Source organism: Tachysurus vachellii, chromosome 14 (genome assembly GCF_030014155.1).
Source record: "Tachysurus vachellii isolate PV-2020 chromosome 14, HZAU_Pvac_v1, whole genome shotgun sequence".
NCBI lineage: Eukaryota > Metazoa > Chordata > Actinopteri > Siluriformes > Bagridae > Tachysurus > Tachysurus vachellii.
The window spans coordinates 21,977,561-22,049,649 of NC_083473.1; the positions used below are offsets into that span (position 1 = coordinate 21,977,561).

Consider the following 72,089-nt stretch of genomic DNA (forward strand, 5'->3'; position numbering starts at 1 on the left):
AACCTGCCCATTGGATCCATTTCCTTCCACTATACTTCAAACCATCTTACAAGACCTTCTGCCCTTCATCACCACGATCATCAATGGATCCCTAACATCTTGTCATGTACCAACTACCTTCAAGAGAACAAGGGTTATTCCCAGCATAAAGAAACCTGCTCTGTATCCATCAGACATCAGTACCTACAGACCAGTATCACTTCTCTCTTATCTTTCAAAAATTCTTGAATGCCAACCAGTCTGGCTTTAAAGCAGCACATTCGACAGAGACAGCCCTTTTAGATGTCTCTGAGAAAGTACATGCTGCTAGATCATCCAAGCTGCCATCCTCATCCTCCTCAACATTTCAGCAGCTTTCAATGCGGTCAACCACAAAACTTTCTTTTCCACACTTAGGAGTCTTGGAATTTAGGGATCAGCATGGGAATGGTTTGCTTCCTACCTGGAAGGACTCTCATATCAGGTAACATGGAGGGGAGTGACATCTGCTCCAATGCAGACTCTCCATTGGTGTCCCACAGGACTCAGTACTCAGTACTCTCCGTTTCTCCCTGTATACTCACCCTCTTGGTGAAGTTATTTCCTCACACGGGTTCTCTTACACTGCTATGCCGATGATACTCAAATTATCTTCTCCTTCCCGCCCTCAGATATCATAGCTTCTGTTCGGATCTCAGCATGTCTGGCAGACATATCATTGTGAATAACGGCTCATAAGTTAATGCTAAATCCCAGCAAAACTGAACTGCTGACCATCCAAGGTGATTCATCCCCAGGTCATGATCTTGCACTGTCTCTGCACAACGATCCGATCTCCCCTTCAGTCACAGTTCGCAACCTTGGGGCAACCATGGACAATCAACTGTCCTTTTCCTCTCATGTTGCTAATGTATCATGCTTATGTTGGTTTCTTCTCTACAACATTAGAAGGATTGTGCTATTTTTGTTCACACAGTCTGCTCAGGTACTTCGGGAACGGATGAAGGATAGGGCGGGGCTAACACACGTGAACACTCACTCACTCACACTCATTTTCTACCACTTATCTGAACTACCTCGGGTAACGGGGAACCTGTGCCTAACTCAGGCGTCATCAGGCATCAAGGCAGGATACACCCTGGACGTAGTGCCAACCCATCACAGGGCACACACACACACTCTCATTCACTCACGCAATCACACAACAGACAATTTTCCAGAAATGCCAATCAACCTACCATGCATGTCTTTGGACCGGAGGAGGAAACCGGAGTACCCGGAGGAAACCCCAGAGGCACGGGGAGAACATGCAAACTCCACACACACAAGGTGGAGGCGGGAATCGAACCCCCAACCCTGGAGGTGTGAGGCGAACGTGCTAACCACTAAGCCACCGTGCCCCCCACACGTGAACAGAAAACAAAAAAAAAATCACATGGTACAAGAAAAAGCCTGCAAGAAAGTCCCCCTAGTGTCCATGCAGTGAATAGTCCCAGCCATTCCTGACAACACAAATGAGTTATTACATTTGCATCTGGCAAAAATTAAAACCCTTTGTCTTTCATGTTTTCTTAAGTTATTCATAGAGACCTTCATTCACAGTAGGTTTAGCATTTACCTAAACGTGAGAATATAGAGAATATGAAGGCCTAAATAAGAGCTTTTTGTAATCTGAATTCTTCTCAGAAGCTTCCTTATCACTTTTTGCTACTTGTCATACAGAGTCTCACAATGCAGGGTTCATTGCTAGGAAAACCAAGCAAACACGAACACTTTGGCACATAAACAACTGTTCTGTCTATGGTCTGACCTAATCTTTGTTACGTTGTTTAGCAACCAAAAAGCTTCCTGTTAATCGACTACATTATGTGGCAGACGAGCTGTTTATTGTAAATATTATTAATTATAATGTTTATTATATAATAATAATCATACTATTAAAAAAAATGTATTTTTTCATATTGGTCTTATTGCCATTAAAAGCAGTAAGCCGCGAGAGGGTGTGTGCTACAGTGATTTAAGATTCCTGCATTTAGGTGCTTACACACAACGCAGTTCGAACCAGAACATTCCAAAGGCCACTACTGCTCCAATGTCCCATGGATCAGCTTATAAATTATGGTATTGTGTGTCTTGGTTGCTACAGAAAACCCTTAAGTATGTAAACTTTCTGTATGTCTACAGAATTAATTCATGTGGAAAATTTATCTGGATTTGTACTAAAGGTGAAAGAGGAAACAGCATTTGACTTGTAGGGAATATTGAAAATAAAGTACCATATAGGTTGTAAGTAGCAGATGCCCTCACCAAGCTAAGGAGATTGGGGACATTGGGGAGGGACCCATCAGTGGCAGCATGAAAATGCTTCGGGGTCGGACCCTGACCTTCCGAAAAGCAACACAGTGCCTTAACCTCTTTTGCCACCAGAGAAAAAACAAACAAAAAAATTGTTTAAATGATATCGTCTCCCACTGAAACGTTTCCCTTATTAGGTGTTCTTGAGCTGATGCACTTACAGTACGACCCTGCTTACTTTTGATGTGCATAACTGGACCAACTTTGCTTGGTGTCTCCTAATAAAAAACAGAAACGTGAAAATGTAGACACAAAATGGTGGAAAAAGTGGTGGGCTAGATGGCCAAACAGACCAGAGCAGGATTGTCATGGGTTTTGGCTCTTATGTTACAATACTAATTTGTTTTGTCTGTAGTAGTGCCTGGTTGTTTGTACGAGGTAAATGCTCCAACCCATGAGGTTTTCAAATTCCTGAAAACCAAAAGTATGCTTTCATGGTGTACCTCAAGATGAAGTATTCCTTGACTTTATTTCTAAAGGTCATCACATTTAAAAAAAAAATCTTTCAGGTCTTGTTATCATCTTGACAACAAACATAGGGAGACCTCACGAACTATACTCCAACGAGTTCCATTGTTAACCTAAGTTCATTTGGACGGGTTCTACTGTATATGGTTAATGTATAAACATTAATTTATACTGTAGGATGTGTTCAAGCCAGAAAAAGTAAACCGCCTGTATTATGTTCAAATGACCTGTTTAGATTTGACCATAAGCTGATTTTAGTGTTCCAAAAAAAGGTTATTATTTAGGATGTGAAATATAATAATTTCAGTTTTAATGGATGATTACCACATTCCCAAATAAATGAATAGCAGTTTGTCTGTCAGTATAGATGTCATTAGAGCGTATTAAGGGAAACCATCCATTCTTGTCAACTGTCAGAATGTATGATTAATGCTTCAACAATTTTCTCAACTTACACACTTGATCAAAATTCCTGGCACAAGAAATAGTGTGAAAGTCTGTTTACATGGCCATAATAATAGAACAGAATGGGTATAGTATATCTCATACATAATATATGTGGTACTGTCTTGGTTTGGTTTTATTGGACAAATGTCTGCTGGTCTGTTTTTCTATCTAGACAATGCACCACCAAAATGTTAAGGAACTACAGTTACTAAATTGTGTGCTGGGAACATAAAGTATTGCCCTAAACGTTTGTTCTACGGCTTATGGGAATCTAACAGAAAAACAAGCAAGGAGGCAAAACGGTGTAGTGGGTAACATTTCTGTTTACTTGCTCAGGTTACTGCCTGTATAAAGTTTGAAATGTTCACCTTGGGTTCACTTGGGTTTCCTACAGGATCTCCAGTTTCTATGCATAAATGTAGAATGCTAAATTGCCCCAGGTCCTAAAAAGTGTGTGCATAGCGGCCTTTGGGTTCCCATTTTTGGCTTTGAACCAGGGGCGTCACTAGGCCCTTTTTAGGGGGGTAATTAGGGGGGTAATTATTTTTTGATCGCTTTAGTCCCCTTTAAAAACGCATTTGAAGCTGCATCATGTTTCGGCTCCTCCCCTGAACTGAGTCTGCGTGGATTCAGCGCGTTTTTCAATCCTCAGGGACGCCGAGCAAAGCGAACATCAGAGAGTACAAAGTGTGTGTGCTTTTATTGATGGATTGTTAGATATGACATCTGCATCGGTGCAGTTCTTGTAATTGCAGTTTACTGGACCGATACACAGTTCGGTTTCTCATCCAATGCGTCTTCGCTGCGTTCAACTTCAGCCCTTATCACAAGTGTGATAGTTGTTTTTTCTTCCAACAAAAATGAAGCGATTAACACCCATGAAAACATACTTTAGAAAACGACCATGATTTATTTTAATTGACCTTTTAAAATGTAAAACATATTATTGTGTATTTCGGCATTACAAATATGCAGCCATGCACGGAAATGATTAAAGACACACATCATTATATTGTCTGAAAGCACTAAATGGCACAGAGAGAGAAACATCATGTGGAGTTATTTTGTTTTGTGTTATTAAACATAATTTTAATTATATATATATGAATCATTAGTGTATCACGATACACATATAGATATATACAATAAGGTTAGTCGTATACAACCCTACCCTGGGAGCTGAGCCCCCCTAAAATGAAAATTCTAGAATTGCCCCTGCTTTGAACCCAATTTAAAAAAAAAAAATCAAGTATTTACTGAAGATGAATAAATGAATGAATGAAAAACACTGTTTGTCAGATTGAGCAATTATTACAAACAGTAAAAATGAACTTTGTAATTAACCAGAACTAAAATGATATCAATTGTTTCAGCATTAGAGTCCACCAATTACAGCTTATTTTAAAAGCTCATTTTTTTCAGGTAGGGGAAAAAAACAAAACACAGATACAATACCATCAGTGGCATTTCTATCAAAATGGAGATAGCATTTGTTTTCTTTGACTGAATGCCACTATTGAGCTGAACACTTCTAGCACTTTTTGGATGGATTACAGTAAAGAGCATTACAGTATGTTTTCAATATAGCATTGCCAAGTGAGAGACATTGGTACTGCTGAAACCCTGTCAAGGTGGAGCAGTTGTCTAGATAGGATTTACTTCTCTATCTGAGAACTGAAAACAAAAGCTAAGCCAGTGCAGAAAGGATATTTTAGTTAGTATGATAGTTTAGTTGGCTATTCATGTTCAGAATACAGTAGTTGGAGCTGTCAGAATGTTTGGAGTGATGAAAGATCACAGAGTTTTGGGACAGAAGAAAAGCTGGGGGATTCCAGAAACTGTATCTTGCTCAATACCTCTGACCAGAAAGACTGCATATGCACACATAAAAGAAAATAAAATATTAAGTGGTTCAGTAAATATGACAAAATTGAGTGTGTGATTTTTTTTTTTTACACAAAAAAGTAAACTAAAAATGACTAAAACCCAAAGTGTATTTTTTTTTGTTTACTTGCTTTGGTAGTTCGGTTCAGTATTTTGCAAGTAAAAAGCTAAAAAAAATAGAAATAATGTTTACTTGAACTAATTACAGGGGTTAGCACATTAGTGCTTGGCACGTTCGCCTCACACCTCCAGGGTTGGGGGTTCGAATTCCCGCCTCCGCCTTGTGTGTGAGTTTGCATGTTCTCCCCGTGCCTCGGGGTTTCCTCCGGGTACTCCGGTTTCCTCCCCCGGTCCAAAGACATGCATGGTAGGTTGATTGGCATCTCTGGAAAATTATCCGTAGTGTGTGATTGCGTGAGTGAATGAGAGTGTGTGTGCCCTGTGATGGGTTGGCACTCCGTCCAGGGTGTATCCTGCCTTGATGCCCGATGACGCCTGAGATAGGCACAGGCTCCCCGTGACCCGAGGTAGTTCGGATAAGCGGTAGTGAGTGAGTGAGTGAGTGAGTGAGTGAACTAATTACATACTAATTTGGGGTGTGTTGCTTTTAACTCGATTTGCAGGGGAGATTTGAATATTATGGAGGGGTTATTTTCAATATTTCTTCTTTGGTATCTGCTTTAAGACCTACGGCTTTATAGGGCATTATGAAATGTTTTAAAAGATCAAGTTTTGACAGTTTTCTTGCTGCACCCTCTGCACATTTTTTTCAGTCTGGTGTAAAGTTTGTTTGAGTGCTCATTCTTTATGAAAGCTGATGTAAATCCATATAACCACTGGAATTTTATTTCCTGGTCGAAACTATTAAAGGTGGGGTCTCCGTTGTTTGAGAAATGCTTCAGAAAACTGTGTTGGGATGCCAAACAAAACAAAAACAAAACTAACGTGTAGCCAATGAGCAGAAAGGGGCGTGTCTTGTCAATATGGGCGGAGAGAGTGTTCAGTGCGCATGTGTGACATTAGCAGAAAGCGGTTTTAACATTGACATGGAGGATAAAAACAAAGAAATAGTGTTAATTTCGTAACCTATTTTTAATTTAGTCTTAGTCTTAGTCTTGTGCCAAATGTCCTTGTTAGTTTTAGTCATATTTAGTCATTCACATATCTTTTTTGTTAGTCTTAGTTTTAGTCGACTAAAAGTCTCGTCATTTTAGTCTAGTTTTAGTCAAAAGAAAACTCAAGGTATTTTAGTCAAGTTTTAGTCGACTAAAAGTCTTTTAATTTTAGTCTAGTTTTAGTCAAAAAATTGTAGCTTGACCACATCTGGAATCTATTGTAAGAATAAATACAACGAGGCCTCATTAATTGCAATAATATCAGGGACACAAGTGTTATAGTGGAAATAAATAACTTAATGAAAAGCCTAAGATCAAAACTGTAGGTGTATATATATATATATATATATATATATATATATATATATATATATATATATATATATATATATATATATATGTATATTACCAACTTAATGCGTTATACATGGCATTGCACACACCATTATTGATGATATTTGGAGCAATATTACATGTAATTGTTAAACTTGATTCCCTTACATATACATTTGCTTTTAAGCCTAATTATTTATTTTGATTATGATGTGATTGTGACAGGGGCGTGGGAAGAGGTTTCAGGTTGGGGGTGCTGAGTTTTTTCTGTCACCACTTTTGAATAAGAAACAATATCAAGGCTCTAAAACTTGTCAAAACTCCGCGAATCACAAAAGTATCAGTGAGAATTGAGAACACTCGTTTAAACAGTGCATACACTCGAACTTGACTGCACATCACATTTTTTACTTTATTGATACTGCTTTTAATCGTATTGCAAAGACCGGTCATCGGGACATAAGCTGTCATGTACAATAAAAGAGCCTGCGCAGCGACAGGAAATATAATTTAACACAAAAAGCCGCCTAGACCAGGGGTGGACTTGTACTCAGGAGTTTTTATTTATTTATTTATTTATTTATTTATTTGAGCGGCGTGTGGACGAATTCTTTCTACGCACACACTATTTAATTTCTTGATAACAGATCGCTGCGAACTATAACACACCGTTGCCATGAAAAACAGAGCGTTGCCATGGACACACAGGATTCTAACCTTAGAGACGGAGCGCACTATTTTCTTCAGCGGAAACAATACAATTGTTTTTAAATCAATAAACTCCTTTTTAAATCATCATTTTGTGTCAAATTATCGATTTATTTGGTAGGCAGCAATATAATAAGCGGGATCCGCTTCGCGGACCTGTAACTTGACCAACAGCGCGAAGCCGCGAACTCGTTGTGAATATTTTAAAGGCGTAACAGCTGATGAAAAAGCAGAGACAATTGTAGATGAAAATGAAGAGAGATTTTATCTTAGTTTTTATTTTATACAAAACATTTTCGTCTCGTCTTTTTTCGTCTTAGTCATGAAAAAAAAAGGTTGTTGACGAACATATTTCGTCTCGTCTCGTCTGACGAAATTAACACTACAAAGAAAGAAAGCGAAGAAAGGCTTACGATAAGGTAAGAAGTAGGACGTGTTAATATAGGATCAGCTTTCCAGCGCTGGAGAGAACTGAAGGAGCAGGAAGGCCTGCGATGGGACGCCGAGGCGCTTTTTTCCTTCTCGATAGGTGAGTAACGTTGGTTTTGCTTTGTTACACAGAACTAATATATGTCTTTGTCCTTTACATGATTATGCTTGTGTGTCATTTTTGCTTGTTTGTTTATCTGCAATCGTATTGTTCTTCCCTTCAGCTATGATAAAGACACATTTCTTTCCATTAGTTGCCTGGGTTACGTATGTATGTGTGGGCGGAGCTATCGATACAGGGGTGGGACCCATTTGGGTTAGGGGCGTGTTTGTTTTAGTGATTTCAAATGTCAACATTGGCTTTTAAACAACGGAGACCCCACCTTTAAATGTTAGTGGCTGTTAAACTGTTCACACATTTTTGGGGTCCTTGTAAACGTTATTAAAAATATGCTTAGTTACATTTCATAAGAAATTTTTGTATGGAAATTTACATTTTACACAATTGTTTAAAACTATACAGTAAAGTTTATATCTAGTGACCAGATACCAATGCAAATGCGATTTTGATGTGCATAATCCTGTCTTCAAATTATATTTAATCCATGGTTAAGCTGATGTTCAGCTTGTGCTCTACTTTCCTCTTGCAGACATTAATGTTTCTGCAAAGATCTCAGTATGTCTGGTCATAGATGGCAGCTCATCACTTGAAACTGAATCCTGGTCAGTTGCTGCTGACTGAACTGTAGTTTATCCCGTGAGATGTATCCACATCTCAAGATCATTTGATCTTCCTTGAGAACTCAGATCACAGATCACATCTGACGTTGCACACAATTCTAGGTTAGTCCTACAGTTACACAGATCTGAACACGGTGCTCTGAAGAAAAAAAGAGAATTTATTTATAATATAGTATAGTTAAAGTTCCAAGAAAAAGACGTTAGTAGATAAGTTAACTATGCTAAATTAGCCCCAGGATGTTAACAACTGGCATTCAAAACTGGATGAATTGCTGCTTCACACACTGCATTCCTGTATTATGGTCCAGATCCACTGCAACCCTATTTACTGACACAACACAAAAGGACTTTCATCTCTGTGAAGTAAACGATCAGTTTGGTTTTGTTCTTGAGATTACACAGCTTTTGTATTGTGTAGACTTACCTGGAATTCTTTTAAAGTGAAGTGACGTGACATACAGCTAAGTACGGCGACCCATACTCAGAATTCGTTCTCTGCATTTAACCCATCCAAAGTGCACACACACACAGCAGTGAACACACACACCGTGAACACACACCCGGAGCAGTGGGCAGCCATTTATGCTGCGGCGCCCGGGGAGCAGTTGGGGGGTTCGGTGCCTTGCTCAAGAGCACCTCAGTCGTGGTATTGCCGGACCGAGACTCGAACCCACAACCTTAGGGTTAGGAGTCAAACTCTCTAACCTTTAGGCCACGACTTCCCCCAGGTCTGACATTGCCTTGTCATTTGATTTCCGTATTTTATCTAGCCCGTGCCAATCACCTTATCTTTTTTATGTGCTATCGCCTGAAGTTTTTATAGCCTTCTTCATTTTAATTTCAAACTGTTTTAAATGTATTTGCATCCTCACATCCAATTCATGTCTGACATTCATGTTTCCAGAGCTGCTGTCAAAAATCACATCACTATAAAAGTTCAGCAAGCTCTAGACTCCTGGTGGTCCAGTGGTAGGATCCCACACTGTCATTGCCATGGCCCGGGATCGATTCCTGGTCAGGGAACTAATCCAGCCACCGAAGAGTTAAATCTCAGTACTGGTCCCAAGCCCAGATAACAATGGGTGGGTTGTGTCAGGAAGGGCATCTGGCATAAAAACCTTTGCCAAATATAATATGCGGACCATGTGATTCGCTGTAGTGACCCCCAACAGGGAGCAGCTGAAAAAAGAACCAACATAAAAGTTCATCATACATGATTTGGTAATTAATTTTTATCTAATCAATGATAAAATTTGCATTTAGAAATATCCTTGAACTCTAAAATGTATGTCATTTTTTAATCATTATTTACTTTTGAATTAACACCCTGAAATCCCTTTCCATTTCTTTGTTCTCGTTTCCTCTATTAGATCCAGTAGTGCTTAGTGCATTAGAATTTGGCCATGTCTGAAACAAAAGCAAAATGATCGGTCTGGTTTGGCTTGGTGTGAGAAGAGTGACCCAGGCATGTGGTTGCTTGAGATAGACCAGGGAGAGGTGAGGTGGAGAATGGAAGTATTTGAAGAAAGGCTGATCTAAACTGATTTACAGTTCCTACATGCCTGAAGACCACAACCATCATACCTGTGCCTAAGCACTCAGTGGCCGAATGCCTGAATGACCTTCGCCCAGTTGCACTCACCCCCATTGCTATGAAATGCTTTGAGAAACTGGTCCTGAATCACCTCACTGCGGGCCTACCACCTACACTGGACCCACACCAGTTTGCCTATTGCCTGAACAGGTCAACAGAGGATGCAGTTTCCACAGTTCTTCATTCAGCTCTCACCCACCTGGATAAAAGCAACACCTACATCAGAATGCTGTTCATTGACTTTAGCTCTGCGTTCAATACAGTCCTCCCCACTGTATTGATCACTAAGCTCAGTGACCTGGGTATCTGCACCTCCACCTGCAGATGGATTCTGGACTTTCTCACCAACAGACCTCAATCTGTTAGGTTGGGAAACCAGGTATCCTCAACCCTCATTCTGAACACTGGCATCCCACAGGGCTGTGTCCTGAGCCCACTACTCTACTCCCTGTTCACCCACGATTGTAACTCCAACATCTTCATCAAGTATGCAGATGACACCACCGTGGTCGGCCAGATCGACAACAATGACGAATAGGCTTACAGGGAAGAGATCCGAAATCTGTCGGCATGGTGTGCCAACAACAACCTGACCCTCAATGCCACAAAGACCAAAGAGCTCATTGTGGACTTTCGGAAATCCAACAGCAGGAGACATCTACCAGTCAACATCAACGGAACTGAGGTAGAGCGAGGTCTGAGGTCTCCAGCTTTAAGTTCCTGGGAGTTCACATCTCTGAGGATCTGTTTTGGCAGCAGAACACTTCAGCTCTGGTTAAAAAAGCACAACAATGCCTGTACTTCTTGAGAAGTCTCAAGAAATCTCATCTGTCCCCGGGGATTTTAACAAGTTTCTACCGCTGCACCATCAAAAGCATCCTGACCAACTCCATCACCGTATGGTACGGAGGCTCCACTGTGTGTGAACGTAAAGCACTGCAAAGGGTGGTCAAAACCGCCCAACGCATCACTGGCACCCAACGACCTGCCATTGAACACATTCACCACAGCAGATGTCTGCGCAGAGCTCATAACATTATCAAGGACTCGTCACATCCCAGTCATAAACTGTTTAACCTCCGTCCATCAAGAAGGAGATACAGGAACTTACGCACCAGAACCAGCAGGTTCAGGGACAGCTTTTTTCCATCCACCATCACACTACTGAACACTACACTACACCGCTAGATCACTACAAAACAAACACAAAACAAAACACTGTATATAACCTCTGTACAATACATGTACATATTACAAAGTTTATCTTTTTTACTCCTCATTACATCTGCACTATTTTTTTATCTATATGGATCTTTATATCATTACTGTACATTCTGCCCAACATTTCACATTCATCTATGTGTATATAACATGTGTGTGTGTGTATATGTATATATATATATATATATATATATATATATATATATATATATATATATATATATATATGTGTATATATACAGTCAGGTCCATAAATATTGGGACATCGCCACAATTCTAACATTTTTGGCTCTATACACCACCACAATGGATTTGAAATGAAACGAACAAGTTGTGCTTTAACTGCAGACTGTCAGCTTTAATTTGACGGCATTTACATCCAAATCAGGTGAACGGTGTAGGAATTACAACAGTTTGCATATGTGCCTCCCACTTGTTAAGGGACCAAAAGTAATGGGACAGAATAATAATCATAAATCAAACTTTCACTTTTTTAATACTTGATTGCAAATCCTTTACAGTCAATTACAGCCTGAAGTCTGGAATGCATAAACATCACCAGACGCTGGGTTTCATCCCTGGTGATGCTCTGCCAGGCCTCTACTGCAATTGTCTTCAGTTCCTGCTTGTTCTTGGGGCATTTTCACTTCAGTTTTGTCTTCAGCAAGTGAAATGCATGCTCAATCGGATTCAGGTCAGGTGATTGACTTGGCCATTGCATAACATTCCACTTTTTTCCCTTAAAAAACTCGTTGGTTGCTTTTGCAGTATGCTTTGGGTCATTGTCCATCTGTACTGCACAATATTTATGGACCTGACTGTATATATATATATATATACATATATATATATATATATATATATATATATATATATTAGACTTCACTGTATATTGCTTTCATATACCACTTGCTGTAAATATGCTAGATATTTAGACGTTTTATCGACTTAAAAACACGTCTCACACTGAAAGGCAAGTGTCTTGACTCATTTTATATCAAACTTGCAGCGATACAATAATTCTATTGTTTATATTAACTGAAAATGTTCTATATATAATTTTCCGTTCTGGCAACAGAATGCAATGCAAATGTACTGGTAAAAAAAAAAGGGTTAATAACCCAGTAACTATGAAATATTAACTCTTCTATAGTTTAAAAAATACATTTGCACAACGTGTGTCTTAATTCTGAACGTCAACTTAAACTGATTGTTCTTAAGACAGTTTGATTGAGGGAGCAATGAACGAGTGAGAGTAATTATAAATGGGGAGTGCAGGGGTGTACAGTACGTCTCTTTGGTCTTAGGTCAATGGATGCTTTGGGGAGGACAGTTTCATGTTATATCTAAAAAAAAAAAAAAAAAAGGATGTCACACTATAATAATCCAGGCCTGTTTTTTTTGTGTCTTGATCCACCCTTTCCAGACATCATCTGACAAATATTACTGCTTGTTGGACCTGACAAAAGAGCTAAATGTCTGGCAGCATGAATTTGAATGTTGTTTTCATAGGCTGTAGATCACAGGACTTTCATCAGATACAGAAGAATATTGTTGAAAAGGCTTAATAACTAAACTGCATCTATCTTGGTCTATCTAAGTTGATGGTCAGTACTTACTGTACTGTACATAATCACTTAACCATGCTATGAGACTTCCCTTAGGATGTCATCGACTTGTGCAGTCTGTGAGACTGAATCAGCCTACACTCAGTTGTGGTGCAGTTGGTCTGAGTCTCCTACTAAAAGAGAAACAAAAAGAGACTAGAGACATTTAGGCATACATGATTTTCCAGCCACAGAACAAATGGCTGGATACAAAAAAAAAAGTCCTGGAAATTGCGAAATAATAAAAACTTTTAGGTGACTTGCCTACATGGATAAACTGACTAAAAAACAGACATTGTGATTAAGTGAAATTGCAAGGATTTTTTGTAGACCTGAGGCATTCTAGTAGACCTGATTTAAGGATGCAACAGTAACAGTGGTTCTGGAAGACATTGATGGCTAAAGACTAAATCAATATTCTCATGCAAAATGGTCCTAATTCTGAAATAGATGTTCGACATCAGTAGCCATATATAGCAAAAAAAAAAAAAAAAAAAAAAAGCAGAATAACACTGCTATTAGTTCCTGGCCAACAGTTTAAAAGCCAGCAGCCACACCAGAAAATTTGACTGCTTCTTTCCGTGACATAGTTTATTAAAAAATTACTTAGCACATCATTCAAAAACAGTAGCTTTTATTTGTCACATACTGTATACATTACAGCACAGTTTTTTTTATCGTTTGTTTACAATGCAGTTATTCTCGTTCATATTCTAGGAACTTGCGGTCAAGAGCGGAGAGTGATAAGAGCCAAACAGGACAGCTTGGCAGTGCTGGGGCTTGAACCATCAACCCTTTCATCATTAACCAAGAGCCTTAACTTTTTATCCACATCTTACCTAAAATAGTATTATTCCTACAAGGTACCTGTTGACGAAACATTCTCTTCAATCACTACTTCTACTGGTGAAAGAACAAATGAGCATCATTTAGAAGTGTCACCCTGTAAACTTGCATCATAAACCACAGAAAAGACTAAAAATATAAAATAGAGAGTAAGATATTTTGCTTGCAGTCATGTACAGTACTGTAAGCTCAGTTTCAGAACTTGCAAGAAGGGCATAATTAATATGTACTAATAATTAATAATTAATATATCGTCGCTGTCGGGCGGAATCCTCGTATCTCCAAAACCGTTATTTTTCAGGAAATTAAAAAAACGCCGTACCTTATCTGCAGTGCACAGGGTTTAGTCCGCGTTGCAGTGGATTGTCTTGCGCTAAATTCCTGTCCTCAGACGAGCACCAGAACTAGCGGGGGTCAAGATTTTTTTTTCTTTGAGCCCAGTGTTTTGAAGATATTTACCTCAGAAGACGTGTTGATTCGTTGCGACTCTTCTTGAGGAGAAATATGCCGCGAAGCTCTCCCACAGAGTGAGGAAGAGGTGGACAGTTGAAGTGTCCAATGGAGTTATGAGATTTGCGCTCAAGCTATTTTCAAGACTTTAGATTGGTTAATAACTTGTAAAAATAACAGACCCACGTGGGGACTGACCAATAGCATCGATATGTGAAAAAATATGAAATTGACAAAATTTGGACATACGAGGTTTCCGCCCGACAGCGATGACATACGAGTACTGTGATATTTTAGGAGTATAACTACAATGGACGGGGGTCACGGTGACTTCGCCTCACACCTCCAGGGTTGGGGGTTCGATTCCCGCCTCCGCCTTATGTGTGTGGAGTTTGCATGTTCTCCCCGTGCCTTGGGGGTTTCCTCCGGGTACTCCGGATGGGTTGGCACGCCGTCCAGGGTGTATCCTGCCTTGATGCCCGATGACGCCTGAAATAGGCACATGCTCTCCGTGACCCGAGGTAGTTCGGAATGAATGAATGACTACAATGGAACTACAATGGACATTTACTACCACTTTCTCTATAATAGTTGCAACTATTGTGAAATATTATTATGTCCATTAATGTAAAATTACATCAGCTGAAGCATTGAGGTGGTTTTACAAAATCTGTATACAATTTAACTCACAGACTCTAAAGTATATAGAATATGATTGGGCCCTTAAATGTAGTCTTCCTGGTACAACCTTCATAGTACTTTTTTGACTGTTTAAAACTAGACAAAGTTTTAGACAAAGTTTAAAACAAAGTTTCCCAAAAAACTGGGATAACTAATCAAGAACAGATAGGAAAAGTAGGTACAGTAGGTTGATTGGCATCTCTGGAAAAATTGTCCGTAGTGTGTGAGTGAATGAGAGTGTGTGTGTGTGTGCCCTGCGATGGGTTGGCACTCCGTCCAGAGTGTATCCTGCCTTGATGCCCGATGACGCCTGAGATAGGCACAGGCTCCCCGTGACCCGAGGTAGTTCGGATAAGCGGTAGAAGATGAATGAATGAATGAATTATTGTTAATTATTTCCCTACTTGAATATATTTGATCTAAATATATTAAAGATAGAAAAATGTGGATGATATAAGTAGAAGTATGCTGGTAATCCCACAGGAAGCAAATGAATCCAATCCTACTGCAGCGTTCACTCTACTTCTCAGGCTAAACGTAAATACCCAAGCAACTTACTGACTAACAAAGTGCTCACATGGCCAACAGCATTCTGGTCCCAAGGAGGTGCACATGGCTTTGAATGACTCTTCCTTCAGCTCTTCCAGATGGTGTTTTATCGCTCTCCTGAGAGAAGGAAGATTGGTGAGAAACCCCTTAGCCGAAGCAAGTGAGCCTAAGAACTGCTAAATTCACCGTAAACTTTTACATTTTAGCCACTGGAAGTGACTGGAATGAACCGGGTCTCAAAGCATCGCATCACCAGGAGCTCACTGCTAATATAATTGCCTTCCAGGATGATCAAGCCAGCTTCAATTTTCTTATCAGCTTGTCTATCTACAGTATCTTTATATCATGCTATGGAACCAATGAATAATCAAAATTCTGAAATTCTCCACATTCAAGGCAGAGCTGTCATGTCACAGCTCTGGTTGGAAATTTCATAGACAACACACTTGATCTTCATGTCCAAATTCTGGATCGAAGCCCCACTGGGGACCCTCCCATAACCCTTCATGTCAGCGCCATGTATCAAGAATAGATGTCACTCCTCATCACAATAACTCTGATGATTCCCCTGAAAGGAAACCCAAAAATTTCCTAGAACAGAGACCAAACTCAATTGGATCTGAAGTGCACATACAATCTGATCTGGTTCTGGAAGCACACTAATGGAGCATTTTGTACCACCTCAGGACATTTACATTTACATTTCCAGCATTTGGCACACGAACTTATCCAGAGCGACTTACAAAAGTGCTTAAGTTTCTATCGTTGGATGCATTAACTGTGGTTCACTAGGCTACAGACTTAAGATACCATGAGCCTAAATCACAAAGTTTTTTTCGTGCAGCTGCATTTTAGATCATTTGCCGAGAAGAATTGCATTCATAGCTACACCTGCCTGCAGTGAGTTGCAGTAGTCCAGTCTTGTGATGACAAGAGACTGAAGTACCTGAGCAGCCTGTGTGGACAAAAATGGCCAAATCCTTCTAATGTTGTGGAGAAGGAACTGACATGAACGTGTCACATTCATGAGACATGAGAGGAAAAGGACAGTTGATTGTCCATGGTTACCCCAAGGTTGCGAGCTGTGACTGAAGGGGTGATCAGATCATTATGCAGGATAATTGAAAGATCATGACCTGGGGATGAATCACTAAGGATGATCAGCAGTTCAGTTTTGCTCAGGACACTTTGGATGTCAAATCATGTAACGAGGGCTATCTTTAACACCCACAGTATTTTAGAGTTTGATTAACAAGGTCCTATTGAATATGCCAGATTATCTCCTCTGACCCCAGTTTCAAGCTTCCTGATAGTCAGAAACCTTACATACAGTAGTAGAGCTGGATACCTTTGAGATGGGGTGGAGGCTATTCTCTCACAGCAGTTTGAGGAAAAGCCCAAGCTCCATTCAGTGGCTTTTTTTTCCACTGGAATGCTTTCTCCCAGAATGCAATTACTTCACACGTCACTCAATTACGTCACTGCCTGATGGTGACCCTGGATACAAGGAGCAGTTCACCCATGCACCATCTTCCCAGACCATAAAAGGCTTGAGGACATCACAAAGGTTTACTTTGACCATCTTACTGTATATCAGCCTATCAACCTCATAGAACATACATGATTATACCCATCTCTTCCCAAGGATACTTCTGCATTTTTGAGTGCATTTTACACTTTGTAGGGGCAATAAACTGGGACTTTTGATATGTGAAATTCAGAACACCCCAGAAGTGAGAACTCCCATGTCCTGCCCAGCACACCTCATGACAAACTCGTCACTACGGGTTATATCTCCCCAGCCACCAGGCATTGTGGCACTCACCAGACCCACAAACTCTTACAGGGTAAGCACAAATATTCACTGAATTATCTCTCTATGCTCCACCTGTGTGCAAGCCAAAGTACCTTGTATCTAGCCTGCTAGGAAATTCCTGCCACTACACATCGCATGGTTACATCGAACCCTCTGATTTGCCATTAATCTCCATCTGTCACAGAACAACTTATCATGGCAATCAATGCCCGAGTTCTCAGATTCATGGAGAAACATACTATCACAACGAGCCTGTCAGGTCACGTTATCATCCGCAGGTTAGTGATCAAGTAGAAAGCGCCAACTACCTGGTTCACCTGATTATTAACACACACACACACACACACACACACACACACCTGATCTAAATATCTTTGACGTGACATACAGCTAAGTACGGTGACCCATACTCAGAATTCGTTCTCTGCATTTAAACCCATCCAAAGTGCACACACACAGCAGTGAACACACACACCGTGAACACACACCCGGAGCAGTGGGCAACCATTTATGCTGCGGCACCTGGGGAGCAGTTGTGGGGGTTCGGTGCCTTGCTCAAGGGCACCTCAGTCTTCACCGGCCCGAGACTCGAACCCACAACCTTAGGAGTAAATCTTTCTAACCATTAGGCCACGACTTCCCTTTGTATAGTCTAGTTGCCCTTGTCTAGTCCTTGTCTAGTCTAGTTCCTGTTGTTTGTTTATTGCCTGACCGTTGCCTGTTTTCCACCACAATCTTGTCTCAAATTGGGATGTTGGGTCAGTAAAGTGCACCAGAGGCTCACTAAGATTCCAGATCATTGATTAACGGGGCAAGTCATGGCCTAATGGTTAGAGAGTCTGACTCGTAATCCTAAGGTTGTGGGATCGAGTCTCGGGCCGGTCACGACTGAGGTGCCCTTGAGCAAGGCATCGAACCCCCCAACTGCTCCCCAGGCGCCGCTGCATAAATGGCTGCCCATTGCTCCGGGTGTGTGTTCATGGTGTGTGTGTGTGTGCACTTTGGATGGGTTAAATGCAGAGAACAAATTCTGAGTATGGGTCACCGTACTTAACCGTATGTCACGTCATTAAGCTGCCCTAAGAATGTTTTGCAGTCTAGATTTCTTAACATACTTTTGGTGTAGGTTCATTCGATAGGCTTCCCTACATAGGAGCAAAAGATTTACTATCATATGCAGTAGGGCTCTTCTACCAAATCTACCTGGACCAATTCCATTCATAGACCAAAATATATGCACTAGAAGATGAAATATAAAACTTAGATTATGTACGATACAGTAGATCGCCCGTCTTCTACGATTGAAGACAAATATGCTGAATTATAAAAGTTAGTAGGACAAACACATTAAAATGATTGGAAAATAAATTAAAGACACATAAAGAAAGAATTTCAAAATGCACATGCACATAGTTTTACTGTTTGTCATAACATCTAGACCCCTGAATTCTTAATAAGCGTAGAATAGAAGTCCGTTACTTTGAGACTTATGACACACCACTCATGGGAAAATGACTGGGTGTGTATTTACCACCTCAGACAAAACAACGCTACGACATGGCTGAGTATTCTTTTCCGACAAGGAAAATTAAAACTGCAGGGTCAAAAGGTTCGGTTATGTCAGTATAGCAGAGAGAGCTCATGATCAGTGGGTGGGTCGCCATGTCCCTGCTGAAATCCTTAGAGTCTTCTCATTTTGCACTATGTACACTCAGACTATCACTACAATATACTGATGCTACTCCTTAAACAAACACCCGTTTGCTTTGTATTCGATTTTTTTTTTTAGCTATTTGCTGTCTTTTTGTTTTACTTTCATCTTGCATTTCAGAAACTCTCTTTTTTTTTTATTTTTTTAATTTTTTTTTTTTACTTATCCTATCCATTGCTCACGTTTCAAAAAACCCTGTCATCAACTTGTCAAACTCAGTTTCTATACACATGCTGTACAACTGTGTAAGGATCGTCTGATGGCATCAAAACGTATCCTATGAAATTATGGGGTATCGTTCTAACTTTTCCAATTCGCCAGCTGCAAGAACACTAAAAAAAAAAAAAAGTCCACTTGTTTGAATTATGAATTTTCATGAGTGTGGGCTACATCCCTGTAAACCATGCCACCCTTGTTGATGGATCTAGTGTGTACTCTGGCATGGGTTTCTGTCAAAAAATGGCTATAACTGGTTGGGGTTGGTTAGAATTGGAGCTGAAATTTATGTAACCTCACGCATCTTTTTTTTGGAGCGCGTTGCTTTCGGGTTAAGGTAGAAGCTTGCTTTAGTATCCTCACTCTTAGAAACCCCTGTGAATCCCTGATCATGATCACATACTGTAATTGGGAGTGTGTGTAATGTGATAAGGAATGCCATAAGGAGGCCTAGCCTTGTGTGTGTCTGCCACCTGTTGGACTGCTATATAATTAACACTCATCCAAACCTTTTATGTTATAATGCGTGTATGTAAAAAATACACTAAGATCTCTTATAACAAATGATTCTACAGTTGTCCTTTTAAATAATAGTAAAAGGCACATCGCCTTGTCAGAGGACAGGACAGGGATATAAATCTCACACTATGACCTTGAGGATTATAAACAGATAAAGTTTAGAAATTTTAAGAATCGTTGATCCAATTAGTAAATAGTCCCAGATGAGATTTTTATGGATCAGGATCATTGATGCTCAGTCCAGTGGATTTGTCCTCCTGCAGTATAAAATAAGGAACTGGTTCAATTCGTATATACTGTACATGCTGCAAGAAATGTCCCTGTTCTTCCACGTACTGTACTCGTTCCTAAACGCTGTAAAAATCCAATTTGTGTAAATATCAATACAAATTTGATCTAAACTGAAATAGAATTCATAAAACAAATAAAGGTGCAATTTACTACAGCATTTTAATGCTTGAAGGATGTGATTAAATGTTTGGGGAAAACAGCAGCAGGCACAACAGGGCTGCATGTTTCTGAAGCATTCTCTTCAAAGTACTGTAGCATTTTTGTGTTTAACATAATGAGAAACAATGGTTAGAAAACCAGAGGAGAAATACCCTCACATTTTTATTAAAAGAACTCGCTTATATCTTAAAACATGTGTTGCGGTGGAGGACAGGGGTTCTGGCCAGGAAAAAAGCACAGGGTAAGTGCTGTGTGTGTTGGTGTGTGTGTGTGTGTGTGTGCCTGCTCAGTGCACATACTGTGTGTGTATGTGTGTGTGTGTGTGTGTGTGTGGTACTGTATATGTGTATGTGACTGGGATGACCCTATATAGTCTACTTGCCCAGAACTGGGCCTTCTCCCAATCAACCGTGGAAAGACTGGACTTGACTCCCACTCATCCCTCTTTCCCTCTCTCTCTCCTTTCACTCTCCTCTCCATCTTTCTTTTTTTCACCACTCTCCACCAGCCAAAAAAACCCTCTTTCCTCCTGTGCTCTGACCACTACTCCAACACACACATATACGCCTACATACGCATGCCCAGACCACCACCAGGCCACAAAACAGTACACACACACACACACACAGAGTACCAGCAGGTTTGCTGTCCTACAATAATTCAGTGACAATTTGGCCGCTTATGTGCCAGCTAACTCCTCTACACAGCAGAATGAGGGGAAATTTGTCTCTGCGCTACTTTACGCATGCTCTCTTTTCTCCTTGTGGATTGAAGTCATTCAAATCTTTTTTTGGATCAACGTCCTGACACGTCTTACGATCGATTAACAAGATCGTTTAGGACAAACGTACTGTACAGTAGTAGCTGCTTGTATTTAGTCAAAGCTAAATTACTATTTTATAATATATTTGTTTGGCACATTTAAGTTAAACCATATGCAAAAATGTATTCTCGATGTATTCGGCAGCCAAAGTTTATGAGAAAACTGTACATTCTGGAATGCTTATTCTCTGAGGATGAGTAAAGCCTGCAGTATGAGCTATGTCGAGGACATAATGCTTCTTCATTGAAGTGCTGGTCAGCAATGTTTTTGTCATAACCACAGTGATGATTAACCAGCCATGGTTCAGACTAGTCCTTCCATCTGCTCAAATGAGCTAGAGCTGCTTGCCTCATGTCCCCTGACATTGAGAAAAGACAGTCTCGGTTCAGTGGCCCCCGCTGGCAGGGATGTGGTCACACATAAGCTTTCTGAGCCGTCTGTACTATATGCATTTTCCAGTGCAGAATTGAACTTCATAATATGAGTTTGCATAGCATATCATGATTGCAGTCAGTTTGTGAACAACAGGATTGTGGAACTTGTGGAAATTTTTGGCATTTATACATGTCTTAAATTGACCAATGAGAAAAAACAGAGGCCTTTTTTATTTGTGCAAGCATCCAAGCCAAGTTACATGGAAAGTTTGATTTAGTAATGATTTGAAACAACCCAACTAAATTATGGTCAATTTGTAAGCCTGTGTAATAATTGAATTACTCATTTTTACCAGGAAAACTAATAGTATTTGGACACTTTTTGGATTTGTGTATGGTTTAGAATACTTAGCTTACTTACTGTAGCTTAGGCATTTTTTTTAGGAAAACAAGTTTCATAATGAAACGAATAGCAGTATACAGAAGTGTACGGTGAACGAGAGGTCTATTATTCGTTCGTACTACAGTACATATAGCATCCTGGGTCCATCTTCCTTAGCTTCCAAAACAGCTTCCAACTCCCAGTGTATCAGTCTACTTCCTCAAATGAGGTGCAGAAAAAAGCATGAATGCATTATGATATTATGGTGATTATTGTCGTCGGTCGGCGGTGTTGTAGGGTGACAGATTAATCCCGAGCTCTGGTTATTATCTCCCCTTGTCCGAGTACATACAGTAACCCTCTGGTTTCTCTAACAGTAAGTGAACTGGTTATCTTAAATTGCCCTTTAGCGTGAATGAGTTTGGGAATATTTGTGGTTTGAACTGGATTGGTGTGCCGTTCATTGCTCTTGGCTTTGGATCTACCTTGACCCTGAGCAGGATAAAAGTGGTTACCGAAAATGAATAAACAAAGTGAATGACAAATAATTCAACGTAATGAGAAACACGGGAAAAAGATCATAAAATTAGCAAAAGAGAAAACTCTTTATTTATGTAAAAATAAGTGGTGAGCTTTTGAAAAACGACTCATTTACAGATTGTGAGGCTATTGACAAATTCTCAACGAACGGTCAGGAGTTGATGGTTGTTAATGTTTTGTAGATAAACTTTAAGCACTTTATAGATTATGACATGTCATCGTATTATATGGATAATCCAATATATTTGTTGTTGATGTTTAGCTCGTTTATTGATTAGCAACACGTCTCAAATCCTTACACGATTTCAGATCCGGTCCACGTGGACTGTTTTGACACTGTTTATGACATGCTGTTGCAATATAGAAATGTTATGCTGCTTCGTGACTGTTTACAGATAGTCTTAAGTTGATTATCAAAATAAAAGTTTACCTATTTTTCATTATACTCTGTGTTATCTTGTGGCATGCAAGCATTTTAGAGTGCATAGTTAAAGGCTCAAAAAATAGACATCCGTACGATAGCTAGGTGTCGTCTGTTTAAAACCAGAACTCAGAGACATAGATGTGAACGTTGATGATGTTCCGATGAGAGATGACTCCGTTCGTGACGTAATTCATGGCGAGCTTCAGAACCGTGCTCAAAGGGCCGACGAGGGGCTTCACCTGTCTCACAACACCTGAGAAGAACAAAGTAAAGTCAAACAAAAAGAAAGATACAAGCATTTCTTGTGCAATGCAAATCAGTCTTACGCTGGAATCACTAGTGATGTTGGTGATAAGGCTTTTTTTTTTATCTGATAAACAGATACACTTAAATAATAACTTAGATAATAATTCAATACATTTATGAATTAAACTATTTAAACATGGTTAATACAGCCTATTTAAATAGTTTACATCGATTATTATAATAGATTAACATAATACCTTATACAAGGGACCAAGATTTATTGAATGTTTATTTTATGACACTGATGCACAAATTCAAGACGACAGTTTGTAGCTCAGTTTATTTACTACACCTTGCTGTCATCTGACCGGTCGGACATTTAAAATTCACAATGTTTACTGCAACTAAACTGTGCTTCTTCTTCCTCTCTATTAGGAACATGTGTTATTTCTTTATTCTAGATTTTTTGCCACCTAGTGGATGAACATATAAAAAGCACATTACACCATATTGCATTTCCATTCATTCATTCATTCATTTTCTACCGCTTTATCCAAACTATCTCGGGTCACGGGGCGCCTGTGCCTATCTCAGGCGTCATCGGGCATCGAGGCAGGATACACCCTTGATGGAGTGCCAACCCATCGCAGGGCACACATGCACACACACTCATTCACTCACACAATCACACACTACGGACAATTTTTCCAGAGATGCCAATCAATCTACCATGCATGTCTTTGGACCGGGGGAGGAAACCGGAGTACCCGGAGGAAACCCTCGAGGCACGGGGAGAACATGCAAACTCCACACACACATGAATCAAGGTATTGTTGTGGAACTGCTCCAAAGGGAAACCCCTGAGGAAATCCTTACGGAGAGCATGGGGTCAGACATGGATCTGCCATTGCTGGTTTGGCACTAGCCACACACAATACCTTACTACATTACAACACTCGTATGATATTTATAAAGCCGTGAAATTTTAATAACCCAAAGTCAGTGGACCAGTAAGCAAAAGACTAACCCTTTCCACTCTGTAACGCTTTTGTACCTGGAAATGGATCATGATAAGCACAATGTTGGTATATTTCCAAATGTCTTAAGGTGCAACAACATGATATGTATCACCATGGATGCCACATCCCAGGTCAAATAGGGAAAACTTTGGTGTCTCATGGAGCTGATCCAATGTTCTCACCTCTGTGAAGAGACATCAGCTGTAGAAATGCCTGGGCTCCCGACACCACCATTACGCCTACCTGGGCCACACAACTTCACCTACCATATGATTCACCACCCAGTAAACTGGATGGTCTTGTCTAATTTCTCTGGCTAGTGACACTAAACGTTCTCGATTGTGCCGAAAATGAGCCATATACAGTAATTAAAATGCACCACTTGACACCATCCAACAGCCAGAAAAAATTTTCACCAGGCATTCTAGAGCTGTTTAACAAACACACACGCTGCAGAATTGTTTGCTGGAAAAGTAGCTAGCCTGCATTCTATGGAAAGCAGTTCCTGATAGCTGGGGAATTAATTGTATGGTCACAGGTTGTATGCCTCTGGATCACTGACCGTATTGACTTACATGTTCGTTTTTAATCGTAAATATACATTGCTGCTAATGAACGTGAAACAAACTGGCAAACAAAAATGGTCATATTTCATTCATTCATTCATTCATTTTCTACCGCTCATCCGAACTACCTCGGGTCATGGGGAGCCTGTGCCTATCTCAGGCGTCATCGGGCATCAAGGCAGGATACACCCTGGACGGAGTGCCAACCCATCGCAGGGCACACACACACACACACACACACACACACACACACACACTACGGACAATTTTCCAGAGATGCCAATCAACCTACCATGCATATCTTTGGACCGGGTGAGGAAACCGGAGTACCCGGAGGAAACCCCCGAGGCACGGGGAGAACATGCAAACTCCACACACACAAGGCGGAGGCGGGAATCGAACCCCCAACCCTGGAGGTGTGAGGCAAACGTGCTAACCACTAAGCCACCGTGCCCCCCCATGGTCATATTTGATTTTGACAAATCTTTCTAATATAGGCTAGAAAATTCATGTGAAGTGTATTCATGTGAAGTCGGCTAATCTGTAGATTTAAAAAAAACAAAAATTTCCATTTTAATCCATGTCATATCATCAGCTTCATGACATTGATAGACTAGAAACACACTAAGTTACAAAACCAGTTGCTATTATATTCTAACTTGTTCTTACAAGTCATCCTGAAATGTGTCATAACACAACGTTATGCCAACAAATATCTGGTTTTAAAAACCACATATGGGCTTCAAAAACACATATCAGAAGGATAGAAGATAGCCAAAGTGACTAAAACGAACCTCAAAAAAATGTTTTGATTGATCAAATCAAGCCTCGACAAAAAATATCAAACTGTGAGAGTAAACTGTAAATTACTGTACACGCTTAATGTTTAGAAATGATCTCTTAATGATGGCAGAATAGTCAGTTCTCAAGTAAATGTGTTCCCGCTTGTGCATTAGTAAAATGGGCAACTTTAGAACATAGTTTCCTTCATGTTTAACCCTTCTGCAAACCTCGTCTGCGTTCCTATGCAAATTACTGTAGGAGCGCTGAGTCAAGTTGACCTTGTCTGTTTTGACTGCTTATAAAAAGGGCTGTGGTAGCTCAGTGGTTAAGGTGTTGGGCTACTGATCGGAAGGTCATGGTTTCAAACCCCAGGTCCACCAAGCTGCCACTGCTGGGCCCCTGAGCAACGCCCTTAACCCTCAGTTGTAAGTCACTCTGGATAAGGGTGTCTGCTAAATGCTGTAAATGTAAATAAAAAAATGAAGTATACTGATAGCCTTTTTTTTCACCTTTTTAGTCTAACTTGTTTCCAACATATTAACATATATTTCGCAAAAATTTTTGTAAGTAATATTTGGTATAATAAACCTCATTAATATGCAAAAATTCCTCATTTTCTAGTAAAAAAAAAACAGAAATTTTTAATTATTTTCACTATAGAGGCACAAAAGTTAATGCACAATTACAGGCTGGTGTATTTCAAAGCCAGGCGATTGTTTTGAAACCATTTTGACCATTTTTAATGTCAGCCAATAATAAAATCTGTTTTTTCCAGGCCAAATTGACTTGAGTGCTTATAAATCAAAATGCAATGCCCAATGCTTGTTTGTGTGTGTGTGTGTGTGTGTGTAGCATCATTTCGGTAGATCATATTTTGCCCTCAAAAGTGTGAAATATTTACAAATATGTAGCTTTTTTTTCTGGAGGCCTAATGAAATGCTGTGTCTGTACTGTACTGTATGTATGTTCGTTGCGCTGAAAAGGGCAAAAGTGTGACCTATTGCCCCACTAAATGTGGCCGGGTCAAGTTGGCCCTGGATGACTTGAGGAGGAAAGTATTTATTTTAACAAACACATCAGTTCAACGAAAATAGACAAAATTAATTTTACTTGCAAAGTTCATAATTTGGAACAATCCTGGAAAATTTCAGGCAAATATGTGGAAGGAAACCCAAATTATGACACATTAAACTTTCCAGCCGGGTCAGATTGACCCGAGGTCTGCAGAAGGGTTAAAAATAGTGATATTTGATATAGTGGCCAGTGGTGGCTCAAGTGGTTAAGGCTATGGGTTGCTGTTCAGAAAGGTGGGGCAATTGAGCAAGACCTTTAACTCTCCTTGCTCTAGGGGCACAGTATCATAGCTGCCCCTGTGCTCTGACTCCAACCTCTTTATTTGGCACATGCTGAGGCTTCTATGCCCCAATTTGATTTAAATGTATTCAAGCCATTCAACAGGGTGTGGATTAGATGCTGTTGGTATTGAATTTAATTTGTTGTGCTTGCAGCAATATTAAATATCTCTATGCACAAAGGACTAAAAATGTTAAATAACATGTCTTTGAACATCCCTAAGTGATTGCTCTCTGACTGTATAAATATATGGAATATTATATTAAATATTTTTTTTATAAATGAAGACCAATTAACTCAATTCAGTTACTTTCTTGGGGGCACCGTGGCGTAGTGGTTAGCACATTTGCCTCACACCTCCAGGGTTGGGGTTCGATTTCCACCTTGTGTGTGTGGTGTTTGCATGTTCTCCCCGTGCCTCGGGGGTTTCCTCCTGGTACTCTGTTTTCCTCCCCCGGTCCAAAGACATGCATGGTAGGTTGATTGGCATCTCTGGAAAATTGTCCATAGTGTGTGATTGCATGAGTGAATGAGAGTGTGTGTGTGTGTGTGTGCCCTGTGATGGGTTGGCACTCCGTCCAGGGTGTATCCTGCCTTGATGCCTGATGATGCCTGAGATACACACAGGCTCCCCGTGACCCGAGGTAGTTCGGATAAGTGGTAGAAAATGAATGAATGAGTTACTTTCTTCAGAGTTTTTTTTTACAGCACCATTGGGAAAGTACACAAACAGCACAAAACATTTTCTACTAAAATAAATCAGGTGAAGGGCAATAAATATTTGCCAATACTGATGTCTATAAAGGCTTGGCTAGTGACGGTTTACATGTAAACAGTACAGTTTATGGTTTTATGGTTACACCAGCTTGGGTAAGAAGTATATGGCAGGATCTGTAATGAGCAGGTTTTACACAAATGCAGGGACAAATGAAAAGTATAAGTTGCCTAAACCGCAGTATTGGATAATGACATGCTAGCCAACAAGTTATCCACTAAAGGGCACTGGAAAAAGCCCAAAAGGCAAAAACCATGGCTCAGCCTACAATAGGAAGCCCAGTAAGCTTATCCTCAATGGGCCACCACAGAGGGTACAAAATGCCTGGCTAGGCGTGCTATGGGCAGTGTGGCCGGCTTACACAAACACCCATCGGCAATTGTAAAAGGAACATGACTTTGCCTCTCCTGTTCTGTCTAGAATGCTAGTCGCATGGTCTGATTTCCCAAGCTCAATTAACAAGAAATCAGAAGAAATCTACTGTACACGCTAAAGTTTTACAACACATGCTCCGCTGATTGAGATTAAAGCATGAACGGAAAATATATGTTTGTCAGTGAGACGAGACTGTAGTTTGGTTATAGTCTGAAAAACTGTAATTACTCAAATCATTCAGATTCAAATGATAAAAATCGTGTATTTCCAATCACTAAATTGACGCAGAAGATAAATCCGCCGAGATGGACGTCCTTAATTACGTAACTTCATTAATTATAGACGTTCCTCGGTCGTCTTCGGGAACGTGGCCCTGCTTCTCGTATATTGTACCTAACGATGCCGTTTTTTATGATTCGTTCTCTGATGTGTCGAATCCAAAAGACGTTTGTGTCAGCATGGTCTTTCCTAGCCTTTGGTTTTGTTTTCCTGTGAACTTACTGCAATAACCAAAATAGAAGCAGCTTTTCTTAGCGAGTTTCCACTAGAAGTCAGCCTCAGAATAGCATGACAATGTAGGGTTGATGTGAAAAAAAAAACAACAACAACAAAAAAAACCTCTTATGTATGGCATTGGCAACCGAATTTTCTGACCCTTTAGTTTGTCGGTCCCGTTGTACACAGATTGCCGTTTCTTTCCTTTTTGTGCTATGTTACTGTATGAATGGTAGCAGTGAGTGATAGATAAAAGAGATGACACACACACTCACACACACACACACACACACACCATCCATTCAGAAAGCCTAACACGGTTACATTAAATTCCTTTGGTTTGTGTGAAGGACAGCAGCCACTGCCAGTGACACATACCTGAACACAGACAAACTGTCTGTTGAGTCATTTCCCACCACGATGCTATTTCATCCCTCAGGTGCATATCCCTATTAAGTGTTCTCATTTTTTTTTTATTTATTATCTCATCATATTATCTATTCATGCTTTTAATCTCAATAAAAAATGCATTCAGCCGGAGAACCGCCAAGCTGGATGTCCTTAAGCGAAGAGACAACTGCTTTAATTTCTCCAGCAATCGTTCCTTCGGTTGTTGAGTTGTGTGCCAGTTGAGGGGAATCAAAAGTGTGCGGTTTTCTCCGGGCCTGAATTTTTGCTCTGGTTATGTCACTGAAGGATCTAAGTGCCAAAGTGCGATATGATCATTTATCTAGAAAAAAAAAAAGTTTGATGTACGTAACAGTACTTTATTATGTAATATTTAAGAGGGGACTGTGAAGCGAAGGTGTTCATGGAAAGTCTCGCGTGCACCTACTATCTGGATCAGACAAACCTACGGTTGATTACATACTGTAAGTCTTGAGATATGGAAAATGTGTCATTCGTGCATAACTTAGATCTTGTAATGGTACTGACGGTTTAGAAGAACGTGAGGGGCCATAAAAGTGAACTAACGGCGTTAAAATCAAACAGACGTCACCGAAGATCTTTACATTAATCATTACATCATCCGAATCCTCATTTGAAAAGAGCTATTCATTTTGATGCCTCAACAAGGTTTAGTTCATCTAACCCTCGGTTCAACTGTTCATCCCGGCAGCGTTTTCACTCAGATGTGACAGCCATGAGAAACCTTCCACAGTTCAGACAGTGATAAATGTGAGAAGAAAGCCGACGCTCTCTCTTTTTTTTCTCGTGTATGTTGCTTGGCACAAGAAAACTCCAACCAAAAATAAAAAAGGACATTTCTTAGCCACGTCGACTTGTGACCAGACGTTTCTAATGTGGAAATTTTAATTGATGGAGATTCTTGCGATGCCTCAGTCTTTGTTTAAGCCACTGTACGTCTTTGTTGTGAGAAAGAGCCACAGCTTCCTTTGTATTAATGGTGAAACTCTGTATGTGGGAAAATAGGGATCTTCGCAATAAAGGCTGATGAGGTTTTTATGCGGTGGCCAACTTTGTGGCTCATGCACCAAGCCAGACACTACAGAGGACTAGAGGGAACAGTATGTAACAATGAGCAACTGCATGAATCACACATCATGACATGATATTAGCATTCCACAGAACCCTGGCTGCCTGCTGTTTGAATTACTTGAGCAATGTTTTGTTTGACTCTCCCAACAGCATCAAGCATCTGAGAAACATTTACCTTCTGGTTCTGGGATATTTAAAGATGGTCGGTTACATTGTTTAATAATGAAAAATGAGCCAATTAAAAGAGCCTCAGAGACACAACGAATGAACGGACGCATGGACGGGTTGAAGTGTTTCGAGAGCCTTTTATACTGTGCATCTTAAACCATGTGTCATTTCTGTAACAAACATTCATCGGAAATAATAATAGATAAAGTGTTAACGTCTTTTGTTTTTTTGTCACGTTTACCTCAGTGTGTACTGTATCACCCAGTCTGGGAAGACATTGCATTACATACAACAAAACCCTTTCGGTCCTTGAAGCCGTTCGGGATCTTTTTTAAGTAGAGATGAATAAACAAAGCTAAAGCTAGCAGTGACAGAGTCAAGTGAAGTCAGCTCTGCCGCAAGAGAAAAAAAATGTCTATGTAGTTAAAGAGTGAAAAAAAAAAGTGCCTCATTCATCTAAAAGGATGAACAGAACATGAACAGATTTTCTCTAGAGGGGCCACGTAAAGGCTGAAGCGACCACAAAAGATGCAAGAGACTCTTAAGGCCTATCATCAGCTGAACCAGTGCTGGAAGAGTGGTGTCACGATCACCTAAGTGGTATAAGCATCTACATGCTGTTTCCAAACCTCTCAGTTCTTCTTGTCCTTCTCTCCCACACAGAGACACATATGCAATTGGTTTGTTTAAAAAGAAAAAAAAAAAAAAGTCAGGAGAATCTTTCGTAATGCAGAATTAGGCCAGAAAACCACTTGAGGCGAATGAAATTTCCAGAGAACAAGGCCCCAAGGTTCAGCCTGTGATCATCGGGCATTGTTAAGAGCAGATGCCACTTACCCACAATCATGCCATGCTCAAAACGTTTAATGATGTCAAACGAGCTCTGAACGTTTCCCTCTTGAATGTCGTAGACGATCTCTGGAGAATCCACATGCGGATAGTGGGACGGGGTTATGGATCTCAGGAAAACAATTTCTGGAACGAGAAGTACGGATTAAAAGGGAATTTAGCATTTAGCAGACACTCTTATCTGAGTGTTAAGTGCCTTGCTCAGGGGCCCTGCAGTAGCAGTAGTACTTGGTGGACCTGGGATTCGAACCAACGACCTTCCGATCAGTAGTCGAACACCTTAACCACCGAGCTTGCACATCCCCACATGAAGCGGAGATGAAGTGAGCGTGTTAAGAATTTCACATAAATGTATTTACCTTCTGGTTTAGTGAACTCTCTGAAAGTTGGCAGAGAGATGACAGTGTGTGAGACGGAGTGAACCGGGTCCAGCACACAGGTGATATCGTTGGGTTGACAGGACTTTATACAGCGGATGATCTCCGAGCGATCGACCCTTGGTCTGCTGAAAAGAAGAAGGAATTCGATTACAAAGCAACGCTTTAACTCTGACAGTGCACTCGGATCAGGATGCTGCAGCACAGCTTTTAATTGAACGTGATGAGAGAATGTACAACAATGGAGTGATTTCCAGGACAACTCACCACAGATCCTGATGCCCAGCAAAGTGATGCCAGTGAAATTTCCACTGGAAAAATATTATCTAAACAAATACATTGGGCATACTTAAAATGGGACTTGCATTTTAGCCAATCATGTTTTGGGGTTAGGAATCAGAATAGAATCACACCAGGGGCCAAAAATCACACCAGGAAAGAGATTTGGCGGTCGAGTTTCCTGTTAGTCGTTCAGAGTTTCGTTGCATTTCTCCTGTCCGGGCGAAGTTCTGACACTGATCTAAAGCCTGTTCGAAAAATATCTGGTTTTGTAGAACAGACCTAGCTTCATATCCAATAGTCTTGTGTAGAATTTATGGGCAGAGGGAGTCGAGTCTTTGGAGTCTCTGACTAGACGACTCCCAAATTTCGGCAATGCTGTGCGATGGATTTATTTATGACGTTGTTTGTTTGTGTCACAGGATAATCAGAAGCAGCGATGGGAATAAGCCAGAATGATATACAGGAGAAGGTTTTTTTTTTTTTTCCTAAATATCATTATGTACATTATCCACAAGGGAATTCCCTTTTATATCTGGTTAGTATTAATATCAGCTCCTTCATCCAAATACTTGTGCATGCACATATGAGCAAATCTACTATTGCAGTGTGGTTACCGGCAAGACACTTCCTTTAACACAGTGTGCTTTGGATTCCTCTTAGTGCTTCGTTCTATGTGTTAGTCTCTAAAAGAATACAGTGGTGTTAGTGCTGAGATTAGTTAACCTTCCATCACTGCTTTCTTTCATCGGGATGCAGAAGCTGCAGCTAAACCTCAAGGCCTGGATTGGGTTACAGGCGTTCTTTCATGCTGAGAGGGGAGAAGCCCCTGACAGAAAAAGTCAAGCCACCACTGGGCATGGACTTGTAATTAGCAATTAGCGGGTGGGTCCACGTTTTGCTTAGATCAGAGCCAAAACCACAAAATGTTCTCCTCACCCATAATAACTCGCCTTGTGCACGGCACGCACAGAAGACAACTCGTGGAACTCGTGGCAAGCATTTGCGATTGACCATAGAAAGATTTTACAAGGACATAAAGACCTGAACTGAACTCCTACGTTTAAGTTAACATCTCGGATAAGATCAAAGCTGACATGATTCTAATTATGCCTCATAATCATACAGTCGGTGGTCTCAAGATACTGTACACTTGAGGACTAAAGCATCTTTTTTTTTTTTTTTTTTTTTTTGAATGTCAGACCCTATGGTCAAACACAAGATCCTTTTTTCCCTGGTAATTATTATTTATAGTCAGCATGTTGATAAAGCCCCAACACAAACTCTGTAGCCCATCATTCTTGGTGCACAGTGGTGATGCTTCTGCACCACAAATTGTGCAGACCACCTTCCAGATCCCAGTCCCATAACTCACTGTCAGAAAGTAAGCAGCACAAATCCATGCTTTTTTTTTTTTTTTTTTTTTTTATTTTTTTAAATCAATATTTTAAGAAGGTTCTCTGCCTGGCATTGAAAGGACGAGCATCTTCTTGTGGCATGGGAAACCCGTTCTCAAATTATCGTGAACATTATTTGGATTTACGGCGTTAAAATACTGCTGAAATCAAAATAGAATAATAAATCAACCTACTAGGGGAACAGGAAACAGGTAGTTATTTCATGCACACTTGATTAAATTGTCTTAAATGAATTAAAGTATGAAAACATACCACTTATTAAACGTTTTTATTTTATTATATTGTAGAAAAAATATTAGAAAACAGACCAAAAAAAAAAAAAACTCTGTTTTTCCAAAAGCGCCATCTAGTGGCGTCAAATTATAAACACAAAGAAAAAAAGAAACGTAATTTACTGAAATTGTCCAGATTTTTAACAAGACTGCTCTTAAAATATTCACTTACAGCACTGCAAAGGCCAAGATTTTCTACTTAGAGGAAAAATCTACTATTTTTATATTGCTTATAATAATAATAATCCAGGGGAAACAATTAAACTTTTACGAATGGAATTTTTCTTCCATTCCAATTTCAGTGGGTGGCAATAATTATAAAATGTTTCGAGAAATATTTATTGTTTTAAATGATGTAAATCATTTATAATGATGTATTCTAGACATTTTTTGTAATCATTAAAAATGTAATCATTTATTTAACGAATAAACGGACTAAATCAAAGGACAGTCCAGGTCTCATAAGCGCAAAAAAAACAAGATCTAGATAACGCACAAAACATATAAAGGTATTAAAAGGTACTACAGATACATAATGAACAAATCATTTAAAGGTACTAAAGGTACCTTGTGACGTATACCCATATAAAACTGACAATAATTAAAGATTATTATCAGGTGAACCCAACTCTAAAACCATGCACCATCTACTCGTACGTTACAGGAATATCAAAAATCTATGTTAAAAACCCCATATCAAGTATTTTTTGATTGAACCACACCTGAGGAGAACATACAGTACTGTAGCTGCTACCGGTGATGCCTATACAAATTAAGTTTACTGATAACAATAACAGCCAATTGTAACATGTTTACTAGCTAATCGTCTGCAGTCGTAGGAAAACGAAGGCAGAACTGCTACTAAAATAGTTTCTAAAAAAAAAAAATCAAACGATTTCAAAGTATTACTAATCAATTAATCGTCATGGGAAATGACCGAATTAGTAAGGTCTTCTTCGGTTACGAACACCCGTATTTTGGAAAGGTAGGTGCTTGGAATCCCGACGCGCCACAGTTTCATTTCCATTAAGATTTCAAAGTCCTGCGGGACGGTAATCGGCTTCTGAACAACAACGACACCTCTGTTCTCTAGCCTCTGCACAGCAAAGTAGCCCGCTTGGTTTCCGTCCACTATGGCCAACTGCAGGCTGTCTCCAAGCACAGTGTTGGAAGGACCCGTGTGGAAGATGTTGGTGGGTACAAGGATGTTGGTGGGAAAAGTGAGATGGTAGTAGGTTATTCTCACAGGCAAGGCCAGGCATTCACTAGTCTCATTGCAAGGCAAGCGTTCACAGCGACTGCAAATGGGACACAGAGGGATGGAGGGAAGGAGATGAAAGAGGGAAATGTTAGAGCGATGCAGTGCTCGACATGCAGTTAAGTTAAGGAACGGCATACAGTACGTACTGTATGGTGTCAACAAAGCCATCATGATAAAAACCCTTCCTTTGGAGCCTGTGGTCTTAATGACTATTCAATTTATACAGCGGAACGCAGCTTGCATTTAAATAAAGTAAACTTTATATAGCTATATGGTGATTTAGAGTTGATGAACAATCTTCTACCGTTGTTTATCAACTGTGGGATGTGGTAACCTAGTGGTTAAAGTGTTGGGCTACCCATCGGAAGGTGGTGAGTTTGATTCCCACGTAAACCAAGCTGCCACTGTTGGGCCCCTGAGCAAGGCCCTTAACCCTCACTTGCTCGGTTGAGATCAAATGTAAGTCGCGCTGGATATAAGGGCGTCTGCTGGAAATGTAAATGCCAACTGTTTTGGATAAATCAGTTCAACATAATATAAAAAATATATAATATAAAAATTTTATTCCGTTTCAAAGGTCTTTATTATAGTATATTTTGTTACACAAATTCGAACTTCGTCACAAAAACGGTCGACACTTTCTTTGGTAATCGTGATCGAGTCCTTTTAAACATTTATCTATATTGTTTGGGATCGATTTTTTTTATTTATTATTATTTCCGTAGTGCTTTTAAAATCCCAATAATATCCCAAGGTCAATATGACTTGAACAAAACCAAAGAGTCCAAAGAGCGAAACGTTACACACGGGTTATAAAGCGTTATTATTCTGATCCATGCAGAGTTTCAGTTGAAAAGATGCCCACAGAAATGCACTGCGTCCACTATTCACACACTTTTGTGATATCTCCAACATTTTGTCATGTGCAGTCATGATGTAAATGTGTAACTCCACGATAAATCCTTTATACTTACGTTTCACTCGAGCGCCTGTAGTTGGTAGGGCATCCGAAATTCAGGCATCTGAATCCTCCTTGAATGTTAAAGCAACTCTCTGTTTCTGAGCAAGTGTGTGTCCCTGCCACACACTCATCGATGTCTAAGACAAGAGGTTGTATTGATAAACTTGTATTTTATTTTAAATCATTGCTTAAGCTCAGCAAAGAATAGCAGTCGTTTATTTGGGGTTAATTCGTCTGGAGAATTTTTCCTTTTTACCCTGACAGCTGCGTCCATTAGATGCAAGTGTGTAGCCTTTAACGGGGCACGTGCAGTGGAAGCTGCCTGGCGTGTTGTGGCAACGGTAGGAACAGATATGTCCTCCGGTGGGCAAAGCACACTCATCAATGTCTGAGGAAAGAGAAAGCATGAAAGTTAAATTCATACTTTAAAAAATTCGATTTTGATTCAATATACAGTGCCTACCTTCACATGTAGATCCATCCACATCGCTCAGCTGGTAGCCTCGGCGGCAGTAGCACTGGAAGGATCCATAAACGTTGGCACACTCTTGACTGCATGGATTGCTGTCACACTCATTGAGGTCTGAATATCAGCCATCCAGAGGATTAGAATGTTCAGAATTTTGGTTCTCGATTCAGTACAAACCCTCAATATTTTATCATTCATTCATTCATTCATTTTCTACCGCTTCTCCGAACTACCTCGGGTCACGGGGAGCCTGTGCCTATCTCAGGCGTCATTGGGCACCAAGGCAGGATACACCCTGGACGGAGTGCCAACCCATCGCAGGGCACACACACACACTCTCATTCACTCACGCACTCACACACTAGGTACAATTTTCCAGAGATGCCAATCAACCTACCATGCATGTCTTTGGACCGGGGGAGGAAACCGGAGTACCCGGAGGAAACCCCCGAGGCACGGGGAGAACATGCAAACTCTACACACACAAGGTGGAGGCGGGAATCGAACCCCGACCCTGGAGGTGTGAGGCGAACATGCTAACCACTAAGCCACCGTGCCCCCATATTTTATCATTTTTGTCTAAATTTTGTAAAGCACAGAACTAACACTTGTGGGGTAATAGTCAGGGGAATGAATAGACACCAGGCTTCTAAACGCTGTCTTACCGTCACAGTTCCTGCCGTCGGAGGCTAACTTGAAGCCTGTGGTGCAGCTGCACTTGTAGGACCCCAGAATATTGTCACACTTATGTGCACACAGGCGACCAGGATAGTGCCGGCATTCGTTAATATCTGAATTCATAGAGAAATAAGAGTACACAAGAGTAGTTTGGTAGAAACATTAAAAAAACGAAGGCACACGAGTAAACAATCCTCGATGTTTCAGATTTTATCTTGCATTTTGCTATGTTTTACTATTTATTCTGATTTATTCACCTTTACAGTTATAATATGCTTCTCAGCTCTGCTGTATGGGTTAGAGACTGTAGCAGTGAGGAAAAGACACGAGGCAGAGATGGAGGTAGCGGAGATGAGGATGTTGAGGTTCTCTTTAGGAGTGACGAGGATGGACAGGATTAGGAACGAGCACATCAGAGGGACGGCTCAGGTTGGCTGTTTTGAGGACAAGGTCAAAGAGGATAGATTGAGATGGTTTGGACATGTACAGAGGACAGAGATGGTTATATTGGTAGAAGGAGGTTGGAGATGGAGCTGCAGGTAAGACGTCAAGAGGAAAGCTGAAGAGGGGATATACAGTATGGATGCGTTGAAAGAGGACATGAAGTTAACTGGTGCGAGAATAAAGGATGCCAAGGACAGAGTTACAGTAGGTGAAAACAGACGATTCGCTGTGGGGACCCCCAACGGGAAAAGCCGAAAGAAGAAGACCGTTATAATAAGCTCCTGTCTTCTAGGAAGGTTTTCCACTAGATGTTGTTGTGTGTCTGTGGACATTTTTGTGATCATTCAGCTACAAGAGCTTTATTGAGATCAGACACTGATGTTCAAAAGAGTGACAAGGTCTGGGGTGCAGTCGGTGTTCCAGTGTCGGTGAGGTCGGGATCACAGGGAGCAGGACGCTCAAAATGTTCCACTACAAACCTTAACACAACATGTGTTCATGGAGCTTGCTTTATACAGTATCATGCTGGAACAGGTTTTCCTCTCAGTTCTAGTGGAGTTAAATTGTAATGCTACACCCTAAACAATTATGTGCTGCAATTAAAAAAAACATACATAGATGTAATAGTCAGGTGTCCACATATTCAGCCATTGTGTATGATGTATGCCAGAGATGATGCAAGACTGAAACTGAAGCCATGTGGTTTTATCATATAAATTCCATGATAAACAAAACTAAAACTTTTAGAACATTTGACAGAGGCCTTCATCCACAGCGATTTACATTTATACAACTAAGGGTTAAAGGCCTTGCTCAGGGGTCCAGGAGCAGCAGCTAGGAGACCCTGGGATTTGAACTCATGACCATCCAATCAGTAGGTCTAACACCTCGACCCCTGAGCTACCCTGAACTTCCCCCTGTTAATAACGTTTAATGGTTAAAATATTTACTGTGACTGCTAAAAGAAGAAACTGAATGAAAATGTCATTTTGTAATGTAATAAAGTGCTCTCACCCTCACAGGTCCTGGTGATGCTATTAAAGTTAAAACCAGTTCTGCATTCACAGCGGTAAGAACCCACAAGGTTGACACAGCTGTGACCAGCACACGCATCATCCCCACCAGTACACTCATCAATATCTGTAACGTATATGAACAAACATACTCAAATGTTGCATCTAACATAGATAGATAGATAGATAGATAGATAGATAGATAGATAGATAGATCGATAGATCGATAGATAGATAGATAGATAGATAGATAGATAGATAGATAGATAGATAGATAGATAGATAGATAGATAGATAGACGGTATGTATAGATAGATAGATAGATAGATAGATAGATAGATAGATAGATCGATAGATAGATAGATAGATAGATAGTATGTATGTATCTATAGATAGATAGATAGATAGATAGATAGATAGATAGATAGATAGATAGATAGATAGATAGACGGTATGTATGTATAGATAGATAGATAGATAGATAGATAGATAGATAGATAGATAGATAGATAGATAGACAGTATGTATAGATAGATAGATAGATAGATAGATAGATAGATAGATAGATAGATAGATAGATAGATAGATAGACAGTATGTTAGATAGATAGATAGATAGATAGATAGATAGATAGATAGATAGATAGATAGACAGTATGTATGTATAGATAGATAGATAGATAGATAGATAGATAGATAGATAGATAGATAGATAGACAGTATGTATGTATAGATAGATAGATAGATAGATAGATAGATAGATAGATAGATAGATAGATAGATAGATAGATAGACAGTATGTATGTATGTATAGATAGATAGATAGATAGATAGATAGATAGATAGATAGATAGATAGATAGATAGATAGATCTAGATAGATAGATAGATAGATAGATAGATAGATAGATAGATAGTATGTATGTATAGATAGATAGATAGATAGATAGATAGATAGATAGATAGATAGATAGATAGATAGACTAATCAGAGTTTCCATACCCACACAACGTGTCCCCTCAGCATTAAGGTGATAGCCGCGTCCACAGTTAACCGAGTTCCTCTGGCACGTGTAAGAGCCAACAGTGTTCAAACACACCTGTCCAGTCGAACATGGCGCTGCCAGAGTCAGACACTCGTTGATATCTGCAGCACAGAGAAACGTACATCAGTGCATTTCATCTTTAAAATGAAAAGGATACGACATGCACAGTGTTTTACAAATCACCTTCTATAAAAGGACACACAGATTTTTTTTTTTTGTCATCACTCAACTAGCGTAATGCTGTGGGCACTCACTTCTCACAGCATTCATAACGCGTAATAATAACATAATATAACGTCATATGTGAACGTTGACTCTGACTTCGACTTCCGTGTCCATCATTTGTCTTCCTTAATTTGATCACCTGCTAACTTCGAACAAGCCAGCTCTCTCAGCATCCAACTGGGGAGGGTGAATAGTAAAGCCAGCCATTACAATGTCTGTTACCTTGACAGTTACATGTGTGTAAAATACGCTAGCCAACCAGTTATATCACACCTCCTTCAAGAAACATTTAGCATATCGTCGCTGTCGGGCGGAAACCTCCTATGTCCAAATTTGGTCAATTTCATATTTTTTCACATATCGATGCTATTGGTCAGTCCCCACGTGGGTCTGTTATTTGTACGTTATTAACCAATCTAAAGTCTTGAAAATAGCTTGAGCGCAAATCTCTTCGCTTCTGTGCAGAAAGAAATCCGTGAGCCACAAAGGTAAGTCTGAAAGCAGATTAGACTAATCTCCACCTATTAGACAGCCTAATCAGCTTATCAGCTTATTGACCGCAGACTTTATCGAACACCGCTGGCAGCAGCGACGTCTGTGTCCGTACCGTCCTTATCAATGACAGCATAATCTCATATCTCCCTGCTCCCGAGTCATAAAGCTTGTGTCTCCGATAAAACGTGACTTTGGGAAAATGTTGTGTTAATGTTGGTACACAACAGTATATGATAGCAATTTAAGGTTTAATAATAACTTTAAAGATACAATGTTTAATAACTAAAAAAAAAAACAACTGTGTTTTTATAATTTCTTGAAAAATAATGGTCTTGGAGATACGAGGATTCCGCCCGACAGCGACGATATAACTAAATATCAGCTTACACAAGATTGAATAGATTTGTAAATGATCGTTTGCATTAAAATACAGCCACGCGTGCATGTAGATGACACCAAGAATGCCTTAATGTTTATCGTTCGTTCATTATCTAGCGCTTATCCGAACAACCTCGGGTCACGGGGAGCCTGTGCCTATCTCAGGCGTCATCGGGCATCAAGGCAGGATACACCCTGGACGGAGTGCCAACCCATCTCAGGGCACACACACACACTCATTCACTCACGCAATCACACAAAATTTTCCAGAGATGCCAATCAACCTACCATGCATGTCTTTGGACCGGGGGAGGAAACCGGAGTACCCGGAGGAAACCCCCAAGGCACGGGGAGAACATGCAAACTCCACACATACAAGCTGGAGGCGGCAATCGAACCCCCAACCCTGGAGGTGTGAGGCGAACATGCTAACCACTAAGCCACCGTGACCACATGCCTTAATGTAATTTCCCAAAAAAAAAAAGTGCTAAATAAATCTGGATATTTATGTGTACGAAACATACTTTTACTCGATGTTGACAGCGTTTTATAAATTATCTCTGGGAACCTGCAATGCAAGAGTATGTGTTTTGAGACAGCTTTGGGATCGGCGTTGTTCTAAAATCCCTTAATTATATCGTTAAGCTTTAATTGTAGTTGCTAATCACCAATGCAGCTGCCCAGGGCGTCCTGTATGAATCCCGTATGGCATTGCATTTTGGGTCGGCAGCGGAACGACCCCGGCGTGTTCTGGCACTCAAACTCCAGAGGACAGTTATGAGTGCCTGTCTCACACTCATCAATATCTAAAAGTCAAAAACACAAGAGAAGAGATAAATGTGTTTTAAGGTCCATTTAAACAAGATTAACCTTCGAAATCAACCTTACAACAAACAGTTCCAAAAAGATTTAGTCTCTGACTCAATGTTCAACCTTTGCAGCTGTTGCTGTCAGTGAGCTCATAGCCTGTACCACAGCTGGTCTCCCTCTGGCACCGGTACAAGCCCAGAGTATTAATACAGGCTTCACCGGGACGGCAGTGATGAGATCCCAGCAAACACTCGTTAATGTCTCGAAGGAGGAAGCATACGAGAGAAAGAGAGATATATGAGTAAAAGAAAGGACAAAATCTGTGAGACATGAAAATCTTCCAAACCTAAAATAACCTTTAAACGTATGTTACATCAGGGACGCTGATACATTAGAGCCAGCGGTGCATGAGACATGCTTTTCAACACATACTGTAATAATACAATAGAGTTATTTATATTTAATGGTCACAGAAGAAAGCAATATGTAATCTGAAGGATTTCTGAAGGATGCTTAGAATTAGCATTAGCGCTTAGCTAGTAGAAAGCTAGTCTTAGTATTTTTGTATTCCTTTTTTTTATATTTTACATATTAACATATACACTTACATATAAAATTACATATTACAAATTACATATTAACATAACATTTACATATAAAATTTGTAATATGTAGATTATTTATGGTGTTTTAAATTAAATCTATAAAACTATTATTGTTTTTTTTTTTTTTTTTTTTTTTTACCTTCACAGTTTTTCCCATCAGGTTTGAGCTTATAACCAGTAAAGCAGGTGCAGGTGTTATTTCCTATACAATTGTGAGCACAGTTCCCAGGTCCAACTGTAATACACACACACACACACACACACACACAAACACACACACACTGACAATTTTAATATTCTGATATCTATCACACCTCGATAAAGGATTAATACTAGTATGATGATTCGTAGGTGTTGATAAAAAACTTCATTCCTACCTTTGCACTCTTCACCTGGACCTGATTTGTGTTCCTCAAAAATAACAGTGCTGTCTACAGGTATAACAAAAATGCAAGAACATACACATTAGAATTTGATATCGGTTACGCTGAACAGGGTGAAAAAAAAAAAAAAAACAAGGTGAGAAATCCTTCGAAACGAACTAGAAATCTTACAATCCACCTCAAATAAACAGCATGCTGATGAGAGCCCACTAGAGGGTAGCACAATCTTCATAGATAGAACACAGCATCTTGTGAACGTTAACGTGAAAGAACATACAGAACATATAGAAAGAAAGCTACTTTACAAGAACATACAGATACAGAACCTTGTTAAACAGCTAAGACAGATGTGCCAGATTTTAGGTCACAAGACCTGTTAAAACATCTGGATCGGTATGTCGGACGTCCTAGAAGTACGGTGTGATTGACTGCGGTGTAGTTTGTGCTGACCTTGAGAAGAGTTGCTGTCATTCTCTGCTGATTTCTTCTGACAGCACGATTGAAAAACGGATCCACACTGAGAGCTGAGTTTAAAGTCACACGTCAGACCGTGTTTCTGAGCCTCCTGACCCAGTAAACAGCACTCGCAACACACCTACGCACGTGAACAGGAGCGCACAGCAACATAAGCGTCAGCAGTTCTGTGCATGTGTACGTGTGCTGAGTATTCACTGTGTCATGAGTGTGAACTTGGAAAGTACATCATCGAAAATTTACAGCTTCTGACCAGTGATGGGGGACTCGAGTCATATGACTTGACTCGAGTCAGACTTACATGTAAGTCGCAAATTTGAGACTTGAGACTTGCTTGACAAATATTCAAAAAAGACTCGACTTGACTTTGACTTGACATTCATGACTCGAGACTTGACTCGGACTTGAGTTAAATGACTCAGAGATGGGGGACTCGACTTGACTCGAGTCAGACTTAAGTCGCAAATTTGAGACTTGAGATTTGCTTGACAAAAATTAAAAAAAGACTCGACTTGACTTTGACTTGACATTCATGACTCGAGACTTGACTCGGACTTGAGTTAAATGACTCAGAGATGGGGGACTCGACTTGACTCGAGTCAGACTTAAGTCGCAAATTTGAGACTTGAGATTTGCTTGACAAATATTAAAAAAAGACTCGACTTGACTTTGACTTGACATTCATGACTCGAGACTTGACTCGGACTTGAGTTAAATGACTCAGAGATGGGGGACTCGACTTGACTCGAGTCAGACTTAAGTCGCAAATTTGAGACTTGAGACTTGCTTGACAAATATTAAAAAAAGACTCGACTTGACTTTGACTTGACATTCATGACTTGAGACTTACTTGTGACTTGCACATGTGTGACTTACTCCAACCTCAGCTTCTGACCCAATCTACAGGCTAAAATGAATGTATGGAACAAGCTGCTGGTGATATTTATCCTACAGGGTTTTGTTTATTCCAATTTATTCCAGGCAACAGTTACTGCAACTGGGAAAATATGGTAGGCACAATGGTGGAAACAAGTGAAACGAATGCAAATAAAGCAAGCTATAAGAGTCATAAGTGTGTCTGTGTGTTATCACCTGAGGATTTATTTAGAAATATGTATACCGATTTGTATTTTATGGTATGTTAATCTATTAATGTAATTCTAAATGACATTAGACATTAGAATTGGTGTTGAATATAAAGTACAAATACAACAGATCAATTAATGTACTGACAACTGAAGCATCCCTCTTTCATTACATTTAGCAGAAGCCCTTATCCAGAGAGACTTACATTTTATCTCATTTTTATACAACTGAGAAATAGAGTGTTAAGGGCCTTGCTCAGGGGCCCAGCAGTGTCAGCTTGGTGGATGTAGGAATCAAACTCACAACCTTCTGATTGGTAACCCAACACCTTAACCACTAGGCTACCGCATCCCGCTTTACTAATACAACAGGTTAAATACACAACCTCTACTATCCGAATGCTAGTAATTAATCATTTAATGGCTTTGTTCGCCTCACACCACCAGGGTTGGGGGTTCGATTCCCGCCTCCACCTTGTGTGTGTGGAGTTTGCATGTTCTCCCCGTGTCTCGGGGGTTTCCTCCGGGTACTCCGGTTTCCTCCCCCGGTCCAAAGACATGCATGGTAGGTTGATTGGCATCTCTGGAAAATTGTCCGTAGTGTGTGATTGTGTGAGTGAATGAGAGTTTGTGTGTGTGCCCTGTGATGGGTTGGCACTCCGTCCAGGGTGTATCCTGCCTTGATGCCCGATGACGGCTGAGATAGGCACAGGCTCCCCGTGACCCGAGGTAGTTCGGATAAGCGGTAGAAAATGAGTGAGTGAGTGAGTGAGTGAGTGAGTGGCTTAAAGCTTTACCCCTGACAGGAGGTTACATGTTTACAAATGTTTATTCTCTAAATCTGGGAGTAGAGACACATGATAACTGTATGTACGGTACCTTAGCGGTTTTAGTCTCGCAGGTGTTTCCAGAAAGAAGAGCATCACAGCTGTTCTGGTCCTTGGCCATAATGATACCTTTACTACATGTGATATCCTCCAGAACTGCAGCACAGCACTGTTCCTGGGCTATCCTACAAAATATATATATATATATATATATAATTATTATCATGAATATCATATCAGCAACATATCAGTACACAATTTAATATAACAGACATTTGTGTTTTGACCCAATCCTGCCCAGATATGGTAAGAATACCTCCTTTATAGTGTGATGTGCATGTGTATGCAATGAGTTTTAGGATCCTTCTCTATTTTCCTGTCATTCATTGTTGCAGTGCCTTTTAAGGGCAACAGAGACTTTTCTGAGTATTTTTTTTTTCTTTTTGATGTCTAAAATAATCCACCGATTTCCTGTTATTGCTCCCTTCTCTTCTCCATCTTTTCTCCATTCTTTCACCTCAGTGGTATTTCCTGGATTTGGAAATACCCCCTTGACTAAGCTCCCTATCGCCCCCTTCGATCCCCCTCTCAAAACCAAAACTCTGTCTCTCTTCTCACACACTCTCTAATTTGAACAAATTCTCGATTGGTCGGCTTGCCAAAACAAACGCTTTCGATTTTGGAAGGCCAGACAGAGTAACCCTTTTGGTTTGGAAATGCACTGAACATTTGGCAGCACTTCTCCTTGTTGCACTAATATTAATTCTGCTACCAATCCCTCACTATCAGACTCCGGGAAACGGTCAGAAGAAGCGTTTTACAAGAAAACAAGAAGGACAAATGATTAGTACATTCCAAGAAGGCCCCAGACTTTAATGCATTAAAGACTTGTTGATGAAATTGCTATTGCTTTACTACACAGTTATTGCACAAAAGACGATGAATTCTAAACAGCCGGTGCAGATGAACATTTTCAACCTACCAAAAAACGTAGCATTGCCAAATCTTTCTGGGTGTTTATAGGACCGGTATGTGGTTTACTACTGTATGCATTCTACTATACGAGAGAGACCCTGAGAGCATGGTCATTTACATCATCCTGGCATTCAGTACACATGCCATGATCATATACTTCAAAATATCTTAAACGAATAATAAGATGAGCCTTTATTTTAATAGAAAATTGTAGACACCGGTGTAGAATGCGTGGGTGCAGATGGTGGGTTATAAATCCTGAGATATACAGTAATGCAGACAGTGTATACTAACCTGCAGGTTGTAGATTCTGAAATAAGAGGGATACGTGTGCAGTCCTGGGATTCTGTGGCCTTCTCTCTACCATCCTTACAGCAGTCATCTAGCGAGATTGGATCTGTGGTCTCTAGAGAATAGACAGTTACTCAGTTGTAAGTTATGCAAACAAAGAGCAGCTTTTCTTTGGACCACTGCAGATCCACTGGACCGAATTTGCCACGACTTGCCCTGTATGAAAGATTTCATCGGTATTACACGTCACGTCGTCTATGCTTTTCTTCTTGTTAGAGTATCCAGGAATGCTAAAGAACGTCTAGAAGGGTGTCAATTAATTTCAAAGGAATCCCTATCCACAGACTAAACACTGTAGTGTTTATAGGCTGAAATTGAGGAAAAGCAAAGCCTTTTAACTGTACAGCATAACAAATAAATTCATTCATTTGTGTAAGCATCACGTTCTTGTCTGATGTCCCTGAAAAGTTCCTGAGGCGTTTAGCGGACGTCGCTGTAATGTTTCTAGTTGTACAGCAGCTTTAGCATTTGTCACTTTATTTCTTTACTATTACTTTACTATATTTATTTTGGAATGCCTGTGCTTCGTTGTTGTCCGTTACAGTACGTCGCGTATGATATTAATCCATTATCATTTTCCATAGATTCATTACTTCCACTCCACTCGATTTGAATGAACGTATTGATTCTCAGACGGATCACCGATGCACTTCATGTCTGTCTGTTCTGCTAAATTAAAGTTCAAAATATCTAAACAAGGTCTGGTCTTGTCATTTCATCAAATGTATTTATTTCCATGCGGTTTGCTTAATCAGCCAAACACAAAATACCTTTGGCATCTGAGTCTTTTGGCCTCCCTTTACTCTGGCGTTAGTACGAAACACTCTGCCAAGCTGGTTTTATGCATGATATTCCATTTAAATGGGGAATAATTGCAACTAGGACACTTTTTTTAGGTTTGCACGTAGTTCAAAGAATATATTCACAAGATAGCGAAGGTAAAAACAAGTCCCTGTTTCTCCACATCCCCAGTTATTATAAGCAGTATCTTTGGCTTGCCAGAGCCCCCTTTAATCCTACGTTCTTAATGTGATTCACATTGTGTCCTTGCCAAGACATTCGGCACAAGACCGAGACGATATGCATATACAGAGTGCACATGAAAGACAGATATCGAGATAAAAGTATTGCTCAAATACAAAAGAAAATTGCTCGAAGACAAATAAAGATAAAAAAGACTTCCAAATTAAAAGCCAATTCTGGCAGCTGTTAAACAGTAGTGTTGTGATTAACTTTAGCTGTGCTTTTCTTTAGCTGATAAGTAAAACACCCCCACATACAGTACTACTAAGCCTAACTTACTCTGTCATGTCAAAACCCCCTTTCCTGTATCTCTTAAAACAATTCACAGTCGTGTTCAGTTACAGAGTTGTTAAAAAAACGTCTGGTTTTTTTATCAGTCCAGGCATTTTATCCAGGTCCACTGGCTCTCGCATATCTCCCCTTTTGTATTGTCTCTGTCTCTTAAACCCTGAATCTCTTCTTGGAACAGATTGGTACTCGGAACATAACACTTAACTTAACACAGACCAGGCTTAAATAGTCAGGCCCACAGGAGCCGAGGACTATGAAGGGCTCTCAAAATGATCACGCCGCACATGTTTTGTAACGGATGGACCTAGATGGAGAGCCAGGTACTTGGTTAGGATGTTTATATACTTATGTAGATGTAGAGAAAGACAAATCATATTTCAACCTGTTTAACATAAAACTGTATGTACTTGAGGTTTGAAATCAGTAATCTACCATGCTAGGACAAATAATGCTTATTTTTCACTAAAAGGATGGATGATCCAAAGATTTATCTTCCACCAACTTAATAGTGAACTAAGACCTTCAGACTGACGGCGGTACAATTGACCGAAGCGTATTTTCAGATCATGATGAGGTCACTGGTGCTTTTCCTAATGTGTTAAATAACCTTTATATAGAACGTGATCAAATTTGCTCCGGTGTCTTTAAATTGATGTAGGGATCCAATTTCTCAGTTGTTAATAGACAAACAGTAAGATTTTAGATATTATATGAAGGGCATTGCAGAAACTAAAATTAGCAGTGCTCGGTGCTGCTAACCTCCTCCGAGTGCCGGTCCTGAGCGGGTAACAAACGTTGTAAAACTGTGCCTTCTAGTACTTGACCTTTGGTACTGGACTAGCTATAGATAAAGCACTGTTCATGTTTTAAGGTGTTTTACATTTTCTGCTATTGTGCAATAACAAGGCTCCATGCATAGCTAGAAGTTTCCAGACCTCTACATGTCGTACCTTAAAACCATAAATAAATCAGAAACCATTAGGGAGCTAATACTTTAATGCACATGCCAACAAATTACCACAGGAAATTCCTCTCTATGATAATCACGTTTCTGGGGTAGCTGGGTCTTGTACTAGTTGTTCTACTTGTTCTAGTGAACTTAATATGGTTCTTTCTGGATTATAGATGACTGGGAGGTTATATTTTTTATTACTAAGGAAAAACATATATCTCTACAAAGATATATGACTATGAATTAGAACATGAACATGTTAATTAAGCGTTTTTTGTGCTAATATGATATGGGTGTTAACTGGAATGCTCTTTAAATACATTGTTAATACGTTAAAACATTGTCTATGGATCTTAGTGATCTACAACATGAAAAGAAATCTACTTGCTTTGAGAGCAACTGAAGCTGCGCACACACAAACAGGGACTGTAATACCAGTAACATTGGTTGTTATTATTATTATTATTATTATTATTATTATTATTATTATTATTATTTATGAACGCGCATTAAATCTAGATGGAATATATGGTTATGGAAATGACTGAAGGTGACTTACCTTGACTGCGTATTAGGCAGCACAAAGAGAAGAGGATGAGCAGTTTGAGAGCCATTTTTACGCGCAAGTCTCCAAAGGTTCACAATCTACCTGCAGCCTAATTCAGACGGAGCCGAAAGGAACCTGCATGTGGGTGTGTAATGTAAGTAAGAATCAAGAAAGAAACCGCTGGTTAACAAAAAAAAAAAAAAAAAAAGAAAAGAAAAAAAAAGGAAAGAAAGACCGTCCAATTAGTGCGTTTAAATGTCCGTGAGGGGCGGGTTACTCCAGACGCACTCCAGACGCACGGTTTTGGTAAAGCACAGTCTTCACAGTCTCAGTGACGCAAGAGATTTGACTCTATTTCCCAAAACTATGTCTCTTCAAGCGTACAACAGAAGGTCACGTCAGATTACGCAAGAAACGCACACGAACCTACTGACGAATAGGAATCACTTTGTCTTAAAATGCTATAAATCAGCCATTCCTGAACGAATCCTGCCTTTTCCTTCCTTTTTTTTTCTTCGCTTGTCCTATAAGACTACCTGCTATTATGACAGAAATATAAGCTCGTTTTAAGACAGTCGGGCCAAACAGCTGGGTTTTAAAGGCGCGCTTACGTGAAACATCTGGATCGGTTTGGTGGTGAGCTGTCTGCTGCGGTTCAGTCCAGACACTGAAATATGAGACAGAAAAATAATGACTAGCACTAAAACTACTGTTTGTTATGTGAATGCTGAAGAATTGTCTCTGTTTGTAATATTTATGGTGCTTGAGTGCAGATCGGACTTGGCTCGGGTCGTTGCGCACAGCCATAGGTTGTTCCGATGAGGTGATACCCTGCACTGGAGAAACGGTTTGACTTTATTGGGTCCTTTCAGACACTTGGAAACTTTTGGCTTGGTGGAACCAAACGGCTGCACTTTCACTTTGCTGAACGAGCTTATGACGCTCAATCATCCATCAAATTCTCTCTGCTGAGAAACCTCGTGTTGCATTCCTCACAACACTGATTTCCTGAAACGAGCAATTATGAGGAAAAATAATTGTCAGACAGCCATAAACATTTGGGTCTGAATTTCTAATCATGGCTAGATCCAGAGAGGTAAACTACAATAATCAAAGCCACATGTGCTCTCCAACAAGAAGAAGCCACTTTCGAAGGTCGCAATGAGTGTGTGTGGGAGTGTGTGTGTGTGTGTATGTGTGTGTGTGTGTGTGTGTGTGTGAGAGAGAGAGAGAGAGAGAGAGAATCATCATTTGAATCTTTGCCATTTGTTTTAAATAAGAAATTTCTTCACAAATTCTTCTTTATTTTATGTCATTAATCCTGAGGCATCTAGAGATCTTCCAGCTCCAGTTAGACTCTGCGATACTAAAGAGGAGATGCCAAGTCCGTGTGGTTCTTGTGCATCAATACAACATTTATCAGACTGTATATTTATAATCACACCCTCCGGTGTCACCCAAATGAGGATGAGGTTCCTTTTTAAGTCTGGTTCCTCTCAAGGTTTCTTCCTTTACCATCTAAGGGAGTTTTTCCTCCCTACAGTCACCTGAGTCACCTCAGACTTGCTCATTGGGGATAAATACATACACATTTAAATATATCTAATATTCATCTTCAACTTTTGTATCATATTAATTTTTATATTATTCTTTATAATAACCTTTTGTTCTATGTTTATGTTCTGTAAAGCTGCTTCGAGACAATGTCAATTGTAAAAAAAAAACGCTATAGAAATAAATTTGAATCGAATTGAATTGAATTGAATGTACAGCGTAAAACATTTTAAGACACTTAGAAATGAAAGTTAACCTTACAAATGTGAGTAAACTCATCTTGAAGTTGTTTTTAACTCACATGTAGTCAAAACAATGGATTACTTTAAGTTTAATTTTTCGAAACTTACAAACTCGAGTTAAATATCCAGTCTTTATCATGACGATTGGAGTTAAAGAGAAGAAAAGAGTTTGCAAGTTAACTGAATCGATCTATCACGTTTTACAGCGTATCTGTTTGTTTTTTTTGCTTTTTCTGCCTAGAAATGGTGCATGTGTGAGGTAACGGTTGACTGCAGACACCACTACTTATAAGGCTGTAAAAAAAATCCCATAAAATGGCCTGTAATTAGGAGCAGACTTAACGCTTACTGTAGCTTTCTGACTCGATATCTACAGTATCTTTATATCTAAGATGGAACTTATGCAGCTCTTTCTCAATCAGAATGTTCTTCGTTGGTATCTCTGTTTTTGCTCTGCTGGTTCCCCTTTTTTCTTGAGGGCTTAACAAGAAACAGCAGAAAGCAATCTTACTGCTGTCAGGCGAAGGAAATTACCAGTACAGAGGGCATTTTAAATGACCATAATCTTCCAGAGGGCATTGATTTTCTTTTGAACTCGAAGTAGCTCCATCCTGTCATGAGTGTGTTACTCAGCAGTGGGCCACTAACGACAAGCATCCTTTCAGAATGGCCCCTAATAGGGCCTTTACCCACTCATGCCTAAATTAAAGGCCTATAGATCTACACAACTGTCTCAGGTTACCTACAGGCTCAGCATTAACTAGTCTGTGTCTGTTTAAAGAAAAAAAAACATAGAATTGTAAATTATCATGATGCTCAAAATGCTGAACAGAATTACAATGAAATCTGGATTTCTTTTATATTTCTGTACAGTGCATTAATAAATAATACAAGCATAACGTGGTAAATTCATACGATACACAGATTATCAAATATAATTAATCTAATCGAGTAAGATGTCCTTATGCGATGAAGAATTTATATAGCAATGTCGATGTACTTGGTGTGTTTCTTATATAGTGCATTATTTGTTTATACTTGATATATATATATATATATATATTTTTTTTTTCTGGAATCCTACAGTAGATAACAGTGACATTAGTGGAGTCATGATTCAGGACTTCAGTTTTGACATCAGGAAAAGTCAGAAGTGGAAAAAAATATTTTAATCCGCTCCTGTTTTCCCCAGTTTGATGCACAAGACAAGTTAGTACCATTTGGTAATAATTAACCTTGGACTGTGCAATGATCCTCCTCTTTCCATGTCTCGTTCTTGTATTACGATTCATTCATTTAGTCATTCGTGATGCAAGTTTATTGCATTCTCTCTCTCTCTCTCTCTCTCTCTCTCTCTCTCTCTCTCTCTCTCTCTCTCTCTCTCTGTTACACGGCTTTATACAATGAGAAGTGTGCCATGTTTATGGAAATAGATGTACAGACGTCCTCGGTATACTGTATTCTAGCACTATAGTCAAAATGTATCAGGAATTTTCAACAACACTAATAACAATATCCATGATTAAAATTATTACGTCTTACCTAAACAGATAACAGTTTCTGTATCTTCATCAAATCATCTTTTATATCCAGATTTCCTTCACGGTATAGATAATATATACAGTGTGTTGTCACCAAAAAACTGTTGAAAACTAACTACTGACTACATGCAGACACTGTAGACTCATGCAAAGCATAACACACATGTAGCTTATTACTTTTACAACAGCTTGTTTGAATCAGTATTGTGACAATGAGGTCATGTATTCATTTGTTTCTTAATCCAAACACTAGAATGTTCTGTATTGTTCCTCGGTCCATAGTAAACTAAAGCTAGAAAGATCCAGACAAAAACACCGGTCTCAGACTCCAGTACCCTTAAAAGCCTGTACAACTGTGAGCCTAGAAGCCTAGACTAAACAAATTAATTAAGTACATGTCAAGACGTCACCAGACACTCCTCTTTGCTAACGTGCATGACCAGCTGCATTTACACTGTTATTTATTCTACTTTTGTAAGTGTCTGGTAAATGGATCTCGCTGACCCTCAAATGGTAAGATGCATTGTGCCCAGACTTGGATGGCTTGTAACTCCATTTGGGACAGATCTGTCTGCTGTCAGTGAGTGCTATAAATCCCATCTGGTTCTTCCACACACACTTCCTCACCTGTGGCTTGACTCCTGGGGAGATATATGTGGTTCATATGGAGGGTTGTAAACCTCCTGGGGCAAAGGACTCCAGTATGCAAAACAATGTCACTCAGTTGTGATTGAAAGCATGAGGCATTTGTGGATATGTGGATTAGACATTCACATTTGCAGCTGAAGCTGCCTCATAGCAAAGGATCAGACGTGAGAAGGAGAAAGGTCTCTAAAGCCGTCTGGCATGGGAACAGGAATGTTTTCCACCAAATGGTCTAAGAAAGATCAGATTCTGGATGTTAAAACTACGATACTGCACTGTTAAATGGGGATTTATTGATGAAGGATTGGCAGACCCGTTGGAAAGTCTAGCTTTAACCAGGTTGGATCCTAGACTGGTTAAGTTTATTTCTTTCTTTCTTTTATTATTTATATAGCACACATTATACAACCGATCTTGCCCAAGGTGCTTCACAAACGGTCATACTGAATAAAACACTTAATTTAAGAGTTGCATACAACCACGATACAGTATAAGAAAAATAAAAAAACAAGCAGACATTAAAACAACAGAAAGCTATCCTATCACTAGCTAAAAGCCAAAGGCCAAGCCTCCTCAGACTGCCCCGCATGCTACTTCTAATAAATGGGTTTTTAACAAGGCCTTAAACACACCCAGCGACTTTGCCGATCTGACGGAGTGCGGAAGGTCATTCCATAATAAAGGACCAACACACGAGAATGCTCTGTCCCTACTGTAGTTATCTAAAGCTGGTTGAACTAGTACCCCAGCTTGGAACTGCTTATAAGCTAGTGTCGAAGTTTGGTAGAAGCTTTCACCAGTTTGGTGAAACTGGTCAATGCATGATTATAAGTAGTTTAAGGCACACTTAAACTGCTTTACCAGATATTTGGTCTTTTCAGGTACAATTCTAATTATAATTCTAAGTTTATTGGCATAGACTAGTTGACTAGCCGAGTAATATAATCGCTACTCACAATGCTAGTCACAACTAAGTTGACTAGTTGAACAGTAAAGTTGTCTAAGTTTGCTTTAATTGTTAGTCTGACGATATCTCAGACATTATTTTGAAATTATGTTAATTCTACGGGGGGCACGGTGGCTTAGTGGTTAGCACATTCGCCTCACACCTCCAGGGTTGGGGGTTCGATTCCCGCCTCCGCCTTGTGTGTGTGGAGTTTGCATGTTCTCCCCGTGCCTCGGGGGTTTCCTCCGGTTTCCTCCCCCGGTCCAAAGACATGCATGGTAGGTTGATTGGCATCTCTGGAAAATTGTCCGTAGTGTGTGTGTGTGTGTGTGTGTGTGTGTGTGTGTGTGTGTGTGTGTGCCCTGCGATGGGTTGGCACTCTGTCCAGGGTGTATCCTGCCTTGATGCCCGATGACGCCTGAGATAGGCACAGGCTCCCCGTGACCCGAGGTAGTTCGGATAAGCGGTAGAAAATGAGTGAGTGTTAATTCTACAGTACAATGCACAAGACTGGCATGATTGTTAACCCTCTGCACTGTTTCTACAGTTTATTTCTTTTTCATTCTGTGTTTGTGATTTAGTAATAGCATTCCTGCATTTGAGTTACTTATTCCAGAAAGAAGAGCGGACCATGGCCGTTCCTTTTGTTTTCGTGCTTTTAAAGGTTCAGCTGAAGTTTAACTGATCTTGGCCTGGAAACCCCCTTTTTTCCCTTTTGGTTTGGCCTCTTAACTCATTATAATATAGCCAGGCACCCTTTATGTTGTGTAGAAAATCTGTTTGTTTGTTTCTCGTGCTCATTAATAAGAAAATGCAAACTGACAAATGTTTGAATGGTACATTTACTTATAGTTTTAATGGCTGATTGAAAACTTTCCTGTGCACAGTGTTTCATGTTGAACATAAACAACAGGAGCAGCATCACCATTGCCCCAAGTGCCTTAAGCAGTGTATTATATTCTTCCCAGATGGAGACTGTTACCTCCTAAACAATTCATTCATTCATTCATTCATTCATCTTCTACTTCTTATCCGAACTACCTCGGGTCACGGGGAGCCTGTGCCGATCTCAGGCGTCATCGGGCATCAAGGCAGGATACACCCTGGATGGAGTGCCAACCCATCGCAGGGCACACACACACACACACACTCTCATTCACTCACGCAATCACACACTATGGACAATTTTACAGAGATGCCAATCAACCTACCATGCATGTCGTTGGACCGGGGGAGGAAACCGGAGTGCCTCGGGGGTTTCCTCCGGGTACTCCGGTTTCCTCCGGCGAACGTGCTAACCACTAAGCCACCGTGGCCCCCCTAAACATTGCACCGGTTAAATTGAAATAAATACAACTTGGTATGTAAATCTAACTTGTCAATTAGAACTAGACAGTTATATTTCCATGTTCAAGGGTCGATAGAGTCATCATGAATTATTAAAGAAATGGTTGCAGGGTCAGAAGTTTGCAATGGCTCTCTCCATCTCTGGATTTGAAACCTAATGAAAAGCTTTTGACTGATTTAAGATAAGATAATATAAGATAAGAGAAGATAAGATAAGATATAACTTTATTCATCCCACAACCCACAATGGGGGAAACTTCACTGTTACAGCAGCAAAGAGTAAGAAAATGCATATATATATATATATATATATATATATATATATATATATATATTATAGAGAGCATTCCAAGTATATAAAGGATCTTAAAATATACTGCATAGAAGAATGACCCAGGATTGCTCTAGTGTCCTCCAACTGTTTATATATTGAGAAGAAGAAGCTCAGTAATGTTAATAAAGCAAATAATTGTGGGGCTGCCTTTGTCTTTGAACCCAGTCTGGAAACACGCTTGTCTTCTAGATTGACTAAATCATACGCTGGGTATGCAGTTAATCTTTAAAAGTTGATTTAAAGAAATATTATGGATTGCAGTGGGGGAGTAGAACAAAAATGCCATATGTATAAATTCGTACTGAAATGTTCATACTGTATGAATTAGTTAATTGATTGATGATAATTCATACAAATGTTTTTTTTACAATGTTTTTTTAAAGACTGGTTCAAAAGCTGGTTCTTGACAGTTTATAGACTATCTAAATAAAATGTTGCCTACTAATTTGGTGACTTAAATCCAAAAGGTACACAAGCAGTTAAGCAGGGAAAGTCACTCATATTCATAGACACATTACACAGCTTGTTAAGTCAGTCAGTATTTTGGGTGCCAGTCAAAATAGGCAAAGCTCTCGTGTTTAGTTTACATCTCTATGTAAATGGTTCCACATTTTTCTGGTTTTCTCAACTGACCGTCTGAACGTAACTGACCGAATACTGCTTCAGTCCTTAGTCATGTCTGTTTCTAAATCCTCCTCAATTTCACTATTAACTCTGAATATATCCCACAGACATGAATGTTTATATGCTAAAGTCACAGATGGACTTCAGTCAAAACAAAGGCGTGTGTTAGTGTAAGCAAAAAGCATGTGGACTGAATTTAAACCAAAAATAAGAACAATGCTCACCATGTGTCAACATGGTGAGAAAGGGTATGTGTGACAGATCTGCAAGAGGATTTGATCAGTTATCCTGAGGCCGACTCTGTGAGTCCTGAGGCATCTAGAGGCATCCAGAGATCTACCAGCTCCAGTTAGACTCTGCGATACCAAAGAGGAGATGTGAACTCCATGTGATCACGACATTTATCAGACTGTATATTTATAATCACACCCTCCGGTGTCACCCATATGAGGATGAGGTTCCCCTTTGAGTCTGGTTCCTCTCAAGGTTCCTTCCTTTACCATCTAAGGGAGTTTTTCCTCCTCACAGTCACCTGAGTCACCTCAGACTTGCTCATTAGGGATAAATACATACACATTGTGAACTAAATCTATCTAATAATAATCTTGAATTTTGTATTGTATTAATCTTTATATTATTCTTTATAATAACCTTTTGTTCTATGTTTATGTTCTGTAAAGCTGCTTTGAGACAATGTCCATTGTAAAAAGCTCTATAGAAATAAATTTGAATTGAATTGAATTATAATAAATCATGTTTTGGTTATCCCTGCATTTGGGTCCGGTTTTTACCCTCGTCGTGGCAACTGCCGTTTCCTGACATCCAACCTCTTTGTACTTTAAGACTATTTAGAATCACAGAACACTTTTGAACATTCAGACTTGTGTTATGTATATTGTGTCTCCAACCGCTGTGTTTTATGATTGGATCAGCTTGCGTTATTTTTAATATTCGTAAAAACCACTATATTGTCTTATGAACAACTGAACAGCAGTTAAAAGTCCACTTACAGTAATAGTAGCTCTGTAACTACATGTTCAAACTCATAATTAACAGTAAGCTTTGGTAAGCTTGTTATGTCTGTGATTTTAATAAAAGGAGACAGGAGAATCTTCTTCGGATGTGGTCCGGTCTTGGCCCTTGACTAATGCCTCTGAAGGGGCGAAACAGCTTGAGGCTGTAAAGTGAAGGACGAAAACATCATTTTGTGGAACAATTACTTTTTGACAAACAATTACTTTTGACAAGACTTCACCTACAGTATTTTAACACAAATTAAACGGAATTGGGTACAAGAAAGCTTCGAGAGCACAACAAACCTAGCAATGTACATTATGTTCGTTCCACGTTGTTTTAGGTACAGTAAATTTGCAGTGCTATGTTTAAAGAAGGAAGAAATGGAAGGAAGAAATGTAGCTGTAATGAATTTTTTTGTTGTTTGAATGTTTTCATGTTTTGTTCTGAATGTTTCTGATCTTTGTTTTCTTTTCATCCTTATCTTCAACTCTGCCTTTTCACTGCCCTATTGGCTTGACATGCTTTATGATTAGTTCCTGATTCATCTCTAATTAGTGTGCATTTAAGCCCTGCTGTTTTACTGTCCCTTTACGAAGGCTTGTTGGTGTTTGCATGCATATAATACCTTTGTTCCTTCTCTTTTTCCTGCTTGCTGTATTGCCTTTTTGCTTGGGTTTGACTCATGGCTTGTTTTAATGGTCTGATGCTGTTTACCTGTGTTATGCTCCCTGTTAAAGAAATTCTATTAAAAGAAAACCAAAACAGTCTGGAACCTTAACGTAGTAACGTATTAACTTTTAGAAGCTCCTGATTGGCCGATTGTAATAATTAGGTGTTAATTGGGAGCCTTTGGGTGTATTTTAGACACAGTAAACAGAAGGAATGGACAATAATTTCAGCATAGTATTTTGAGAAGCTTTTGGTTGGTTATCACAAACATGTGATTCAAGAAATCAAAAGGCATTGAAACCAAATTAAAATAAAGTGTATTTGTGGGTTATGAGGGTGGGGGGCGGACAATCAGTCTACAAGACCCCCTGAAGACTGTCAGGCTGACCCAGTCTGACCCAGGCTTCCCCTATTAGAACATGATTGGATGCAATGAGCGGTCACAGAAGAAACCACGACCTGCTAACTCCGTGACCTCTCCAGGCTTGACCAAGACCTGCATCAAGACCTTTCCAGCTGTGACTGATGCCTATGATTATATCTGTTAAGTGGAGCTTTGTGCTTCTATTTCTGAGGTGAGTATACAATTCAAGAAGGTTCCTCTTCCCTCAGTAGACAAGAAGGTTGTTGGTGACCTTGGTGAGGACATGTTGCGCCATCAATTCACCCTTGTGAGGGCATCATGACATGACGTGACGTGACATACAGCTAGGTACGGTGACCCATACTCAGAATTCGCTTGGATTTAACCCATCCAAAGTGCACACACACAGCAGTGAACACACACACACACCGTGAACACACATCCGGAGCAGTGGGCAGCTAATTACAGTATGCTGTGGCACCCGGGGAGCAGTTGGGGGGTTCGGTGCCTTGCTCAAGGGCACCTCAGTCGTGGTATTGCCGGCCCGAGACTCGAACCCACAACCTTAGGGATAGGACTCAAACTCTCTAACCATTAGGCCACGACTTCCCCATCATTAATAAGATCACTAAGATGTAGGACCTTGGAAAGAGATATTTGTGCTTCCACCTTGTGAACTTGGTAAGGATACAATTGATTTCTATGTGTATGTGATGTCCCTGGTAAAGAAGTGATTCGTCCCTTTAAAAACTCTTTCAGAATGATCAGAATAAATAGTTCTAATCAAACAGTTCATCAAAAACTTATTTGCTGCCTTGTGACATAGCATGAGCAGAAAACGCTTCCTTTGAAAACGTTCGAAAACGTTTCTTTCACTGTTCCTACTGTACACCTACAGTACATAGTCTGTGTGCTTTCATATTAATACCTTATTATGCCTGTTGCATTTTCATTGTTATTCTTACAGTAGTTACTAGTCTGCCTCTGGCTGTGGTGAGTTTGGTTTCCCAGGTCTCCCAAGGTTGTGTTCCAGAACGTCTTTCATTGCTCTTGCCTTTCCAATGAGGAACCACGACTCATCGCTCACATCTTTTACGGGATGTTCAGGCAGAAATATCACCCTCACTTCTGTCTATTAGCTAACAACAGCCAGTAAAGAGACCGAATCAGTCACTTGAGCTGTTATTGTGGAGAACAAAGCTGATTAGTGAAAGTTTTGCCCATGTCAAGATATGGGAATCTGCACAACTGATGAAGGTTGTCTGTCTACAAAGGTTTAAGCTGATCACCACCACATGGAGGCACTAGAATACAACCCAAGGGTATGTCTATATTGACAAGACACCTTCAGCTAGAGCTTCAACTAAATAATTTTCCACCATCCCGAGACAAGAATCGTAGGTTGTTAGCGACTCTCCAGCCTCTGCAGCCCTGAAGAAGAGCTTCGTTTTCCCAGTTCTAAGGTGCATATGAAGCTAATTTCTCTTTTGCTGTCTGTGCCTCTGTGTGAGTTTCTTGGGTGGAGACTCCAGCTGAAGGTCCCTGAAACCACTCATCTTTTTATAGGAAAGAGGGACAATTGATGAACTGGATGAGAGTATCTTGAACAACCCTTGGGTTAGGGTTAGTGTGGTCTTGGAGGTTGCTCTACCTATGAAGGTTGATGTAGTACACCACTCTGGTGCTGAAGGTTCACACCTGAAAAAGTTGAACACAGCTTTCTTTTTATAAGGTCCAACTTTCCTTTAGAGGTTATTGATATCCTGTTTTTAAGACTCATTTTCTTCTTTTTTCAATTACTTGCATTTTCCATGTGAAGCATTTTTCATACTACCAAATCTTTACTTATATACACACTAGCATAGTTTCTAGCATTAGCATAATATCTCAAAATGGTTCTCATAAATATATATATATATATATATATATATATATATATATATATATATATATATATATATATATATATATATATATATGATAAAGCACATTAAAGAGCCAATGTAAAACACTAATGAATAATATATCCATTTTTATTATCATGAGTGATCTGAAACTCAGACTCATCTATAAATGTAACGGCTGTTTTTTTTCCAACATGAAGTCCCACACGGCAGGAGAGTTGAGTGTCCTGACATTGACCAGAACAGTCTGTGAAGGAATCAAGTGTCTTTTTGCGATTGACTTTAAATCCTAGTACTTGCTACCTGTGGGGATGAGGAGCTGGTTCACCATCTGGTGTTGGGATTGTCTGCAAAGCAGCCAAGGGATCACATAAATCTGTCACTGCAAGGTCACTCTAAGGAATCTGGCGAATACTCTGGCTGCTAAAGCTGAGTCACTTGTTGCATTATTCCATGAATATAAATGAGGAAGTACAGCTTGTAATCCACAGGAATTAGAATGTAGACATAAACGTTGACTTAAGGCCAATAGTGACAAATTTTTGTATAGTTTCATTGGTCCACAATGGGGAGAAAAAAAACTGCCCACCCTTTGAAAAGGACCAGAATCTGTCTGTTTTTAAAGAAGCCCGGCAATATTCATTCATTCATTCATCTTCTACCGCTTATCCGAACTACCTCGGGTCACGGGGAGCCTGTGCCTATCTCAGGCGTCATCGGGCATCAAGGCAGGATACACCCTGGACGGAGTGCCAACCCATCGCAGGGCACACACACTCTCATTCACTCACACACTACGGACAATTTTCCAGAGATGCCAATCAACCTACCATGCACGTCTTTGGACCGGTGGAGGAAACCGGAGTACCCGGAGGAAACCCCCGAGGCACGGGGAGAACATGCAAACTCCACACACACAAGGTGGAGGCGGGAATCGAACCCCAACCCTGGAGGTGTGAGGCGAACGGCCCGGCAATATACTGTATCTATCATATATTTTCAGATGCAATGGTAAGATTCTTTGGCATATTGGGTGAATTATTTACTGGAACAGTGGTCGTGGCCTGATCTAGAACTAAACTATTATAGTGTTCTGGGCAATAAGTGTCCTGTGGCCTGTGATCTAACCTGGTTTGTGTTTTGGACAGAAGGAGGCAATGATCTACTAGTTTACTAGCAACGGTGGGGTTGCTAGTTGCTATGCAGATGCATAGACAGGTTTCCAGCCAAACCTGTCTATGTATCTGCATTAACAAACCAAATAATTAACAAAACCTCACACCACCACTTTGGTTCTTTGCGCTTGTAGGTCAAGTTTGTCTACCCATTATGTTCAACTGTGGGTATCATTTCCTCAAGGACCAGGAGCATACTTGCTGTTTCTGCAGAGTCAATTCAGTTCGGTTCATTTTATAGTCATTTTTTTGTTCATAATGATGTGGAACATTTTTTTCTTCCGAATAGAAAATAATTTTGCGGCGCCTTTTTATCCAAAAAATATTTTTGCAGTAATAAAAACATACATACTGTACATACATACGAAAACATATATACGGTGGCAGAGAAGTGCAAAACAAATGAACAAATCCAAAAACAAATGAACAAATCCGAAAACACATTAACAAATCCGAAAACACATTAACAAATCCGAAAACAAATTAACAAATCCGAAAACAAATTAACAAATCCCGAAACAAATTAACAGATCCGAAAACAAATTAACAAATCCCAAAACACAACGACAAGTCAGACAACCCAGAAACGGTAGTGTATCGTTTTTGAATGGAAACTTACCGATCATTGGACAAGACACCTGTCACTCAAGATATACAGGTATGGAATCTTATGTGTAAAGTTCTCCGTTTAAATATAAGAAAATAACAGAAGTAATCCACAGTAATCCATTCCATCCATCCATTCCAACTTTTCCCTGCGGCAGACTGTTGAACTTCATGTATACCTTGAGTGACAGGTGTCTTGTCCAATCACAAACTATAACAACCTCTTCCGGGTTGTCTGAAATGTCGTTGCGTTTTCTGATTTGTTAATGTGTTTTCGGATTTGTTAATTTGTTTTGCACTTCCTGGCCACAGTACATATATCATACTGTATATAACGGTGATTCAATGATTCACACTAGTCATGGATAGGTCAATCTGTAGCCCACACTCAATTCCTGTAGGGGGCCCAATGGATGCCTGATTATGTTCTTTGGTTTTTTTGGAGATGAAATAAGGGCCTCACAGATTTACTGATCCATGAAAACACTTCTGTTTTTGCTTGGATTGAAGTAACACCCTTAGCATACAAAATAGGAAGGACTTTAAAAACCAAGCAGACTTTTTTTAATAACTTTGGGGTCTTCCTTTTGATTACACCTTGGTGCACTGGCCATGAAGGCTTTGTGATCAATTTGGAACGTAAGTTAAATCAGCAGCTGGGATATAGTGACAAAACGTCTCGGTAGACACGGCTTTAGGTGATAGAAGAGAGGAGGAATGGCCACAAGTACACATTTTTCACTGAACTCTGAAAATGGACCAGTCACTAATCCAAAAATCATAATCCTGATCCTAATTTTAAGGCCCTGTTGTTTTTTTTTTTTCTTTATCGTCCCTATTATGAATTTAACGCTAACCATTAAGATGAAAAGACACTTAAGAATTTATTTTAAACTTTATTGGGATTCCGACGCAGAGCTCAGCTCTAATTGAAGATATCCTACACTTAGAGAACAAAAGTTCTTCGAGTTCTCCTATAGGAGCAGAATGTCGGATTCTTAATTCATCATAGACAATAATATTTAGATATTGAGGTTCCTTCATTTTTTTGATATACATCACAAGCTTGTATGCTATGAAATATGTATATATTCAAAAATCAATATAAAAAAAAAAATCAAAGATATTATTACTATTTCTCATTTTAATGCAGCAAACTATTGATAAAGCTTATTGTTTTTACACTTTAGCCAACTTTTAGTCAATTCGCCTTTTGCAAAGCTTCAGTGCTAGTTCGGGCTGTGAGGTCTGGCCGTGGTGGTCTTCTGACCCCGTGCCATATTCATCTCAGTCTTTGGTTCCTTGATAATGGCAGAGGCATTTTGTGGGCAGAATGGGAGGGCAAAAAGTTATGTAATACTTCTGTCACTCTCATAGGCTCCACAAGCCTCTTATGTGCTGTTTCATGAATGAAAGAAGAAGAAATAAGGGGGAGGAGTTGGTATCGCTTCATTGAGGGCTGAGTGGTGACATGGACCGGAATCCCTCCTGTGCCTCCACTCATATTAAATAATCAATTCTTTAAATTTACTGGTCACATCTTTGAGTTGATGACTACGTTACACTCCAATCCAATGACAGGTGAGTGAGATCATTTGCATGTTTGGGAACATTTTTATTATTAATTAATTATGCATATTTATATTATAAGTATGACCATACAAGGCTTAAATCTAGAAAAGCAAGGAGTTTGAATTAAGTGTATTATATGTGTGTGTGTGTGTATGTGTGTGTGTGTGTGTGTGTGTGTGTGTGTGTGTGTGTGTGTTTTTCAGCTGTATTTAGAGTATCAACATTATAAATGTTAGCTGAACTCGTTTCAAGAGTTACCTTATTTAATATTTCCAAACAGTTTTTTTTAAAGCACTTAATAATATTTTATTGTTATGAAATTTATGCCTTTACCTAGACTTTGAGTGTGAGCTAAAAAAAAGAAATAAATAAATAAAATAAAAAAAACCCAGCACCGAATTGGTAAAATATTGGTCAGGTTTTGTGTTTTTTTTTTTTTTTGGTATTCTAGTTGTAAATTTCTAGTAAGTAAATCAGTATAGAAAGATCTTGTTTATTGTTTTTGGCAATTCCACTAGTTCTGTTGGAATTATTAACTCACCTATGTAATGTATTGATCAAGTATGAATTTTATTTTCCTATCCAAGGAAATGAAGCTAACTAAAAAGCTTCTCCCTTTATGTTTGTGGTTTTACTTAATTATGAAAGGCAGTAGACTACATCATTTTAAATGATTAAACATATTTTTATTTAAAAAGACAGAATGAATGTATAACCTATTCTTTTCTTTATATGCAAACATGGATCTCATCAAAATATTTCCTTCATTATGGCAGCGTGTCGTACTGTATTTATAGCGTTATGTAGCGGCGGTGTCACGATTTACCTGTAGATTTTTATTTGTTGCAAGTATTTGGTTGTGCTACGACGGATATTGACCACTATTATGTCATCCTGCTACCACTTCCAAAAATAGAGCTACTCGGATTCTGAATAATCCACACCTAGTCAGCAAAGAGCACATCTTATGTCTTATTTTTCTGTGGACTTGATGTGAATTTTCACTGCTTGGTAATTATGCCGTTTTGTCAGCCTCATAAGCCTGTGAAAACCAAGGTAAACGGTGACCAAGCTCCCTGGCACTGGGTTTTCTCTTCAAACACAAAGACCTCCATCCCTCAGGCCAATTCTGCGCAATGCTCAATGCCAACCCTTCATTCCCACAAGTTCCTTGTTAAAGCTAGAGTCTTTACTCCCAACCCCCTGCCTTTTCAATGCTCAGCTGCAGTGGATGGATGGTGAGTTGGTGCTGGCTGTCTGCCTCTCTGCTCCAGAGAGAGATAGAGAGAGAGACAAAGAGAGAGAAGGAAAGAGACAGAACTCATTCTCAAGGCTTCTGGCACTGCAGGATGCCATCATTGTTTGTTGTTTGAAACCTCAACGATGTCAAAGGAACAGTTATCTTTATCACCCCTGGAGAAAGAAACAGAGGTCTGGAATGTGCTTTGCTCAGACCCCTGTACATTGGACCTTTAGTGCGTGGGCCTTGGAGTAGCCTCTTATTATCCAGTCTGTTTGTTAATTTGTTAGATTCGGTTTCTAGAGAGATTTTTTGTCTCTTCGGACAAACCAGTACTCTGTAGGGTCTGATTGGCATGGAAAGCTCGAAGCCGTTAATGTAAGCTGACAGGAGTGAGCACGGTCAGAGAGTTTTCTGTTTGTGGGACAGAGAGAGAGAGAGAGCGCTTTCATCATGCCTGTGCTGGGTCAGGACCATATCCCTCAAAAGCCTCGTATGAGTTCAGCCCAACACGATGATAGCATCGTGTGATATTTTGCAGTCATGCACTTTAAAATTAAATCTAAACATTTAAACATACTTGTACACATAATGAGTGAAATTATTAAGGACAAATGCTTGTCCAGTTCTACAGTCACCTCATCAAACAGATTGCCTGAGACAGCTTTAATTAGATGTCAGTGAAGAACACTTCTTTTTAGGGAACACATATTAGGGGTTAATTAAGGTACATTTGCATACTAAAAAAGGTTATATTACATTAGTTACATTAAGGTTATTTGCATACTAAAAATCGAAGAAGATTCCACAATAAATTTCATACACAATATACACTTTGTTATTCAAAATACTCTCTCTCACTCACTCACTCACTCATTTTCTACCGCTTATCCGAACTACCTCGGGTCACGGGGAGCCTGTGCCTATCTCAGGCGTCATCGGGCATCGAGGCAGGATACACCCTGGACGGAGTGCCAACCCATCGCAGGGCACACACACACTCTCATTCGCACACTATGGACAATTTTCCAGAGATGCCAATCAACCTACCATGCATGTCTTTGGACCGGGGGAGGAAACCGGAGTACCCGGAGGAAACCCCCGAGGCACGGGGAGAACATGCAAACTCCACACACACAAGGTGGAGGCGGGAATCGAACCCCGACCCTGGAGGTGTGAGGCGAACGTGCTAACCACTAAGCCCTGGTACTAAGCCCTAACCACTAAGCCCCCCTGAGCATGAATTTAAAAAAAAACAAAAAAAAAAAACTCTATATATCTTTTACATATTATAGACTTGAAACATCGCTGACGATGTCGTTGAGATCACCACAAACATGTTACACAATTATTTCACAATTGTCCATGTTAGAGCTTTAGTTTCTACGGAGCATCAAGTGACACCTGACACTTTGTGTGCAATATGTGTGATTGATTATATGCTCTTTATATGTTTTGCCTGTTTTGTCTTTTCCACAAAAATTTTGTGCTTTGTCCCAGGAAAAGAAAAATCCAGGGGCAAAATGGATCCATCTAGCGGTCTGAATCGACCACTGGATATTGTACCGAACACGGATGAGAAGATGAAGGACAGAGGCCAGTGGAGCAACAAACTGGAGTTTGTGCTCTCTGTAGCTGGAGAAATCATCGGACTGGGCAACGTGTGGCGCTTTCCTTACCTCTGTTATAAAAATGGAGGAGGTAAGCCGAGAAAGGACGAAAAAATAGATTTAGAGATTTATCCACTGCTTTGTACTAGAAAAAAAGTCAACCAAATACATTATGTAAATATGAACATGAACAATATTGCACATCATTTAATGTCAAAATAAATAAATAAATAAATAAATAAATACTGCTCATCGCACTTCTACTTCATTAGGAAAAACCTCATATTATTGTGAGATCATTTATTTCCAAACAGACATAAACAGAAATTTTTATTTCTTTTATTTATTTATTTATTTATATTTTTAACAAAGTAGTATTTCCAAGGGGGCACGGTGGCTTAGTGGTTAGCACGTTCGCCTCACACCTCCAGGGTTGGGGGTTCGATTCCCGCCTCCGCCTTGTGTGTGTGTGGAGTTTGCACATTCTCCCCGTGCCTCGGGGGTTTCCTCCGGGTACTCCGGTTTCCTCCCCCGGTCCAAAGACATGCATGGTAGGTTGATTGGCATCTCTGGAAAATTGTCCGTAGTGTGTGATTGCGTGAGTGAATGAGAGTGTGTGTGTGTGCCCTGTGATGGGTTGGCACTCCGTCCAGGGTGTATCCTGCCTCGATGCCCGATGACGCCTGAGATAGGCACAGGCTCCCCGTGACCCGAGGTAGTTCGGATAAAGCGGTAGAAAATGAGTGAGTGAGAGAGAGTATTTCCATTATTGTGCCCATTCTGCTAAAGGATCAATTCAGCAACGTATAGAGAAATAGACAGAAATAATTTCTACTGTTTATTAAAAAATCATCATTGCTGCTTGTATATTTTGCTTGGTGATAGAAATCTTTGTGGTAATTGGAATAAGTTTATCTGATGATGTGGTTTTTTTTTGTTTTGTTTTTTGTTTTTTTTTTAAACTCAATGTCATTCATTAACATAACTAATTCCCAGCTTAGAAATAAAAACCAGTTCAGTTTAATTATGCTCCTCTACCTAGTTTTACTACGCAATGTTACAGTACTTTGGCCAGTAAATGTCTTTTATTATCAAGCCAAAATTTCCAGAACCTATTTTATAGTCATACTTACTTAGTTTGCAGAACATTTCCCCTGCCATTGCTTTTTCTTGCTCATTAGGGGTTTAAATCTGTATTTCTGTATATCTCTCTTTTTTTTTTTTTTTTTTTACAAATAAACAAATGAAGTGCATGTAATAACTTGATCTTGATTTTAAAGCATACTGTAGTAAGGCGTTACGTTCCATTTTTCTTTTGCTGTGTGCTAACCTTCTATAAATAAGCAACTCGTTTGAGGTAAAACATTTCTCACTTTCAGCTGTGCATCCACTTGACTTAAGAATCTATGAGACGTTTTTATGTTTGCCAGCTGGCTCCGTCACTGGCCTCTTGATCTGTGGAGTTCATGAATAAACAGCTTTCTCACTCAGTCCCAGATGTTGCTCGATAAATCGGTGGCGTTCATCCATGGAAGACAGACATCTGGGAAAATATTAGTTCTGTATTTCTAAACAAAACAAGGTTTTTCTGTTCGTTCTCAGCTGTATTAATTCTTGCACGATGCGGTTTGTCACCACTCGCCTTTGACTCTACGTTCATTTTTTTTCTGTCACAGGCGCTTTCTTCATCCCTTACCTGATCTTTCTCGCCACTTGTGGAGTCCCTGTGTTCTTTCTCGAGACAGCGCTGGGTCAGTACACTAGCGAGGGAGGAGTTACCTGCTGGAGGAAAATCAGCCCGCTGTTTGAAGGTTAGGACTCTAACGAGACGTATCATGGTACATTAAAGATATACTTTTTGTATAAAATAAACATGATGTCAGGGGTATTGCTTTTGTATTGAAAATGTAGGTCCTTTGCGTAGCTGATATGTACGTTGAAGCGTTTTTTTCTGACTGGTAAAATACGGACCTCCTTAAGAGAACATAACATGTTTTTGGCCTGATCATATTCAAGATACAATGCAATAAAACTCACTTTATTTTCCAGCTCCTTGTATTACACCTCACCAAATCCCCCATGCCCTGCAACCAACCTTATCTCTGGCATGTCCTCCCCAAACCTCCTTCCCTTTCTCTTTCTTGTATGTTGTTAGAAGTCTATTGCATTTCCTGGAACTGCGTCTCTCTAATCGATTAATGAAAAAGACATTAATTTACATTCTATGTAATGTTATGGAATATCCAGGAACCAAAACAGTACTTACCAGCCTTGGAGTTAATAAGACAACTAAAAATAAATAAATAAATAAATAAATAAACTAGGGGGCACGGTGGCTTAGTGGTTAGCACGTTCGCCTCACACCTCCAGGGTTGGGGGTTCGATTCCCACCTCCACCTTGTGTGTGTGGAGTTTGCATGTTCTCCCCGTGCCTCGGAGGTTTCCTCCGGGTACTCCGGTTTCCTCCCCTGGTCCAAAGACATGCATGGTAGGTTGATTGGCATCTCTGGAAAATTGTCCGTAGTGTGTGATTGCGTGAGTGAATGAAACTGTGTGTGTGTGCCCTGCGATGGGTTGGCACGCCGTCCAGGGTGTATCCTGCCTTGATGCCCGATGACGCCTGAGATAGGCACAGGCTCCCCGTGACCCGAGGTAGTTCAGATAAGCGGTAGAAAATGAGTGAGTGAGTAAATAAACTACTGCTTTAATTCCCTAGGACAACAGAAAGCGCAAAGCCGTCTGTTACCAAAGATGGGGGACTCGAGTCATATGACTTGACTCGACTCAGACTCAAATTTGAGACTTGAGACTTGCTTGACAAATATTAAAAAAGACTCGACTCGACTTTGGACTTTGACTTGACATTCATGACTTGAGACTTGACTCGGACTTGAGTTAAATGACTCAGAGACGGGGGACTCGACTTGACTCGAGTCAGACTTAAGTCGCAAATTTGAGACTTGAGACTTGCTTGACAAATATTAAAAAAAGACTCGACTTGACTTTGACTTGACATTCATGACTTGAGACTTACTTGTCACTTGCACACGTGTGACTTACTCCCACCTCTGTCTGTTACTGACGTTTACAAAGACGTTTTCCGTAACTGTTCCTTAAATGCGTCCTAACAGAACGTTTCAAGGATTAGACACCTATCAATACTGTGTGACTTACTCCCAATACTCAATAATACTTAAACTAATATAAGTAAGTATTCTGTACTATAAGTAGTATATAATAATAATACTTCAATACTCAGAACCATGATGCTTTGGTGCTGCTATTACTGTAGATGGCGTTCCATACAAATGATATAAATAATTAATAAGACAGTCATTTAAAAAGATGCATGAGGTTAAATAAACACAAATTAGGCTAATGCAGAGATTGTAAGGCATTAAGGAGAAATCGTTGTTTAGCATGTTAGCCATGTGCATAGAGTTTGGTACAGAGTGTATTTTTTTGCATTTGCTGTGGTTTCTTACTGTTAACACTATCAAAAACAACATTCATGCTAAATTATATAGTCTAGATCTATAATTAAACAGAATGCCGTAGCAGTGTTATTTAAAAGCTTACAACCCACAATAGATGCCGAATGTTCATTTTTCTGTTTACTGAATATTTTATAAATCTCGTCTCAAACGTCTCTGATTTCATTAGAAGTCAAAAAGAAGTTTTAAGAACAAGACATCAAGGGGGAAAAAAGATTCCATTCTCCCAACCTCTTCCCTTCCCTCGTACACAACGTCCTCGCTGCTTCTACTCTGAATTCACCCTTAATAATCATCATCAATAACTTTACTGAAGACCAAAACTAGAACATCAAAAGTATTATTTTTGTCTCAAACTGTGCTGTGATATTTAGACAGATATTCAGATAGACATAAGGTTGTTTAAGATCTCAGACGTTTAAGGAAATGTTAAAATACTGAAATTTAAAAGTTTTTTCTTGTTTCATCCACAATAACAGTACAACATTCCTCTCTCTCTCTCTCTCTCTCTCTCTCTCTCTCTCTCTCTCTCTCTCTCTCTCTCATAGAGTTAAAACTATATTCAATGGTTTAGGGTTAATATTCCACTAAGACTCGGAAGATCCAAAATATATTATGAGTAAAAATGTTTCTAGGTGTATTATTATTATTATTATTATTATTATTATTATTATTATTATTAGTAGTAGTAGTAGTAGTAGTAGTAGTAGTAGTAGTAGTACTATTATTACTTTTATTAATATTATTATTATTATTATTATTGCTATTATTATTATTATTATTATTATTCATATTATTGTTGTTATTATTATTACTACTATTATTATTACTTTTATTATTCTTATTATTGTTATTATTACTATTTTTATTATTATTATTATTATTATTATTATTATTATTATTATTATTATCATGTCTAGAATCAGCCAGTATTCAGTATTCAGTATTAACCCTGTATTCAGTATTAAACCTGGTAAATAGTTACCAGGTTTATTGTGAAACACACACCATCTTTTCATCCTTAGTCATTTTGTTAAACAGTTGATTGTCTGACAGAAAATGAAATAAGAATTAAATATTTCCACCAAGGTTTTTTTTTTTATTTTTTACTGCAAGGTATAGAATGATGTGTTTTTTAACTTTTCCAATTATAAGCAGCTCTTAGATTGATTTTTTTTTTCTTTACTTTTTTTTAAATGTTTCTTTTAACCAGAGATACAAGATCGCACAGCTTGTACAGCACGAATATTATTCTAGCAAATATTAATTAAATTATGAGACATACATAACATGTTGCCTTGTATTCTTTTGTCTTAGAGATGGATCATATTTTAAGTTAAGGTTATTCCAGCTAACAACTAGTTTACCAGATCTGGGCATTATGGTCAGATTTTGATGCACACAGTTATCACACAGCATATTTTCATAAAAAGTTTTGTAATTATACGTACAGTATATACTGTACAACCTTTTGGGAACCTTTATTTCCTACGATATAATGAAATGTCGGTAGAAAGGAAAATAAGCGCTTTGCTAGGTCTCAGGGGTACAAGTTGCTCCATACCCTCTGTTCTCTTTTCTGTTTTAAAATACAGGCATCGGTTACGCCACCCAAGTCATAGTAGCCTTGTTGAATATCTATTACATAATCGTTTTGGCTTGGGGGATCTTTTATCTGTCCTTCTCCTTCTCTTGGGACCTGCCATGGGCTTCCTGCAATAACACCTGGAACACTGGTTAGTTTTTTTTGCTACGTACCATCGCTTTATTTTGACACTGAAAAATCAGTGCAAGAACTTTTAAGAACTTTTAAGATTTCATCTGCCTCAGATTGCAACCAATAGCCAATTTTATCATTTAGATGCTTGTGTGGAATTTCAGCGAAGAAACGATTCTATCGATCAAAGTCATCTGGAGAACGCAACTTCCCCAGTTATTGAGTTTTGGGAGTAAGTATATTAGTGTTTTTACAGTAAGTATATTAGTGTGTTCTTAACAGGGTACTTGAATTTATCAAAAATATTTTCAAGAAAAACTTTAGTTTAGAAGTGTGTTTGGAACATAACGGTTGCTATGAGATGCTAAACCACGGCTTTTTGGGTCTTGTGAATCGCATGCTGTAGAATTTTAAGTCTATGCCGTATGTATACTCTTCTGTACAAGGAAATAATCACATAATTGGATCATTCTCGGGGGCACGGTGGCTTAGTGGTTAGCACGTTCGCCTCACACCTCCAGGGTTGGGGGTTCGATTCCCACCTCCGCCTTGTGTGTGTGGAGTTTGCATGTTCTCCCCGTGCCTCGGGGGTTTCCTCCGGGTACTCCGGTTTCCTCCCCCGGTCCAAAGACATGCATGGTAGGTTGATTGGCATCTCTGGAAAATTGTCCGTAGTGTGTGATTGCGTGAGTGAATGAGAGAGTGTGTGTGTGCCCTGCGATGGGTTGGCACTCCGTCCAGGGTGTATCCTGCCTCGATGCCCGATGACGCCTGAGATAGGCACAGGCTCCCCGTGACCCGAGGTAGTTCGGATAAGCGGTAGAAGATGAATGAGTGAGTGAGTGACTTTACCCTGTTCGACTTTAATAATTTCTCTCATGTTCAGGAGAAGAGTCTTACGGATCTCTTCGGGTATCGATGAGATCGGAGAGCTGCATTGGGACATGACCCTTTGTCTGCTTTTTGCCTGGATCCTTTGCTACTTCTGCATTTGGAAGGGGGTCAAGTCCACTGGGAAAGTGAGAGAACGTTAAAAGAAAAAAAATAACCCTATATTTTCC

General features: G+C 39.6%; 2 protein-coding genes across 4 annotated transcripts in view; one reads left to right on the forward strand and one right to left on the reverse strand.

The window, feature by feature from the left end:
- Window positions 1-22,279: 22,279 nt before the first annotated feature.
- fbln1 (fibulin 1) lies at window positions 22,280-48,893 on the reverse strand. 3 transcript variants are annotated; one of them, XM_060886701.1, is made up of 17 exons: window positions 48,440-48,856; window positions 45,558-45,669; window positions 44,341-44,473; window positions 42,353-42,497; window positions 41,897-41,950; window positions 41,659-41,754; window positions 41,038-41,175; window positions 40,773-40,910; window positions 38,964-39,107; window positions 37,965-38,090; window positions 36,494-36,619; window positions 35,823-35,942; window positions 35,616-35,747; window positions 35,373-35,496; window positions 31,151-31,293; window positions 30,780-30,917; window positions 22,280-22,915 (listed from the first exon to the last, which is right to left on the reverse strand). In XM_060886701.1, the coding sequence occupies exons 1-17, from the start codon at window positions 48,492-48,494 to the stop codon at window positions 22,776-22,778; spliced, it is 2,064 nt and encodes a 687-aa protein (XP_060742684.1). In that variant the 5' UTR covers window positions 48,495-48,856; the 3' UTR covers window positions 22,280-22,775. The 3 variants fall into 3 exon arrangements, with proteins under 3 accessions (XP_060742684.1, XP_060742683.1, XP_060742685.1); XM_060886700.1 differs by having other exon boundaries at window positions 31,151-31,296; window positions 48,440-48,756; XM_060886702.1 differs by lacking the exons at window positions 22,280-22,915; window positions 30,780-30,917; window positions 31,151-31,293 and adding an exon at window positions 33,376-34,435 and having other exon boundaries at window positions 48,440-48,893.
- Window positions 48,894-62,875: 13,982 nt separating this feature from the next.
- Window positions 62,876-72,089, forward strand: part of slc6a13 (solute carrier family 6 member 13) — a 16,735-nt gene continuing 7,521 nt past the window's right edge. The window contains exons 1-6 of the mRNA XM_060887303.1: window positions 62,876-62,976; window positions 65,708-65,908; window positions 67,494-67,628; window positions 70,907-71,047; window positions 71,173-71,260; window positions 71,915-72,047. Coding sequence (XP_060743286.1) covers window positions 62,946-62,976; window positions 65,708-65,908; window positions 67,494-67,628; window positions 70,907-71,047; window positions 71,173-71,260; window positions 71,915-72,047 — 729 coding nt within the window. The 5' untranslated portion in view covers window positions 62,876-62,945. The remainder of the gene's footprint in view (window positions 62,977-65,707; window positions 65,909-67,493; window positions 67,629-70,906; window positions 71,048-71,172; window positions 71,261-71,914; window positions 72,048-72,089) is intronic.

What these genes read in the sequence shown, in the direction of transcription:
- fbln1 (XM_060886700.1), bottom strand. Translation starts at nt 48,494, where the DNA reads ATGGCTCTCAAACTGCTCATCCTCTTCTCTTTGTGCTGCCTAATACGC. An exon ending in CATCACCAGGACCTGTGAGG is followed by an intron (nt 36,620 to 37,964) that starts GTGAGAGCACTT and finishes CTATGAATTCAG; the next exon opens with ATATTAACGAATGCCGGCAC. An exon ending in TACAGGCGCTCGAGTGAAAC is followed by an intron (nt 31,297 to 35,372) that starts GTAAGTATAAAG and finishes TCTTCTTTTCAG; the next exon opens with CAGACCAAGGGTCGATCGCT.